Source organism: Henckelia pumila, chromosome 4 (assembly GCF_033568475.1).
Source record: "Henckelia pumila isolate YLH828 chromosome 4, ASM3356847v2, whole genome shotgun sequence".
Taxonomy (NCBI): domain Eukaryota; kingdom Viridiplantae; phylum Streptophyta; class Magnoliopsida; order Lamiales; family Gesneriaceae; genus Henckelia; species Henckelia pumila.
In genome coordinates this window covers 149,764,611-149,836,699 of record NC_133123.1, presented here as the reverse complement: position 1 = coordinate 149,836,699, position 72,089 = coordinate 149,764,611, and the positions used below count along the sequence as shown (strand labels likewise).

The 72,089-nt window shown below is 34.8% G+C and overlaps 4 protein-coding genes and 1 pseudogene across 8 annotated transcripts; 3 read left to right on the top strand and 2 right to left on the bottom strand.

Moving 5' to 3' along the window:
- Positions 1-29,239: 29,239 nt before the first annotated feature.
- On the bottom strand, positions 29,240-29,752 carry LOC140862055 (uncharacterized). The gene has a single exon (XM_073265059.1). It carries the CDS (start codon positions 29,750-29,752, stop codon positions 29,240-29,242), a length of 513 nt encoding a protein of 170 aa, XP_073121160.1.
- Positions 29,753-33,793: 4,041 nt separating this feature from the next.
- On the top strand, positions 33,794-38,145 carry LOC140866332 (uncharacterized). 3 transcript variants are annotated; one of them, XR_012144855.1, is made up of 8 exons: positions 33,794-34,262; positions 34,836-35,186; positions 35,312-35,613; positions 35,699-35,975; positions 36,069-36,242; positions 36,354-36,440; positions 37,721-37,844; positions 38,136-38,145. XR_012144855.1 is itself a non-coding variant. In XM_073271304.1 (7 exons), exons 1-6 carry the CDS (start codon positions 34,239-34,241, stop codon positions 36,423-36,425), a joined length of 1,194 nt encoding a protein of 397 aa, XP_073127405.1. In that variant the 5' UTR covers positions 33,794-34,238; the 3' UTR covers positions 36,426-36,440; positions 37,534-37,832. The 3 variants fall into 3 exon arrangements, 2 of the variants coding, with proteins under 2 accessions (XP_073127405.1, XP_073127404.1); XM_073271304.1 differs by lacking the exon at positions 38,136-38,145 and having other exon boundaries at positions 35,705-35,975; positions 37,534-37,832; XM_073271303.1 differs by lacking the exon at positions 38,136-38,145 and having other exon boundaries at positions 37,534-37,832.
- Positions 38,146-38,557: 412 nt separating this feature from the next.
- LOC140866333 (protein MOR1-like) lies at positions 38,558-41,513 on the top strand (annotated as a pseudogene).
- A 12,507-nt stretch (positions 41,514-54,020) lies between these two features.
- LOC140866725 (protein CHLORORESPIRATORY REDUCTION 7, chloroplastic) lies at positions 54,021-55,667 on the bottom strand. The gene is made up of 3 exons (XM_073271759.1): positions 55,102-55,667; positions 54,718-54,968; positions 54,021-54,335 (listed from the first exon to the last, which is right to left on the bottom strand). Exons 1-3 carry the CDS (start codon positions 55,294-55,296, stop codon positions 54,284-54,286), a joined length of 498 nt encoding a protein of 165 aa, XP_073127860.1. The 5' UTR covers positions 55,297-55,667; the 3' UTR covers positions 54,021-54,283.
- A 2,445-nt stretch (positions 55,668-58,112) lies between these two features.
- Positions 58,113-61,320, top strand: LOC140864471 (putative late blight resistance protein homolog R1A-10). 3 transcript variants are annotated; one of them, XM_073268672.1, is made up of 3 exons: positions 58,113-60,382; positions 60,464-60,887; positions 60,995-61,320. In XM_073268672.1, the coding sequence occupies exons 1-2, from the start codon at positions 58,269-58,271 to the stop codon at positions 60,846-60,848; spliced, it is 2,499 nt and encodes an 832-aa protein (XP_073124773.1). In that variant the 5' UTR covers positions 58,113-58,268; the 3' UTR covers positions 60,849-60,887; positions 60,995-61,320. The 3 variants fall into 3 exon arrangements, with proteins under 3 accessions (XP_073124773.1, XP_073124771.1, XP_073124772.1); XM_073268670.1 differs by having other exon boundaries at positions 58,113-60,887; XM_073268671.1 differs by having other exon boundaries at positions 58,113-60,887; positions 60,960-61,320.
- The last annotated feature ends 10,769 nt before the right edge of the window (positions 61,321-72,089 follow it).

The following is a 72,089-nucleotide window of genomic DNA, read 5'->3' as shown; positions in this document are numbered from 1 at the left end:
TTTTAGTATTTTTAAAATTCCCCTAAATTATTATTTCGAGTTTATTTTATATTATCAGATTTCTAAAGGTTTATTTAAGAGTTAACTTGTATTTTAATTATCTTAAAAACCTTTTTATTTTATTATTTAACCTATATCTTAATTAATACAAAATTAAGCCTAATCAACCCTAAAACCAACTAGCCGATCCATTGTTCCTCCTAGCAGCCGTCATTCACCCCCATCACCTTCTTCCTCACCGATCCAACCTTCAAGGAGACTCCATAGCCATTTTCGAAGGTTCCAAGCAAGCCATCGTCGTCCCGGCGTCCCGAAGTCCGTCCTACGCGTGTTAAATCCTCATTTTCGGTGCAAGGCATGGTTTTTCTTCCCTTTTCAACATTATATCAGATATGTTAGTGTGTGTGTTGTGAAAGCTTCGAAATTCATTAAACCTTTTCAGAACATTTAATTGAATGTTGATGGTATGCGTTCGTTTCTTGGAAATTTATAAGCATGCTCACGTTTTTCCTCTCTAGGCTTGGTTCGACTGATGGCTAGGTTCCCTGGGGTGTGAGGGCACGGTCTGGGTTCGGTTGGCTCGAGTGGTTCGAGCCAAACGAACCCAGGAGGTCACCTTGTTCAGTATGGGCTTCGGCCGAACACAGTTTAGGGTTCTGAGTTCAGAGGGCTCGGGGTCTTGGCTCGGGCTGCATGGGGACGGGGGCCGGTTATGGTTCGAACCGGCAGGACCCTGGGGAGGTCCTGCCGGCGGGGCTCCGGCCACGGCGGCCGGAGCTGGGCTGCAGCAGGCCGGGAAGGCCTGCTGCACATGGGAGTCGGCGGCCGAGAGAAAGGAGAGGTAAGGGGGTTCGGGTCCTAGGGTTTCTGATGGGTCCGGGTCGGGTCTTGGGTCCGGGTCGGGTCTAAAATAATATGGATTAAGTTAAGTGGGTCCGGGTCCGGGGTATTTTATTTGGGCTCGGGTATTTTTATTTTTAAGTTTTTAAGTTAATTAGGAATTTAATGGACTAATTAAATTCCCAAAAATTTAATTAGTACCATTGAAATTATTTTGGTGTCCATTAAATTATTTTGGGTTAATTTAATTATTTTTGGGCTTTTTAATGATTTTTATTTAAATCTTAAGTTGGCCAGAAGTTTTTATGGGCTTGGGAGCCCATGAAAGTTATCGGGCCTGTTAATGGGCTTTTGGGCCCATTGGGCTAGAGACAGTGTTATTGGGCCTAAGCTAGTCTTAATGGGCTTTGATATGTTAGTGGGCCAAGTTTTAAGTTAATGGGCTTGTGTGTAGGGCCAGCAGTCCAGGACCATCCATGAGAAAATTTGCATGTGTCCTGATTATATATTTAATTATTTTTATGCATTTGAGTTATTTTAATATTTATATGTTAATAAGAAATTAAATTAAATATATATGATGGACACACATTTTATTCAAGTACATGCATTCATGAAATAATATTTTATGCATGATTTAATGTTTAAGTTGAGCAATAAAAATATTTTATGTTGGAAGTTGAAGTAGTGTGACAATTTAAGGGGGATTCGTCCCCATATGATTGAAGGGCAGTTTACTGCCAATTTAAGAGGTGATTCGTCACCGGCCACGTACGTAGGTTTCCACGCTGATCAGTATTTAATGTATGATTTAAGGTTACACTACGGATACAACCATGCGATGTTAGAAAATGAATTGCTCAATAATGTTATGTATAATGTTATTTATGTTTATTTAAGTTAAGTTATGTTATGAAATTTTTAAGCATGCTCATTCATGTATATGTATGTATTAGTATTAAATTGGTTTAAATTATTTTAAACCCTTGTTATGTTAGCATGTTGGGCCTCTAGGCTCACTACACTGGTATGGTGCAGGTGAGTACGTTGAGGATGACATTGTACCCACCGGAGGCGAGGACGTATGAGCATGCATGCAGTGGCCCCGTGACCGTGAAATATTCTGAGTCGCTATGCATGTTATTGTTTTTGTCAGCATGATACATTTTTATTATTTTCAGTGATTGAGGGTCTAGAATATTTATTTAATATTTTCAGTGCATGCAAACTTTTATTTACTTATGCAGTATATTTTTAATTAATGTTTGACTCGGATATTTATTATATTTTTAAGAATGCATTTTTATTTAAGTATTTAATTGTTTATTCATTTTAAATATTTTTACTCTGTGCATATATGTATGGGCATATATGTACATATTTTATTTAGTAAGTATAAAAAAAAAAAAAATTTCCGCATATTTATTTATTATAGAGTTAGGGTCGTTTCATCAGGACTCAGAACAATACAGAGATATGGATATTTCAGAATCAGAATCTGAAGATGATTCTAGACCACGATTAAATCTACGAACAAATGTAGAAGGTAGTGGTGGAAGAGATGATGAAGAATTTAAATATAACAGAGACCAATACTCTGGATCTTATAAAGATGTTAGAGATATTCTTAGAGAATCAAAAACATCAGGATTTGTGAAACAAAATATCTTAGATTTAGGATGTTCAACAGCCAAAGAAAGAAAATCAAAGATAGATCATTGAGCAAATGAACTATCAGTACAAATTCAATTAACACCATTATTAGACAAAAGTGAGAATATTCAAGTTTTAACTCATGGGATGATAAAAATGACACTGGTAGGAGCAGTAAGAACTTGAGCTAAAAACCTAGTAATTACTAATCTACCACAAGGAATGACAGGACATCGATATTTCGAACTATTTGTTGATGCCTTGTACCAAGAATTTTTAGGAGTTTCTAATAATGATGTTAATTTGGTAGATAAGAATATAGAACAAAATAGAGAAATGTTTATATTAGATAATATTAAATTATGCAATTTATGTTATTTAGAAGAATTTATTTGTGATTATGAAACAAACTATTATCAATTAATAGATGCTGATAAAAAGGAACATTATAAACTAAGTATCTTTAATAAGATACCTAATATACCTATACACAGTAAAGATGAATTCTTAACTAGTCCTTATGCTAAAACTTTAGGAGGAGCTATTAAATTCATCAAAGACATAATAACAAAGAAATGTCATGAAGTAACACTAAATAAAAGAATCTCTAAATCCTACAAACAAAACAATAAACTTTGTTGTGACAAAATGGAATTCACAGTAAAAGAATACGGTTGCAAAACAAATATGTCACACAAATATTTAAAACGACAGAAACAGAATAAATTTAATAAACCTTATAAATCTTTTAATAAAAAATTTATTCCCTATAAGAAAAAGAAATTTAAAAAGAATTTCTTCAGAAATCCTTATAAAATAAAATTTTATAAAAAGTTTGATAACAAAAAACCACCTTGCCCAAAGGGTAAAGGAAAGAATTGCACATGTTGGTTGTGCAACGAAGAAGGACATTATGCGAATGAATGTCCAAAACGAAACGAAAAGAAAAATAAAATTAAACTTCTTGGAGAAATATATACTATTGGATTCTATCCCGTAGAAACAATTGAATTTTCATCCAATGATGAAAATATTTATTATCTTGATGAATCAAGTGAATCAGATTTTGAATCCGATTCCACATTTGATAATTCAAGAAATAATAATGATTAAAATAACGACAAGGGCATTTTCGGAAAGACAAATATAGGGAGTAAATTGAAAGTTATGTTTGATTTAGGGAGTTATCTACAAGTTGCCCTTTAATTTATTGTACATTATTATTGTTTATTTATAGTTATTCTTTGTGTTTGATATGGTGGTATTATTATTACTTTTTGTAATCACAATATTGATAAAATATTGTGATTTGTCTTTAATTTATTGTCTATTATTATTATTATTATTATTATTATTATTATTATTATTATTATTATTATTATTATTATTATTATTATTATTATTATTATTATTATTATTATTATTATTATTATTTGAGTTTAATGTAGTGTTATATTATTTTTGTAATCATTTATTTGTAGTCTTAAGCAGATGAATTAATATTTCATTTATTATTCTATTTTATTATTTCGCTTAATTTGGACGCATACCTTACCATGCAATAATTCTATAATATATTTTACAAGTAATGCAAAAATAAATTAATTTTAAAATATATAGAACAAAAAAATATAATTTATTTGTCGAGATTTTAAGCTTAATTAAATGAAAAATAATTAATTATATACTAATATATAATTAAAATAATTGATATAAAATAATTTATTTAAAAATAAAAAAAATATTTTCCAAGATACGTAAATTTTTTTTTAAAATTTAATGATGAACAGTATAATATATAAATAACAAGATACATAATAATTAAAATTTTTTTAAAATGTTTAAATAAGAAAAAAATGTATATAAGTAAAAAAAACATTTAAATTAAAAATGGTGAGTTGAATTGTGAATTATCCTTATTATCCTTATATTATTATTGTTATTCTTTGTGTTTGACGTGGTGTTATCATTATTATTTTGTAATCACAATACGGATAAATATTGTGAGTTGTCTTTAATTTATTGTCTACTATTATTTTTATTCTTTGAGTTTGACATTGTGTTATATTACTTTAATCATCTGTTTGTAGTCTTAAACGGATGAATTGATGTTTCATTTATTGTTCTATTTTATAATTTCGCGCTTAATTTGTTTGCATGTCTACCGTTGCAATAATGTTATAATATTTTTTATAAGTAATGCAAAAATAATTTAATTTAAAAAAATATATATAATTTATAATTTATTTGTCAAGATTTTAAGCTTAATTGAATTAAAAATAATTAATTTTATACAAATATTAATATAATTACGATAATGATATAAAATAATTTATTTAAAAATAAAAATATTTATCGAAATACCTAAAAAAAATTAAAATTTAGTGGTGATCAATAAAATTTATAAATAACAAGATACATCATAATTAAATTTTTTTACATTGTTCAAATAAGAAAAAAAATGTTATATAAGTAAATAAAACAATTCAATTAAAAATGGTGAGTTGAATTGTGAATTGCCCTTATTATCCTTGTATCCATATTGTGTGTTGTTATGTATCCACATTGTGACTTTTGAGTTGTTTTTAATTTATTGTCCATTAATATTTTTTATATTATTATTGTTATTCTTTGTGTTTGATGTGGTGTTATTATTATTATTTTTGTAATTACCATATGGATAAATATTGTGAGTTGTCTTTAATTTATTGTCTATTATTATTGTTATTCTTTGAGTTTTATGTTGTGTTATATTATTTTTGTAATCATCTATTTGTAGTCTTAAACGGACGAATTGATGTTTTATTTATTGTTCTATTTTAGTAATTCGATTAATTTTAATACATTCTGTTGGGTTAAGAGAATTATTACCTTGAATCACAGCCATACATCGTCAAGAAAACTTGGTACACTCATTTTTAAAATTAGCTTTGGGAAGAACACTTGAGTTGACTGTCAATATGATGTTCTATTTGTGCTAGCATGTTGTTTATATCAAGCATGTCTAGTCAATTCCCTTACATCAATAGTTGTGCTTAAATATATAAAAGAGACGCTTAAATGATTTATGAATATTTCAGTTGGTATGTCAATCTTGACTTTGTATTGCTTGGCGGTTCGAGTTAATTTTGTCAATTTTTGATGAAGTTTGCTAGTTGCTCAACTTGTTTTATTTGTGTTGAAACTATTTGTGCATTTCATATTTTTGAAAATTTAAAATTTATGAAATGTCATATGCTACAACACTTTTTGTTTGCTCTTTAAAATTTTTTTATGATCATATTATAAAGATAGGGAGAGTAATGATTTTTGACTTGCAATTGTATCTTCCATATACTTGCGCTTTATAATTTCAAATATCAAATCCGTTTATTCGAAAAATGATTTGAGTTCCAATGTATTTTCTCTACTTGCATAAGTAATCACTTGTGTTTGTGAAAAAGAGGAGAAATAATATCATTGTGAGATCATTATTTTTTGTGAATACCCTCTACATGCTTAAATCTTTTTAGAATCATTCATTGAAGGGACACATCATAAGCTTACTTGTTTTGGGATCACAATGATATTTTACAACTTCTTGATCTACTTATACGTGTTGACTATATATGGTGGCAAAAGTAAAGAAATATGGAAGATGATTTGGTCAAGTCAATTTTTAATTATCTCTTGTTCTTTGTGAGTGACTAAAATTCATAGCATCTGATATTTTCAACATTTTCCTCACTTATTTTTGTTTCGGCATTGTTGTTCGGAAATGCAATCTCTTTTAATTTACCAAAATAATCAAGTGGGGATGAATTTTTTTTTTACATATTTCATTGAAGTTGTTTTCATGAGTTAGTCACCCCTCTACCTTTATAAAATATAGGGGGAGAGCTAATTATAATTTTAAGGGGGAGACTTTTTTTTATTAATTTGTGTCTTTTTGATTCACACAAAAAGGGGGAGAAATATGGTAGTGACCCAACCCGGATCCACTACCTAATCAGAGTTACAGTAAAAGCGCACACAATAAAAGCTTAAAGCGTAAAGTGCGGATAATTAAAATACAACAAATCCAATCGGCAGAATACAACCGACGATATCGCAAGTATATAAGTACTGTTATACAACCAAATCGAAGGTTCAGGGTAAATAAATCCCTATCCTCTATAACTTCACACTCTCCCAAGCTCAATCCTGCTGAGAGCCGCCTGGACCGTCCAACCTCAAACCTACCCCGCCATAAGGTATACAACGAATACCCAAACACAGGGGCGTGAGCTAGAACGCTCAATACAAAGCAATGATATAAATACAAATATGCGCACACATATGATTTAAAACTCAAGTGAAAATACTTGTTCATGGCGCCGAGAATATACAGTACCGGCTAGAGATCGACTCCGCGGGGTACTCGTATATTCTATATCAGGGCTGAGCCAACCTCATCCTGACCCGAATCCAAAACAGGATACAAGCCTCATGTGGAAACTGTCATACCTAACTCGAGTCCAAAATGAGATCATTGTTCCCTATGGAGACTGTCAATGACTCACATCTCTCTGGATGCAGTCACACGTAAAATCATGTATGTGCTAAGATGGTAAAACATGTTAAAACATGATAAAGCATATAGCACATAATCATGCAACATACATGCAAATATATCATGCCGGCTATCTCGGTCAGTACTTACGTACCTCTAACACTGTTGGACAACCTATCTCCACTGGCCTATACTCCAAGCCTACTAGTTCAGTCTACTGTTACTACAATGAAATTACTCATGCATCAATAATTAAGCTCTAAAAGCCTTAACTAAGCTATAGCATACTCCTAAATATTTTTAGGAAGCCAAAGCTATACCTGCGTCCGTCGATAGCCCTTTGCTGTCGATAGCCTCAAAACTATGTCACAGCTCCGCTACGACGTCTAGAACACTGCGCCACTTCCGGAATCTCGATAGGACTCCTAGATCTCCCTAGATCTGAGTTAGAAGGCTTAGGAATCGAGAGAGAAAAGAGGAAAAGGTGCAAAGAAAATGAATTTCGGATCCCCTATTTATAGACACAGTTCGGAGCCTCCGAACTGGACTTCGGATCCTCCGAACTGGTTCGGATCCCCCGTTCTTGACTTTGGATCCTCCGAAGTCCCATCAGTGATGTCATCCATGACGCATTATCTTCAGAGCCTCCGATCCGAGTTCGGATCCTCCGAACCCGTTCGGATCCTCCGTTCTAGTTCGGAGCCTCCTAACCCAGTTCGGAGCCTCCTAACCATCCGAACCCTCGGAACCCTCCCGGCCATTTTCGAGCGTTCCGGATCCATTTCTGGACTCCGTTAATCCATTTGAAATTTCTTTAATCATGTTTTATTAAATCTAAACATGATCACTTGATTAATTACCTATTAATCATTAATTCTGGATACGGGTCACTACATTCTCCCCCACTTAAGAAATTTCGTCCTCGAAATTAAAGTTAGTGGAAAAGTACGAAACTCCACATGAACGTTCTTTATTACAACTGAACAAGTACAAACTCGATACAAGAATGTACAAAATCTCAAAACAACTCTGGATGCTAAGCTCGCATCCGGCTCTCCAGCTCCCAAGTAGCTTCTTCAGTTCCTCTACGCTGCCACTGCACCATCACTAGAGGTATGCTCTTATTACGAAGTACCTTGTCCTTCATGTCAAGAATCCGCAGGGGTTTCTCCACATACGATAGATCCCAATCTACCTTTACCTCGGCCGGATGCAAAATATGCGACTCGTCCGCCACATACTGCCTCAACAAGGACACATGGAACACATCGTGGATCTCCGAAAGATCGGGTGGCAAGGCCAAACGATAAGCCACATCCCCAACCTTCTCGAGAATCTCGAAAGGACCAATAAATCTAGGTGTCAGCTTACCCTTGCGACCAAACCTCATCACCTTCCGGAAAGGTGACACACGCAAGAAAACATACTCCCCTACCTCAAAATGAAGTGGCCTGTGGTGAGTGTTTGCATAGCTAGCCTGTCGATCCTGGGCTGCCTTAACCCTGCGTCGGATCAACTCTACTGCATCAATCATCTGCTGAATCATCTGAGGACCCTCAACCTGACGCTCGCCAACCTCGTCCCAAAACAAAGGTGTACGACAATGGCGTCCATAAAGAGCCTCAAATGGTGTCATGCCAATGCTGCGATGGAAACTATTGTTGTAGGCGAACTCCACCAAGGGTAAATGATCATGCCACGCTGGACCAAAATCTATCACCGCCGCGCGAAGCATATCCTATAAAGTGCGAATAGTATGCTCCGACTGTCCGTCCGTCTCTGGATGATAAGCCGTACTCAAGATCAAAGTAGTACCAAGGGCTCACTGGAAACTACCCCAAAACCTCGAGGTGAATCTCGGATCTCTATCGCTGACAATGCTCAACGGAATCCCATGCAATCGAACAATCTCCCGCACATACAATTGCGCCATCCTATCAAAGGTGTAATCGCGGTTATAGGAAAGAAAATGCGCTGACTTTTACAACCGATCCACGACAACCCAAATATCATCACAATTCATGGAAGACATAGGCAAGTGGGTGACAAAGTCCATCGTCACATGCTCTCACTTCCATTCAGGAATCTCTAAACTGTGAAGTAACCCTCCGGATCGTCTAAACTTTGCCTTGACTTGTTGACACACAAGGCATCGGGACACAAACTGATAGACACTGCGCTTCATTCCTTTCCACCAAAATCGAGTGCGAAGATCCTTATACATCTTCATGCTGCCTGGATGTACAAAGAATCGACTGCGGTGAGCTTGCGATAAGATCTCATCCCTCAAAGTAGAGTCCTCGGGTACCACAACTCGACCAGAAAGACACAACAAACCGTCTCCCTACAAATGGAAACCAGAAGTATTATCACCTTTAGCCAAATGGGTTAACTTCTGCGTCTTCAGATCAGAATTCTGAGCTTCCCGGATTCGTCGATAGAACGCTGGCTCTGCAAGCAAAGAAGAAACACGAATCCCTTGCTGTTCTTTCTTATGAAGGAATATGAATCCTGAAGAACAACACTCTTCCACTGCCCTCCGTACCGAATTGGTTCGAAGGAAACTCGCATAGACTTTGCGACTAAGCGCATCAGCAACAGGATTTGAAGAACCTGGATGGTACTTGATCTCACAATCGTAATCCTTCAATAGATCCATCCAACGACGCTGCCGCATGTTCAACTCAGCCTGAGTGAACAGATACTTCAAACTCTTATGATCGATGAATATCTCAAATCGTTCTCCGTACAAATAGTGACGCCATATCTTAAGAGCAAAGACAATGGCTGCAAGCTCTAAATCATGTACGAGATAGTTTTTCTCGTGAGTCTTCAGCTGTCTGGAGGCATAAGCGATCACGTGGCCATTCTGAGTCAACACACACCCCAAAGTTTTGTAGTCTTCAGCTGTCTGGAGGCATAAGTGATCACGTGGCCATTCTGAGTCAACACACACCCCAAACCCTGGAGAGAAGCATCAGTGAAGACTACAAAACCACCTGATCCAGACAGTAAAGCAAGAACTGGAGCTGTCGTCAGACGATGTCAAAACTCACGAAAACTGTCTTCACAAGCATCAGACCAAACGAAAGAAACTTCTTTCTTCGTCAACTGAGTCAAAGGCTTAGCTATCTGAGAGAAATTCTCCACAAAACGACGATAGTATCTGCTAAACCAAGGAAACTACGAATCTCAGAAGCTGTAGTCGGACGTGACCAATTCAAAATAGCCTCTGTCTTGCTAGGATCAACAGATACGCCCTCCTGAGAAATGACATGACCAAGGAACACAACTCGGTCAATCCAGAAGTCACACTTACTCAGCTTCGCGTACAACTGTCTCTCCCTCAAGACCTGCAGTACAGTATAGAGATGGTAGGCATGCTCATCCATGCTGCGAGAATACACCAAAATGTCATCGATGAATACCACCACGAACTTATCCAGAAAGTCGCGGAAAACTCTGTTCATCAGATCCATAAAAACAGCTAGAGCATTCGTCAAACCAAACGGCATTACTAGAAACTCATAGTGTCCATACCGCGTACAAAATGATGTCTTAGGAACATCCTCCTGTCGAACTCGCAACTGATGATACCTAGACCGAAGATCAATCTTCGAATAGACAGAAGTACCCTGCAACTGATCAAAGAGATCATCTATCCACGGAAGAGGATACTTATTCTTCATTGTCACCTGATTCAGCTGACGGTAGTCAATACACAACCGCATCGACCCATCCTTCTTCTTGACAAACAGTACTGGGGCTCCCCATGGCGAAACACTAGGTCGAATATAACCCTTATCAAGAAGATCATGCAATTGCTTCTGCAGCTCTTTCATTTCTGACGGTGCCAATCGGTAAGGAGTTCTGGAAATCGGTGCAGTCCCTGGCACTAACTCAATGCCAAACTCAATCTCCCTTACTGGTGGCAAACCTGTAATCTCCTTCGGAAACACATCTGGAAAGTCACGAACCACTGGTATCTCTCGGATATCTGGCTCTCCTAAGGATGCGTCAATGGCGTAGATAAGGTAGCCTTCCCCGCCAGACTCTAAAGCACGCCGGGCCTTCAGAGCTGAAACCACTGGCATCGGGGGTCGCGCACCCTCACCATAGAAATACCATGACTCGTCATCCTCTGGACGAAACTGAACAAACCTCTGATAGCAATCCACTATCGCTCTGTAGGTAGTTAATAGATCTATCCTAATGATGCAATCGAAATCCTCTATTGCTAGAATCATCATGTTAGCACTAAGCTGATGTCCCTCGAAATCCAAAACACAACCCACAACTAGACGCTTGGCTAAAACCTCGCTCCCCATAGGAGTAGAAACCACTAGCAACACATCTAAAGGAATAAACGGCAATCTATACTTCTTAGCAAAACGTGCTGAGACAAAAGAATGCGATGCACCGGTATCAATTAAAACAAATGCAGGAAAACCACACAAACTACAGGTACCTGCGATCATCCGATCACTATCAGCCTCTGCCTGTTCCTGATTAAGCGCAAAGACCTGACCCTGGGTACGTTGCCTCAAAGAAGAATGACCCCGAGAAGGAGTCTGAGTAGGCTGTCTTTGAGACTGCTACGGCTGCTGGTGCTGCTGCGAATACTGCTGCTGAAAAGGTGGCTGCTGGTACTGAGGTGGCTGAACCGATGCCTGAGAACCTCCGGAACCACTCACTGCCCCAATCAGCATAGGACAATCTCTCTTCATGTGACCCTCCTGGCTACACTGGAAACATGCAGTGGTCGATCGACCACATTGTCCTAGAGGATGCCTGCGTCTGCACTGACTACATCAGTTCGGTCTCTGTCCACCAAAACGATGCACTCCCCCAGATCCAGAGGAAGAAGAAGAAGTACCTCCTGGCTTCTTGAAGGACTGCCCCCTAGGGCCCAAATCACTAGCACTCGCTGACCTGGAAGAAGAAGAGTAAAGTCCCCTGTTCCTCCGAATACTGTCCTCGGCCTGGCGACAAGGGTCCACCAAATCCTCGTAAGTCCCATCGCCGCCCACAGCAACCATCCGATGAACATCAGGGTTCAACCCTTGAAGGAAATGATCAAACTTCGCCATAGAAATATCAGCAACATGAGGACAAAAAGGTAGCAGATCAAAGAACTTCGATCGTCATCGTCCCCTGTCGCAAACTCAACAACTCACTGGCTTTCGCCTGACGAAGAGCTGGAGGAAAAATACAACCTCTGATAAGCAGTACGGAACTCAACCCACGTAGCTGCACCTCTAGCTGCTATTAACGGTGCGGAAGTAGATCTCCACCACTTCCTCGCTCTGCCCTCAAGCATAAAGGTAAGAATCTCCATCCTATCCTCAGCCGTGCAACGGAACTCCTGGAAGCACTGCTCCATCCTCTCAAACCAATCCTCCGCCTCTTCATCTGTCTCACCTCCCAAAAAAGGCTTCGGGCTAACCCCCTTGAATCTGCGCATACTCACTCGCTTGCGCTCCTTTGGCTGACCACGACGACGTCTACGATCATCTGGATCGCCCCAACGACCGCCGCCTCCGCTATCGTGGCTCTCATCGTAATCTGCCATATGTTTCATAAGAACAGATAATTACTTAATCCGCTTTACGATATTCCCAGTGCAATGCGCTCTGATACCAAAAATGTAGTGACCCAACCCGGATCCACTAGCTAATCAGAGTTACAGTAAAAGCGCACGCAATAAAAGCTTAAAGCGTAAAGTGCGGATAATTAAAATACAAAAAATCCAATCGGCAGAATACAACCGACGATATCGCAAGTATATAAGTACTGTTATACAACCAAATCGAAGGTTCAGGGTAAATAAATCCCTACCCTTTACAACTTCACACTCTCCCAAGCTCAATCCTGCTGAGAGCCGCCTGGACCGTCCAACCTCAAACCTGCCCCGCCATAAGGTACACAACGAATACCCAAACACAGGGGCGTGAGCTAGAATGCTCAATACGAAGCAATGATATAAATACAAATATGCGCACACAGATGCTTTAAAATTCAAGTGAAAATACTTGCTCATGGCGCCGAGAATATACAGTACCGGCTAGAGAGCGACTCCGCAGGGTACTCGTATATTCTATATCAGGGCTGAGCCAACCTCATCCTGACCCGAATCCAAAACAGGATACAAGCCTCATGTGAAAACTGTCATACCTGACTCAAGTCCAAAATGAGATCATTATTCCCTATGGAGACTGTCAATGACTCACATCTCTTCGGATGCAGTCACACGTAAAATCATGTATGTGCTAAGATGGTAAAACATGCTAAAACATGATAAAGCATATAGCACATACTCATGCAACATACATGCAAATATATCATGCCGGCTATCTCGGTCAGTACTTACGTACCTCTAACACTGCTGGAAAACCTAGCTCCACTGGCCTATACTCCAAACCTACTAGTCCAGTCTACTGTTACTACAATGCAATTACCCATGCATCAATAATTAAGCTCTAAAAGCCTTAACTAAGCTATAACATACTCCTAAATATTTTTAAGAAGCCAAAGCTATACCTCCGTCCGTCGATAGCCCTTTGCTGTCGATAGCCTCAAAACTATGCCACAGCTCCGCTACGACGTCTAGACCGCTGCGCCACTTTTGGAATCTCGATAGGACTCCTAGATCTCCCTAGATCTGAGTTAGAAGGCTTAGGAATCGAGAGAGAAAAGAGAAAAAGGTGCAAAAAAAATGAATTTCGGATCCCATATTTATAGACACAGTTCGGAGCCTCCGAACTCGACTTCGGATCCTCCGAATTGGTTCGGATCCCCCGTTCTTGACTTCGGATCCTCCGAAGTCCCATCAGTGATGTTATCCATGATGCATTATCTTCGGAGCCTCCGATCCGAGTTCGGATCCTCCGAACCCGTTCGGATCCTCCGTTCCAGTTCGGAGCCTCCTAACCCAGTTCGGAGCCTCCGAACCATCCGAATCCTCCTGGCCATTTTCGAGCGTTTCGGATCCATTTCTGGACTCCGTTAATCCATTTGAAATTTCCTTAATCATGTTTTATTAAATTTAAACATGATCACTTGATTAATTACCTATTAATCATTAATTCTGGATACGGGTCACTACAAATATGTTATCTCAAAATATAATTTTTGCATTCCTTGAGTTTAAATGTTCATATTTTTATCCAAGTTTTGTGATCATCAAAAAGGGGGAGATTGTTCGGTTTTTGGAACACAAGCAATCTTGATTTTGATGATAACAAAACTTGTTATTGTGTTTCTAACATATTTATTCTAGTGTGAAGTTGTTAACTCAAGTTGGAAGCCAAAACTCAAAGTTAGCAAAACTGAATCTCTGGCGAGCTCCACTATTTGGATGATATCTCATAGATCGGAGATGAAAATGATTATCCGACAACATGAATGCAAAGAAAACTCAATTTGGAACATATTGTATTTTTACGTCAGTTGAGCAAAAACGGATGTTATCTTGGCCAAACGGACGTCTCAATACCAAAGTGAACTGCATCAGTTTAGCAGAAAACACACCATCAGTTTACCTCGAGCAGTGTCTGTATTTTGGCCATATCTTTCAGCTCGATTATTTTAATGGAACGATTCACCATGCGTTGGAAAGATAAGAGAATGATCTACAAATCATATACACAAGTCTAAGACTGAATCTGATCCTAAGAAGATGATAAACTGCGTTGAAGTTACTGGTTCGGAAATGAAATTCTGCAGAGCAGAATTTCTAGAACAGTCTGGTGTATTAAGCATAACTTTCGCATTGGAACTCCGAATTGAGTGATTCTTGATTTCGTGGAAAGCTAAGAGAAAGGGCTACAACTTTCATGTTTATCACTTTATCCAAAAATCAACGAATCAAGATATATGATACTAAACTGATCGTATAATTACTAAACTGCTCAAAATCAGTTTAGCTCCTAAACTGATTTTGTGCTCAACCGAAATTTTGTGCAGCTCTGGTATTTCGAGCATAGCTTTTGCATATGAACTCCAAATTGTCTGATTCTGGTGGCGTTGGAAATCTAAGAGCAAGGGCTACAACTTTTGTATTCATCACTTTGCCCAGAAATCAACGAATCAAGAGATACAGAGCTAGACTGATCACATGTCTCGGAAGTTGCTAAACTACTACCTAAACTGAAGTTGACCAAGAGTAGTTTACCCACCCAAACTAAAGATCGCTCAACTGCTTCAGCACCCAAACTACTCCAAGTCCAGTTTCGCACCAAAGTTCAGTTTAGCAAGATCAGTTTCGCTTAAGACCAGTTTAGTGAAATTCAGTTTAGCTCCAGAAAAGATACAGAAACAGTACAAAAGTATTTTAACGGCTCTATTTATGTGTCTAACGGGTATATCACTCTTGGAGCCTATAAATACAACATCTTGGAGTTCAAACACAAGCTTTTGAAGGAGATTCAAAGCATGGGCAGCCTACTTGAAGAAATCAGCTAGTTGAGAGCAAAGCCCAAGGTGTGAAGAACACATCAAAATTTTTGAGCGTGAAATGCCACCCAACTCACTCACATATAAAAGAGAGATGTATTTCATAGATTAGTTGAGTGAGAGTCTTTACACAAAGACGTTAAAGATTGTGTTTGTAGTCTTGACATAAAGACGTAAAACTATATGCGGATTGTGAGGTTGCGACCTATAATCGAGTGGTGGCTAGGAGTTCTAAGATAGGCAATGGTAAGTCATAGTCTTGGATTGGGTTTGTACAAATGGCTTGTATAAATCAAAGTCTTCTAGTGGATCCTTCCGAGGAGGAAGAAGGGGTGACGTAGGAGTTGTTGAAATCTCCGAACATCCATAAACAAATTCGAGTCTCTTTATTTCTTGAATTTATTTATTGCTACTATTTTGGATTGCATTATTGAAGCATTTTATGTGTTTGATAAAATACCTAAATGTTGCATTCAAAGTGTTTGATAAAATGCTTCAACTAAACTGTTTTCATCTTCCAACTTCCATCCTTTTAAAATGGCTTATAAAATGTTTAATCGGTTTCTACGAAGGATTATTTTGAGTGTTTTTCGCTTGGTTTGAAAACCAAACTCGATTTAATTCATCGGTGCTAAATATTTCAAGAACCGAGCTATTGTAGCTCAAATTATTTTAAAAGTGTGTATTCACCCCCCTCTACACACATATTTCGATTCTATCACATTCCTTACCAATGCAATAATGTTATAATATTTTTTACAAGTAATTCAAAAGTAATTTAATTTAGAAATATAAAGAATAAAAATTTATAATTTATTTGTCGAGATTTTAAGCTTAATTAAATTAAAAATAATTAATTATATACAAATATTAATATAATTAAAATAATTTATATAAAAAATATTTACAAAATACGTAAAAAAAAATTAAAATGCAGTGGTGAACAGTAAAATTTATAAATAACAAGATACATAATAATTATATTTTTTTACATTGTTTAAATAAGAAAAAAAAATGTTATATAATTAAATAAAACAATTAAAAAGACAACTAATTCGTGATATTTAACCAAAAACGAGGATAAAAACAATATTGAAGTAATTTAAAAGGTTAGAGATGATTTTAAAATTGATTTCAAATGTGAAAAATGTATATGAATTCTATCTTTTCTTATATTGTTGATTAAATAATTTTTTCCGACAATTTGGTTGACTTGGAATGTTTACATGTACTTGCATCGATCTTGTCTTTTTTGTTGTGACCACGGGTTTTCTTATGAACCTCCGTCTTTTTGTTGGGTGGCAAAATCTTGGGCGGCAAGATTTGGCTGGCCTTATCGGTTACTCCAACAACTTTCTTAGATTTGTTCAATGATGTGTTGTCACATTCTATTTTGTTATGTTGAAGTGTTAGCTTTATAATATTATATTTTCATTCACTTCTTTCTATGTTTATCTTTATAAGAATCTTGCTTCGTTGAATCGTGGGGATTTATGCATTTCGTGTGCCATGGAAAATGTTTCATTAATTGCCTCCTCTTGCATGTCCCTTGAGAGGACATACCCAGATATTTTCAGCTTTATTTTTTATATAACGATAATGTGTTACATGATAGAATGTCTGTTGTTGATTATTCAGATATCGATGGTAGTATACCATGTTATTGTTGATGGATATATTAAAGGTTAACTCGTACGCTCAGCTTCTAAAAAGGATTAGAATAGAGGCCTAAGTTTGCATATTCGTAATAATATGTATGTTGATCATAGGTGTTATAATTCTCATCATGTGATTCACCAGCAACCCGAAAAAATAAGAAAAATTCAAATCGAGCATCACATCAATGAAAAAATCACCAAAGGCAAGATCAATACTAATTTTAGGGATAACAGATAGCAATATATGTACTCTCACAATGACATGTGGCTTAAGTTGGACACCCAAACACGTCGACCTCCTATTCTAATCGATGTAATGAAGGCTAGAATAAAAGTCCAAATCTTATTCTTAAATGCAATGTGGACGCAATAGTTTTCCTGCTCACTCTTTTGTTGTTGATGTAATGTTGTCAATTTTGATGCAATGAAATTTACTTTTCTTTCAATAAAATACTTTAATATATAATTATCTATGTACTTACCTATGATTTTGAATATCACGCCACATCTTTCATATAATTGCATTTTCTAATTGTGATGTGTATTTCTAACAAGTTTGTTGTATATCACTGAGTTTTCTACTTAAACGCAAATTGGTTCGAATTTTATTTACCTAAAAACTATCACTAAGTTTTCTACTTAACTCAATATGAAATTTATATATTAGTTTACATGTTACTTTTATATTCTTACTTTTATTATCTCCTGCTTCTGTGCACTAATACTTTAATTTAATAAGTTGAAGACTAATACAACTTAGACAATATTGACTAACTTTGGATGGAGAAAAAAAAAAAGTCAAACCAAATAAGTCTACGGCAATTGAAGGATGAAATAAAACTTTGCAACAGAAGTTATCGTTAATCAAAATTAATTATATGTTTCTATATGGCTTTAAAATAATACGACGTGTTCACGATCTTATAATATTGCATATTGAACAACATCAAAGAAAGCACCAAGAAAATAAAAAATATGATTGATGCAGTAATACTTGTATATACATTATTACGATTGATTATTCAGGTACCGAATAATAATAATCTTCTAAGATCAAAATGAAACGACCAAAGTGGCATTGTTCGAAGAGGTTGTAGTGATATTTGTTGGTTGTTATGTTGAGAAATATATCGACATACACACTAAGATGATTTAAAATATTCATTTAAATTTTTTATATTCATCTTATAGTATTTTTAATAATTACATATTTTACATTGCAACAACCACGTACTCTAGCTAGAGCAAGAAAACATACTTTATCACACAAGAAAAGAAGATCACAACTTTCTTTTCAAATTAGACAAGTCTGTCTCATACAAGAATGCAGTACTATCAATAATTGAGGATGGATTCGAGAAACCAGACCTAAAGAAAAATGTTACAAATAATAAAAAAATGAAAGATTTGGAGCATCAAATAAATAAAACCGATATAAGAGAAGAATAAGCGCAAAGAAAACCACAAAACCACATAAAGATAATCAAAGACAACCATCTTCCAAAAAAAGACCATATAGATTCAAGATGAAGAGAAGATTGTTGATTTTAATAGAAGAATCAAGAACCTCAAACAAAACAACAACATAGACATGCCTCAAAAAGTTAAAATTATGCGGTGGAAGAATTAATAATTTTTTAATATTGAGAATTTATAATAGACACCATGTTTTCGATATTCAAGCTTCAATAGACAATAAATATTTTGATTTCACAAATAAATCTAAATAAATATCTAATTTTCATAAACTCCTTATAAATTTCGTCTTTCCACGTCGTATCATACGTGCAACACACTTCTCACTTGCTAGTTTATTTAAGTAGGGTGCTTTCGTCATTTTTTAGCTAGAAAAGGTGTGTATGCTATAAATCTAAAATCACATGAGGTTGTTTTTTAGCATACACTAAATTTGTAAACCGGCATGAGATTTTACTCTTCTTTTCTTTTAGCTCAGAAACCCATTCAATGTATTTTCGGGATTTTGGGGAAAAAGTTTCTCTCTAGTGGAAACTAATTTTATTTGAGTAAGTAGTGATAAATAAGTTGGTTTTAGGTTTATGGATTTTTGGGCAATTGTCCTTTAGATCAAATATATATATAATGTGAAATTATATATTAATATAGAACACAAACCATGTATGCATAATTACAAGCTTCAATGGCAATTATGCCTTCTTGCGAGGTACTTTCTAAACAGAAAACCATCCACTCGGTCTTCTTAATTTGAAAATTAATACTATCGCGTAAAAATATATATACTATCGCATAAAATTCTTGTGTTGATCTCATACTTTGGAAAATTAATCTGTGTTCATTACAATTATAATCTTCCCCTTTACACTGTCACCATGCATGTGTCAACCATCTCCTTCTATTACTACTACCAAGAATTACGCGCGATGCAATATTTACTAATTGGATATAATGTATCATCTATTGATTCAAATCACTTAGAGAATCAAACAAAGGACACAATCTATAATCTATAACTAAGGTAAATATATCTCTTTCATTTGTAAATTTTCTGATATGTTCTTATTTATCTATTTGGGGTTCGCAACATTGATTTTTTTTTTTTTTTTGTAATTTCATTCTCTACCTTGAATGAAATTTTTTTGTGAAGAAAAAATTTATACATATTTTTTTTTAGATGTTGCAAATACTACCTAATAATTAATGCTTGGTTATTTGATATTAGCAACCGTGTCACGTAATTTTCACGAATTATTTGGGAAAAAAAGTAAAAAATTATAATAGAGTAAAAACACGTGAGCTTTTAATTTAAAAAGTAAAGAGAATTTGTAAAAATGTGTTTTGATAGTTTAATAAAAACGGAAAATAGAATTTGGAAAATAAGATAAAGATAAATTCAATAGTGATATTAGAGAAAAATGAGGATATATTAGTCATTTGAGATATAAATTGAAGAAGATTTGAGATATAAATTGAATAAGATATGTGTTTAATGTAGGAGTAAATGGGAAAAAATTTGGGTGTGATTTGACACACAAAAATCGGTTAGTGTAAAGTCTTATCTATTATAATATAGTATAGAACATATTTGATATACATTGAGTTGTACAGTTTTTGTGTCGCTTACTAATAATTTAAGGCACTATTTCAAGTTACACATTATTGATCTATTGATAATTTATCTTATTCAATCTCATATTTACTTGGTTATATTATTATCAATTATTCATCTTACCTCATCAAATCATCAAATTAAAAATTATAATATCACCCTTAATAAATAATATTATTCATATTTTTCTAATTAGTAACAAAACAAAATGATAACTTATCCTCTTATTTGGAATGTAATCTATCAAATCAAACATTTATTATTTATCTGGTTATTTTGAATCAATTTTTCATTATTTATTATATTTAATTTTTATTGTTTATAAAGTCACTGAATAATAATAAATTAATTTTTTAGTATTAAAAAAATAATCGAGATCCATATTAAAAAGGTATTAATTTACATAATTTATTAAATTTATAAATATTTTTAAATGATTTTTAAAATATATTTTTTTTCAATTTTATGATAAAATATATGTGAATTAAATGTTTTTTTAAAAAATGATATTTTAATTAGTTTTGGAAAAAAAAAGTTATTTTTCCTATTATATGAAATGTGATGAAATCTCGTGAAATCTTTCTATTTTTTGCTAAGATTTTATTTAATTATCTCAAATCCCAACCGTCTCACCCAATAGTATACAATTAGAGATGACAATGAGTCGGATCTAAACCCGACCCTGCATCAAACTCGCCTAACGAGTCCACAAGAGGGTCCGGGACGGGTCTCGAGTTTGGCCAAACCCGCCCGGACACCCGCCCGCCATAATATATATGTATATAAATTTAAATTATACATGTATATATATATATATGTAATATTAATAATATATATTTATATTTTTATACTAAATAATTAATATTTTATTCATAATTTGAGTGTATAATATTATTGCATTGAAATGAATTTATTTTATTATGATATATTTAGTATAAAAATATATAATTATAATATTTTTTGCTAATATTTATTAATTAATTACAATTTGATAAATTTTAAGTGAGAATATTTTTTTGGTCTTAAATATTATCGATATATAATTGAAATTAAATTTAATGATTTTTGATAATTTTTAAACTTTTTAATTTAATACATTTAAAAATATTTAATTTTTGCGCGGATCCATCAGCCGAATTGAACCCGTCGAATTCGCAAAACAGGGATAAAAAAAGTGAGACGGGTCTAGAGTTTAGCCAAACCCAGCAAGGCGCAGCCCACCCCGTTGCCTTCCCTAATACAATGTCTTTTTGAAATTATTACATTTATAGCCATTTAAAAAAAAAAACAAAGAAAAAGAAATTCCCCATCACTGCAAACTCTCCAAATTACACGTACCACCAAATCCCAGAAATCCATGCAACCAGACGACGCACAATCGAATCCATTTTCTGCAATGGACTCGCTCGCCTTTAATGATGCTGTAGACCAATTGGAGGTATCTTTTGGAGTTCAGGTTCCTGTCGGCAAAAGCCACATGGGAGACATGCATTAAATGCATGCGTTACATATTCAAATATGGTAGGCAGAAAATGAACGAAAAGTGTGAAGGAAATTCACAATGAATTTCCTTTCTCATGACTATGTCGTATTCAGACGAGAATCCTCACTATAAATAGGTGTCTTTCCTCGGCATTTCAGGATCATCCCATCTCAAGCATTTCATCTGAATCTTGAGTGTTCTTCATCTCCCGTGTATTTCTATATATATTTGTGAGATAGGTTTTCTCCTGTATTAAGAGAGTGTGTGTCTCTTTGGAAACACAGAGAGAGATTGTAATTCTCCAAATATTATAGTGGAATCTTTTGGTCTTGTTCGTGGTTTTTACCCTAATAATTTTTGGGGGTTTTCCACGTAAATCTTGCTGTCTATTTTTTCTTCAATTTACATATTTTCTATCTCGTGATGCCGCACCTGGGACCAACAAGTGGTATCAGAGCCTTGGCATAAAATTTCTTAAAATTCTGAGTGTGCTCTGTGGTTGTAGCTTTGACTGATCTTCCACATCAGAAAAGATTTTTTGAAGATTTTATAAGGCAGGATTCTTGTAGTCAAGATGACGGCAAAATACGAGATAGAAAAGTTCAATGGGAGCAATTTTTTGCTGTGGAAATTGAAGGTGCAAGCAATTCTAACAAAAGAGCGTTGCTTGGCAGCTATTGGAGATAGGCCGGCGGACGTCACGGACGATCAAAAGTGGAATGAGATGAATCACAATGCTGTTGCCAATTTGCACTTGGCTATAGCGGATGAAGTTTTGTCAAGTATCTCTGAAATAAAAAGCGCAAAAGTTATTTGGGATACTCTGACAAAATTGTACGAGGTCAAGTCACTACACAACAAGATTTTCCTAAAGAGAAAGCTTTATACTCTTCGGATGGCGGAATCCTCATCGATGACCGATCATATCAATACACTGAATACTCTATTTTCTCGGCTCACATCTATGGGGCATAAAATAGAAGAAAAAGAACGTGCAGAGCTTCTACTTCATAGTCTACCAGATTCATACGATCAGCTCATCATCAATGTTACCAACAATGTTCTTTCGGATAATTTAAATTTTGACGACGTCTTAACTGCGGTTCTTGGAGAAGAGAGTCGTCGAAGGAACAAGGAAGATAGGTTGGCAACATCGAAGCAAGCAGAGGCTTTATCGATGACGAGAGGAAGATTGACGGAGCGTGACTCCAGTGGGAGCCACAGATATGGTAGATCCAAGTCAAGAAGTAAGAAGAAGAATATTTACTGCTTTAAATGTGGCGGTAAAGGGCACTTCAAGAGAGAGTGTACGAAGAGCATCGATAAGGGATCTCAAGGAAATGTGGCCAGTACTTCAAGCGGTGGTGAAATATTATTCAGCGAAGCAGCAACAGTTGCGGAAGGCAGACACAAATTTTGTGATACATGGATTATGGATTCAGGAGCGACATGACATATGACGTCAAGGAGAGAATGGTTCGACCAGTATGAACCAGTCTCGGGAGGATCTGTATTCATGGGAAATGATCATGCCTTGGAAATCGCTGGGGTCGGTACCATTAAAATCAAAATGTTTGATGGTACTATTCGCACCATACAGGAGGTACGACATGTGAAGGGCCTGACAAAAAATCTTTTGTCTTTGGAGCAATTGGATGATATTGGGTGCAAAACCCGTATCGAGAAAGGGATCATGAAGATTGTGAAAGGCGCGCTTGTGGTTATGAAGGCGGAAAAGGTTGATGCAAATCTGTATGTATTGTTGGGGGAAACACACAAAGAGGCGGAACTAGCTGTTGCATCAGCAGTGGGAAGTTTAATGTTCGCCATGATTTGTACAAGACCAGACATTGCACAAGCAGTGGGAGCAGTCAGTCGGTATATGGCGAATCCTGGACAAGAGCATTGGAGCACAGTTAAAAGGATCCTTAGATACATTAAGGGTACCTCGAATGCTGCATTATGTTTTGGAGGATCAGATTTTACACTCAGGGGCTATGTGGATTCAGACTACGCAGGTGATCCAGATAAAAGAAAATCTACTACTGGTTATGTGTTTACAGTTGCAGGAGGTGCAGTCAGCTGGGTTTCAAAACTGCAAACAGTTGTGGCGTTATCTACAATGGAGGCAGAATACATGGCAGCTACTCAAGCTTGCAAGGAGGCAATATGGATTAAAAGGTTATTGGAGGAGTTTGGGCACAAACAAGAAAAGATTCCTCTGTTTTGTGACAGTCAGAGTGCCTTGCACATTGCAAGAAATCCAGCCTTTCATTTCAGGATTAAACACATTGGAGTTCAATTTCACTTTGTTCGGGAAGTAGTAGAGGAAGGAAATGTGGACATGCTGAAGATCCATACAAAGGATAACATAGCTGATTTTCTGACCAAGCCAGTGAGTACAGAGAAGTTTGAGTGGTGTAGATCCTCAAGTGGCCTAGCAAAAACGTAAGCAGCGGGAATGGCAAGATTGAAAGGATGTGTGGAGATGTGTTTGATTCTCAATCAAATCTCCAAGTGGGAGAAATGTCGGAAAAAGACACATGGGAGACATGCATTAAATGCATGTGTTACATATTCAAATATGGTAGGCAGAAAATGGACGGAAAGTGTGAAGGAAATTCACAATGAATTTCCTTTCTCATGACTATGCCGTGTTCAGACGAGAATCCTCACTATAAATAGGTGTCTTCCCTCGGCATTTCAGGATCATCCCATCTCAAGCATTTCATCTGAATCTTGAGTGTTCTTCATCTCCCGTGTATTTCTATATATATTTGTGAGATAGGTTTTCTCCTGTATTAAGAGAGTGTGTGTCTCTTTGGAAACACAGAGAGAGGTTGTAATTCTCCAAATATTATAGTGGAATCTTTTGGTCTTGCCCGTGGTTTTTACCCTAATAATTTTTGGGGGTTTTCCACGTAAATCTTGCTGTCTATTTATTCTTCAATTTACATAGTTTTTATCTCGTGATGCCGCACCTGGGACCAACAGTTCCTGCTGATAGCCGCGCTGTTGCCCTTAAGATTTTTCAAGGTTTTGTTCTCATCTTTTTTCGTGTTTCACCTTTTTCTTTTGAAAATGAGAAAATGTCATGTTCCCATGCAAACTTACGGAAACTACGGTACCTATCTTTACTCTCAATTCAAACCAATTCATGTTTCCTTGCGAAGTTACTTTCTTTGTCTACTTTGTTGTTGCTAGCTGTTTAAATAAAGTTGTAATAATTAACCATTTTTCTTTTCTTGCTGAAGTCTATGGAGAATATCTTTCTGTGGCTGATGGGGCTCTAGGCCTCCTGAGGCATGCCTCTCTCAAGTTGGTGACGAACCTTGACTCGGATATTGAAGAGATTATGCTAGACGAGGATGAATTCTGTTTGGATCGCGCATTTGTGGAACTGAAAGAACTGGACAGAGATTTTAACAGCCAACGAAGTTTTTATCTTGCTCATGTAGAATCAATTTCAGTTCCTTCCCTGTTCAGTATTTGTGGTTTGGATAATCATAATATTCATCCCATGATTTACCTCTTCATTGTCAGGTGCGGAAAGAATACAATGCCTTGGAAGAAAAGTGGAAGGAGTTTGTCCAGAAGTGGTTGCCTGCTTCGAGGAAGTCGTTAGGTGAAATAGATGAAAGGGCTAGCCTCTTGTTCCGGTTACACGATATGCTCGTCGCCTTAACTTCACAGGAACATGGAAGGGTAGATCATATTAGTCGAATTCAAACCGTTATAGAACAACGCGGGAGGACATTTCATGTTGACTACTGGCAAAAATTGGTAGTTAGTCCGAATATGATCGTAGAGGTTTGGCTAGCCTTCTCGATCATCTCATTTTATCGAGTTTCTCCCCACCCATAAGCATGAATTTAAAGATGTTACTATGTCGTCTCTAAGTTTATGATTATTATGACACATGCTCTGATGCACTCGTGATTGCTTCAAATATTTCTAATGAATTTCCTCTCTTGAGTTTTAGTTGGCAAGCTCGTTAGCCAGAATTTCCCCTTCACAACTCTCTAGGCAATTGAATCTTAGCCCTGAAGGTGCCAGAACTCCTTTTGTTACCACTGTGATTGGTTTGGATCATATTATCTCCTTTATCTTGGAAACTATATCAAAGAAAAAACCTCCTGGATGCCCATTAGGATCATTTCTACTTCTTGGACGCAGCGGGCATGGCAGGACTGAGCTTGCTAGAGCTCTTGCCAAGCAGCTCTTTGATCACGAAGATATGCTTGCTTTATGTGACATGTCTGATTATCAGGATGCAAACTCCGGGCCACATTTTCGTGATGATCTCTATGGGTTAGTATGAACTCACTCTATTCATGTTCTATTCTTTACTTTTGTGTTTTTTTTTTCTAGTTTGAAGTGTTGTTGTTTTGAAGGGACGCATTGCTTGGGAAGCTCGTTGATATCTCAAAGAGGAAGGCATATGGCATCCTCATGTTTGCGAATATCGAGAAAGCCTCTCCCTCCGTTTTAGAGATGATTGTTTCAATTCTGCGTGAGGGGATATTCAAGAACTGTGAGGGAATGCTTGTCGATCTCACTGCTGTTTTGGTACTCATGAAGTCCAATGCGGGGACTGATGAGTTTCTAAAGCAATGTCGTTGCCTGGATAACGATTGGAAAGTTAAGCAAATTATATCTGGGCATCAGCAGCTGCAGGTAGAGCATATTAGATGCTCTTATAAGCTTTTATTGGAACAGGCAACACGAAGCTCTCTCTGTTTGTTTTATTTATTATGCATTGAATTTTTCACTTTTAAATGATCTGCTTTGGTTCTTGTTAGAGGAAAAATTTCCTTGGATTGTGTACCCAATTTTAAGAAAACTTGCAATCTCTTTCTCGGCAGACATCGATGCATTTCAGTTCTGGATTCCTTGACCATCTAGACGAGGTGCTTGTTATGCTGCATCCAGGTCCTCTGCAACATCATGAAATCGCAAGGATACAGCTGAGGAAATTGATTCCAGAAATATTGAGCCCAATGCGAAAGAAAGTTATAGTTTATCTAGCTCCAACCATATTGCATGTGGACTTTATCGCTCTTATTGACGTGAGTGCTTACGCCCTGCCTTGTCTTATATTCTTTAGTCTTTGTTAATATAAGCACTGCTAGTTTAGATTATATGGCACATATAGCGAGCCAGATTAATTCGTAAGTCATGTTTTCTTGCAGATGATAATATTTTTAGTAGTTTTTTTATGTTTTTATGTTTTTTTGCTTTTGCTTGATTATCTCTCTTTTATTCAGTTATTCATGTACATTGAGGTATTTGAGCAATTTGATTGCATTATTTGAGTTATAACTTGTTTGTGGGTAGAGAGATTAAATCATATTATGTCAGCAATCAGCATGGTTTAGGTTTATGCTTTGCGTAGCTTGTGTTGAGGCCTTTAAACTAATTGTTCTAGTGCCACTAATTTTTTTCAGCTCGTTACATCAGAAAGGAATAGTTTTTCATAGTTCATGAATATAATTTGGAGCTCTTGGAAGTGTTAATTTATCTCTTGTTTGTTGGTCTTATTGAGCTTAAATTAAAATATCTGTCACGCCCCGGAACCGGGCCTAGTTGACATCGGCGTTGTTTAACAATTTAACATTGAAACAACAAGCCTCGTAGTACAAATCTTTCCAAAAACCAGTCTATTTCATAAATCATAACTATTTTTTTACAGTGAAAAACACAAGTGCGGAAGCAATTAACGTAGTAAGAAATAAGACTGAAATAAATTCTTGAATTTCCATATCTTGAACTTGATCACCAACCCCAAAATGCGTGTTGTTCATCATCTTCCAACTTATCTTCGCCCGTATCTGGAGAGGGAAGTAAGGGGGTGAGTGTTTTGGGAAACACTCAGCAAGTGGGGGCCAATCGTACACACAAATATCGAATATATATACATGATACGAATTCAATAGGAGTCAAGACAAGAGACAAACAGAATACGAAACAAAGAATCAAGACATATCATAACCGAATCATAACTTATACATGACACTGTTATTCATCTCGTTAATCATGGCTACTGATCAGTCCCTAATTGTTACTCCTCTAAGGGGACGAGGCCTTAAACGGTTATTATAACCCACCGCATCAGGGCCTTATCATATCATGTTTTCGGAATTTTCTTACCATTTCTTAATTTGAATCCTAACAATGCATTTCAAGATCTCATTGCATAACAGAGGAATCGTACAGAACGAAACATGAAACGAAATCAAAGAACATGAAACGAGGAATGTACGATCGAGTTTTCAAAACAGGAACATCATTCTTTTAAAAATATATTTATTCATATCTTATCATAATGACAATGGGCTTTTACTGGTTTTAGGCTCCCTCTGGGGCCTTTTCCTATAAACGGGCTCCCTCTGGGGCCTTTTTCCACGCATGGGCTCCCTCTGGGGCCTTTTTCCGTAGACAGGCTTCCTCTGGGGCCTTTTTCCTCACAGGCTTTTCCCAATGCGCCATTATTCAAATCAAAATCATCACAAACGAACATATCACATGGGTATCAATTGGAACGAAAAGAACATAATGAATTTGAACAAAGGCTTAGCAAAGGAATGCATAACGAATCATAAGGTACTTCAAAATGAAGCATAACAAAGGATTCATGTGGAACGAAACATATACGGAATCAAAGGACATAAAACAAACAGTGTACGATCAAAACTTGAAACGGATACTTGGTGATTTTAAACAAGAATAAGCCCAAACAAAGATTTCGATGGTTTCTTAGAATAATGCTTAGAGAATCAAAATTAACAAAAAGAGTCCAATAAAAACAAGACTCAATGATTTCCATCGAATTGAAACAAAGATGGCTTAAAGAAACAAAAACCCACTTACCTTATTTTCGGATTTGTATGCAACAAAATTCAGTCAACTTGCAGAAGTATTTTTGGAATATTGAACCATCGGATCAACCTCAAATTTGGTCCGCACGTTCATAAGGATGTAATAAATATTATGAACGGTTAAGATTGGCTTTTAAGGTCATTTGATACCATTTCTGGTCGACGAACTGGAGTCGCTCCCTTCTCGACAAGAATCTGCCACGTATTATTGTGAAGGCCTGTTACGTATATCTAACCGTTGGCTTGAGCTAAAATTTGGATATGTTATTCAACACATGTGTAGGTATAATATGAACGGTGGAGATGGGATTTAAAGCAATTTAGCGATGGGAATGACGTTTGCTCTGCTGCTGAAAATTTCAGGACTTGGACAGAAACTTGGGTAGTGCATATGCTCGAATTTGTGTGTTCTTTTCCATCAGCTTAATCCCCTATTTATAGGCTTCACATAGCTGCCAAAGGACTCCTATTAACAGTCATTTATCTTTCATAATAGTCATTAATCTCCATTACCATGGATGCTACAATGGCTGTTACAATTCTCCATCATTTTCCATTAATATGGCTATTATTATGGTTGTTACACCCTCTTCCAAATCAGCTGCTTGTCTTTTTGAATTCCATCGGTTGGGGAGGTGCTTCTGAAATTTTGAATCTTCACATCCCACCCTCCTTATTGAGAGTTTCGTCCTCGAAACTTGAGTTGATTTGCTCTTCAAAAAGGTAAGGGTATTGTTTCCGCATCTTATCTTCGAGTTCCCATGTGGCTTCTCTTTCAAAATGATTAGACCACTGCACTTTAACGCATGGTATGGTCCGTCTCCTCAGTACTTGGTTCTTTGTATCCACAATTTGAATCGGCTCCTCTTCATACTTAAGTTCCTCATTTAGATTCCCTTCGATTATAAGGGGTGCACTTTCAAGGACATGACTTGGGTCCGGGATGTACTTTTTTAGCTGGGACACATGGAAAACATTGTGAATTTTTGACATATCTGGTGATAATGCCAGCCTGTATGCCAATGTTCCCACCTTGTCCAAAATTTTGAATGGTCCAACATATCTCGGGTTTAACTTCCCAGTTTTTTCGAACCGGATCACCCCTTTCATGGGTGAGACTTTAACATAAGCCTTGTCGCCTACTTCAAACTCCAACGGTCGTCTTTTCATATCAACCCATTTATTTTGTCGATCTATAATCCAGTATTATCAAACTAACTTAAACTTCTACAATCATGACTTTAAATTTTATCTATAATGTAATGAATACTAGCTCCAAAATAATTCTTTATAAATATGAAATCATATATTAAATATTTCTATCGACCAAGTATTATAAATAATCGTTCCAAAATGAGTCCAACTTAAGTCTGAGTAAACATTCTCAAAATTTCTACTATAATTCTAATATGTAGCCTAGTTTCCTAACCTCTACTTAAAATATTATTGGATTCTAGTCTAAACTTTTGAATATTAGAAGTGATACTGATGGAGGGAATTGAATAGATTTTCCATCATGGAACAATAAGAATATTGACTAGATTTATGATATTTGAAACAACTTAACGAAAGACAAGAAATGAAAATTAATTTAACTTAGTATAATCAATATGATTTTGGCAACTAAGTAAAATGATTTGGATAATAGAGGTGCGTTATGGATTTTATCATGTAAACGAGAAAGTGAATATAAAAATCTCGGATAGGTGAATTATCAGAAAAATTAACCATATCGGTTAAACAAATTAATTAGCTACGTCAAATGGTATGACCAGGTAACGTAATCAAATGCGAGGAGATAAATCTAGTTGAATAATGATGTACAAAAATTTGTAACTCAAACAAATTGCCAAAATAACACAATCGAACCAATAAAATTAGGATGATGGATATATTTGGAAAGAAAAAAAATATTGGGTTATCTGGACTATGAGTGAAAATATATATTAGAAAATATGTGAGGCTGATAATCATATAAAGTTTATCATATGACAGGATAACATGGTTGGGTAAAATAATAACAATCAAAAGAGATATATTCTAAAGAAAATGCAAGTCGGAAAGTAGCAAATTTTGATATGAATATCAGAGGTAAAACTGAAATGATTTATGTACAATGAAACAAGAAAACTAAAAAGGGAGATATTGTCAAACGGACTTATTGGATCAAGATGAATGATGTCTTGACAAAATAGAAGTGTTACTCAAAATGTATAATCGAAGGCGAAAGAAAACAAAAAGAAAAATGTAAACAAAATATGGTATAGACAAATACAATGTCTAAACATTTGGGCAAGATGAAAAGAGAAATCAATTTAATAGGTTAATTGAGAGGGAAAAATATCCGATCTTATTTAAACCCAAAAGGAATTTTGATAAAATTAATCTCGATAAAAAAAATTCTTATTGTCATATCTCTACTAATTGAACCCAATTTACTTAATTACCTTGGTTCTATCAAGTTTCCTAAAAAAAAAACCCATCTTATCGTTATTCTTCTTTTAGCCGAACTTTTCTTAATTCTGTCTATGAGGATTACTTACCAAATTCTTATTAGATGAAGCACTAATATTTGAATTCTTCTCTACATATATCCTGAACCATATTTTCCAACAGTTGGATAGTTCAAACCTAAATTCCTTTAACTGAGTTTCTCTTAACTAGAATCATCCTTAAATGGTTTTATCCTTAGCTAAACACACAAGATATTGTATGGCAGATCTATGACTTAAAAATTTTTCCTTTTGGTGATAAGCTTAGTATGTCGCATTTCAGGCATGTATACTTCAATTGGATCTTCATCCACGTTCTTTGCGCTAACTGGTGTCGGGTTGTAGCTAACTTGATTGGAGTACTTGCACATCCCATAAATCGTTCAAGGACAAAATTGAAGTTCATTCTAGAATAAGATTACTCTTAACAAATCTATTCTATCAGCCAGCTATTTTGTCTTATCGGATTTTTTCTCTCCCAACTGGTTTATTGTCCCAGCTGGTCTATCTGAACTAGGGCTGCTTCACAACTGAAATTTATTTATTTTTTTTTCAGCAAGAAGCTCTTCCCATTCGGATTATGGAACCTGGCGGCTCTGATACCACTAAAATGTCACGCCCTGGAACCGGGCCTAGTTGACATCGGTGTTGTTTAACAATTTAACATTGAAACAACAAGTCTCGTAGTACAAATCTTTCCAAAAACCAGTCTATTTCATAAACCATAACTGTTTTTTACAGTGAAAAACACAAGTGTGGAAGCAATTAACGTTGTAAGAAATAAGACTGAAATAAATTCTTGAATTTCCATATCTTGAACTTGATCACCAACCCCAAAATGCGTGTTGTTCATCATCTTCCAACTCATCTTCGCCCGTATCTGGAGAGGGAAGTAAGGGGGTGAGTGTTTTGGAAAACACTCAGCAAGTGGGGGCCAATCGTACACACAAATATCGAATATATATACATGATACGAATTCAATAGGAGTCAAGACAGGAGACAAACAGAATACGAAACAAAGAATCAAGACATATCATAACTGAATCATAACTTATACATGACACTGTTATTCATCTCGTTAATCCTGGCTACTGATCAATCCTTAATTGTTACTCCTCTAAGGGGACGAGGCCTTAAACGGTTATTATAACCCACCGCATCAGGGCCTTATCATATCATGTTTTCGGAATTTCCTTACCATTTTTTAATTTGAATCCTAACAGTGCATTTCAAGATCTCATTGCATAACAGAGGAATCGTACAGAACGAAACATGAAACGAAATCAAAGAACATGAAACGAGGAATGTACGATCGAGTTTTCAAAACAAGAACATCATTCTTTTAAAAATATATTTATTCATATCTTATCATAATGACCATGGGCTTTTACTGGTTTTGGGCTATCTCTGGGGCCTTTTCCTGTAAACGGGCTCCCTCTGGGGCCTTTTTCCTCACAAGATTTTCCCAATACGCCATTATTCAAATCAGAATCATCAATAACAAACATATCACATGGGTATCAATTGGAACGAAAAGAACAGAATGAATCTGAACAAAGGCTTAGCAAAGGAATGCATAACGAATCATAAGGTACTTCAAAATGAAGCATAACAAAGGATTCATGTGGAACGAAACATATACGGAATCAAAGGACATAAAACAAACAGTGTACGATCAAAACTTGAAACGGATACTTGGTGATTTCAAACAAGAATAAGCCCAAACAAAGATTTCGATGGTTTCTTAGAATAATGCTTAGAGAATCAAAATTAACAAAAAAAGTCCAATAGAAACAAGACTCAATGATTTCCATCGAATTGAAACAAAGATGGCTTAAAGAAACAAAAACCCACTTACCTTATTTTCGGATTTGTATGCAACAAAATTTAGTCAATTTGCAGAAGTATTTTTGGAATATTGAACCGTCGGATCAATCTCAAATTTGGTCCGCACGTTCATAAGAATGTAAGAAATATTATGAACGGTTAAGATTGGCTTTTAAGGGCATTTGATACTGTTTCTGGTCGACGAACTGGAGTCGCTCCCTTCTCGACTAGAATCTGCCGCGTATTATTGTGAAGGCATTTTACGTATATCTAACCGTTGGATTGGGCTAAATTTTAAATATATTATTCAAAACATGTGTAGGTATAATATGAACGGTGGAGATGGGATTTAAAGCAATTTAGCGATGGGAATGACGTTTTCTCTGCTGCTGAAAATTTCAGGACTTGGACAGAAACTTGGGTAGTGCATATGCTCGAATTTGTGTGTTCTTTTCCATCAGCTTAATCCCCTATTTATAGGCTTCACATAGCTGCCAAAGGCCTCCTATTAACAGCCATTTATTAGCCATTAATCTCCATTACCATGGATGTTACAATGGCTGTTACAATTCTCCATCATTTTCTATTAATATGGCTATTACTATGGTTGTTACACCCTCTCCCAAATCAGCTGCTTGTCTTTTTGAATTCCATCGCTTGGGGAGGTGCTTCTGAAATTTTGAGTCTTAACAATATCTCTGTGCTATATCATGTGACCGAAAATTACGAAGCAAGTGATTCTGCGTATTGATATGATATTGATGTGATACAATCTAATAAAAACTTTGCGCTTAGAAGTGGTGAAGGCCAATTGTTGTTCCATGATTTCTTGAATGCTTTCTGGAAGACCAATTGTTATCTATGGTTTCTGGAATGTTTTCTGGAGTTGGAACGCAACAAACCTTTGAGCCGTGCTGATAGCTTCACCTTATGTGTGAACAGTTTAATTTATGGGATTTGATAAAAAAAACAAAGAGTTCCCAGAGTTGCCTGTGTACAAATTCTCTCTACTCCCTAGACAGTAGTAGCAGAATGATATGATATGATAACAGAATCCATATTCCTCTCTTCCTCACTCTTTTATATTTTCCCCACCTTCATGTGTATTCCCTCTGTTTACTATACTCAAATAAACATATTGGATCTGGGCTCTTGATTATTTGGGTCCATATTGCTTGCCTCCCATTTGATAGCAATTTTCTCCGGTGAATGACTTTTTTTAGGCATAGCATAGAAAATATTTGTGCCAACCTTGTGTACATCATCAGTGTGACCTTCCTGAAGGAATGATCTGAGATTTCATTCTTGGTGTTTGATGTGATACACCTAAACAATAATGGGTCAACGGGTACCAAACTTGGTAAAGTTGTAATCGTCCATTTGATTCGTTTTAACATGTTAGCTGCCTAGTGATTTATTTGATAGTATTGAATATCAGAACATGTTTAGCCTGGGGGACAAGAAAAAGGGTTTGGGATCTTTGAGAATACACTTTTCATATTGCAGTTCTATGGTCTAAAACTATTACCCAACTTTAAAATAAAGTAAAACAGTGTTTCGTCTACCTCCATCAGGAAATTTTCCCTACATCGAAAAGCCTCAAGTTTTGCCAATTATGCTGTGACTTCAGATCGGGTGGGGTATATCTTTGGAGCTGTTGATAATATTTAAAGGTGTTTTCGGGCAAGTTGTTAGTCTAACTGGTGTGCCGGATAATGGCAAACCTTGTGTGCTGAGACATGTTCTCATTGAGGATAACTTATGGCCAGTTGGTTTGGATGATATTGATTCTAATACACTTTGCTTGGTGTCAACAATGATGAAAGGAATCTCGATCATTGTCTAGGATTTATGTTACTCTTCACTTAACGTTCTTCTCTTCTATCTCTCTCTCTTTTCATTTTCAAATAAATGTCAGTTATCTTTGTCTCAGAATGGTGGACATGCCAATAACGAATGGCTTGAGAAGGAATTAGGTCCTCAACTGCAGAAATATTGTGGAGATGGTACAGAGGACTTGGCCATTGTTTATGTTGATGTGCTGGTTGGTTCTGTTCGTCAGCTTAGTTTCCGTGTTGAAAGCACCGGGCACTTGTTAAAAGACAAGGTTTATGGAAAATTCAGACAAAATCTAGGGAACCTGGGAAAGATACACTGTAGAAACAAGAGACATGTCATGATGATACACAAACTGGGGATGCACGCCCATAATGTACCATATAATGCTGAACTAATGGTCAGAATTGCTGTTGAGATGCTCAAAGAAGCTTGCGACTTCAAGCAGGTATTTTCCTTTCTTTATTTTTGTATGTTTTCTTAATTTCTTTATATTTTTAAGCTTTTAAATCTGGTATCTGTAATACTGTAAATGTCAATTATGCTTAAATTGTTTTTGTCTTGATTGGATAGGAAAACCTAGACTTGTGTGATTGGGAAGAAGAGTGCCCTCAACAAATGAGGATTCAGAAGAAGACCAAACACGATTATAGATTCGTGGAATCTAATAAGACGACACGGATACTTCAAGCTCTATTGGAATCTGCAAACGAACATTTTCAGCGCCCTCATTCATTCCTATTTTTAGGTCTCCATCATGCAGGGAGAGAAGACCTCACCGTCGGACTTTCCAAATGTTATGATCCTTCAAGCTCAATCAGCCCAGTTATTGAGGTTGAATTGTCCCTTTGCACAGAAGCGGATTCATTTCTCAGGTTTGTGTTGTTCTTACTTATTGGGATTCTTGACTTCCATCAATAAGAATCTCCTTCGTTTTTTAATATGGCATATTCGTTTTAGGTGCAGTTGCAAAGGGAAATCTGGAGAATTATTTGTTGATGTTGTGAGAGCTAGGCCGAGAAGTGTTATCGTGTTTTATGACTTTGAAATGGCTCATATTTCTGTCTTCAGCAACATTCTCTCCTTTCTTGACCATGGTTTTCTAAGTGACAACAAGGGCGACGATGTTTCTTTTCATAATTCGATTATTATATTCGTCTCAGAATGTGGAAATAAAGAAATGATAAGTGCTCTCTTCGGAGTTCTTAATGATGCCAGAGTTGCTGATAGCAGTGAGGTTAAAAAAAAAATTCTGACTCGTTTTTTATTTTGGTTTTTAGTTGGTCATAGGAGTTAGTTTTGTTTTGAATTGATTTGGTCAATTTGACAGGGATTGAGGTTTAGGACTGAGTTTGTAAACCGGCTGGATGAGATTGTACTCTTCTTTCCTTTTAGCCTTCAACAGTTCAATGTGGTGAAACGGTTGCCCCTGAGATTTGGTCTTTCTGTTGAGAGTAGAAGTATGTTGTGTGTCGACATTCACAATCTATTTCACCCTGGCAAAGTAAGCATTTACGTTGTATTTTTAAAAGAAATTTTGAACATAGATTATTTGTTTGCAATCAGAGCCTGATATTTTTCCATTTCTCGGCCGCTCTTTTTGTATTATGGTAAGATATGTTATCATAAGAAGAAGATCTCAACATGGTGTCTAATGTCGTTGCTGACGAAACTTGAAGCAGCATAGTACGCGTTCCTGAAGGTTAGGGTGATGCTGATTTCATGATATATGCGTTCTCTTTCTGGATTGCTAAAACATTGTCAACTGGTATATTTTTGTGTGACAGTTCTTATGAAAGTAAACATCTTTTGCTCATTATGATTGTCAACAAGTGAACGAGGCTTGTGTAATATATTGATTCTTAATTTATGTAATGCCTCGCGACGTTCTTTTGATTTCCTAACTTTACACTGTATTTGAATGCTTTTTTTTTTCCCCCGATTTCTTGGATGAAACTTAGTCAACCATTCTTGAATATATCTGTTGGAACTTTGGTAAAACAAAAAATACTTGCTAAACAGAAAACCACACATCTCATCCACTCGGTATTCTTGATTTGAAAAATACTATGGCTTAAAATTCTTCCGTGTTCATCTATTTCCCCTTTGCATTATGTGTCAACCAAGAAGTACGCGCGATGCAATATTTACTAATTGAACATAAAGTATCATCAATATCGATTCAAATCAATTAAACCAACTTAGAGCATCAAACAAAGGACACAATCTATAATATATAACTAAGGTAATTATATCTCTTCATTTGTAATTTTTCTGATATGTTCTTATTTATGATCTATTTGTGTTAGCAACATTTATTTATTTTTTTGTAATTTCATTCTCTACCTTGAATGACAACTTTTTTGTGAAGGAAAAATCGATATTCATTGCAAATATTCCCTAATAATTTATGTTTGGTTATTTTTTTCCCTCTCTCCCAGCAATTGGTTGTAGACAATAAAAAGAATCATTGCTCTTATGCTTCAGTAGTTAGTAATGCTTTTGTGATCCTCTTAAATTGGAATGAATTAAATGTAAATGTCAAATGACTCAAATCATATGAGAAATTATTGAATAAAATTAATTTATATGACTCTTATCTTTTGGATTGATGAAAAGTTATGAGGTGGTGAAATGTGTGTGGGGGAAGAGAATGAAAATGAGGATAGCATTTGTTTGCTTGTGGGTGACGGAAATTTTTTCCCCTAAAATGAAATAAAACTATTTCATAATCGCTATCGTTGTACTGAGCTCTGTGATTTGGTAATTTAGTAATTGTATGATATGACCTCCAGGTCTGATTTAGCTGATCAAAGTGGGAAAGTTGCTCGCTCTGTGGCTGTCCAATATCAAACGGGCATCTGATTTTATTTATTTTGGTCAATCTGAGGAGGATATGCATAATCACTCAATTCACCTTGAGCACTTCATACTCTTAATAAACACCGGTTCTTTGCTTTCTAATTAATTTTTGTGTACTAGGAAGAGTTATGGTCATCTTGAAGTTGAAGCAGACAAACTTCAAATCCATCAAACATATTCTGGTGTGGGTCCCACAGACTGGAATGGAGCTTTGGACATCATATCTTATGGTTCACCTGAGCAGGTTTGTTTTGGGTTCTTATGTTTTGAGTACCTTGAATGTTAATTTGGGATTCCATTGCTATCGTCATTAGTGCATTCTGCTTCAAAAAATTACCCTAGACTTTTCTTGTTTCTTTTAATGTCTGCATCAAGTACCCTTAAGTTGATTGACCCTACAATCTTTTAGATAGAATGTCAACTTTGACCCACTGCATATAGGATGTAATCTGGATTACATGACCGTATAATCTAAATTTTTTAATAGTTGAGGTTATAGTATATATCTTACTCATGAATTGCAATTTGTCAACAGTCTATTGAAGGAATGAAAGTTGTGTGCCGTGAATTGGCGCAGGCAACTGCTGATCCTGAAGGCAGCAGTATGGGCGATATAGTGAAATATGTTGATAGACTGGTCTCATGCTTAGCAAAAAAGGCAATCACCTTGTTTATTTCCTTTTTTGGCAGGGCCCCTCCTATTTTTATTCCATGTGAACATCTCATATATTTTTTTTCAGATTGTGAAGACTTTTGACTTTAATCTCAATGGTGCCTCATCAAGGTCTTATAAATATGTCCTGAACACTCTCATGCTGGTAGAGGCTCTCCTTTGTTTCATAATTTTGCACATCGTTCCTGCTTTTGTCTTGGTTGAGTGTATAAATATGAACCATTGAATTTAGAAAACTGAAAATTGAGACTAGAAAGAGATCAATCGTTTTGTTGCACTTGTTGATGTAGACTTTTCAGAACAAAACACTTGCTCAAGCTGTCAAGGACAACACTCTTGATATTCTCTTTACAGAGCTGTTGCTTTGGCTTTTGGACGAAAGGGTTCCACAGCTGCATGACGGCAGTAAAGTTTTGATAGCTCTGAAAATTCTGATGTCAAAGATTCTGGTAGTCCTTGATAATAAAAGTTCATCTACTAGACAAAAGCAGAGTTCGTTTTCTTAAAATACTTGATATTTGATCTTCAGGATAATGCCGACCGTACTTCATCCTTCGTCGTGCTTATAGATCTCTTGCTACCACTTGATCAATCAAGATGGCCATCTCCAGCAGCAAACGAGTCTCTTGTAATTAGAAATCAGAAATTTTCTGATTTGGTTGTCAAATGTTTAATCAAACTCACTAAGGTGATGTTTATTGTTTAATTTGGTGATTTTAGCATCTGTCATGAACGGCTCTCTTGCATCAAATATTTAATGACGTGGAAAACTAATGTTCTTGATCATCAGAAAACATAGTTTATGTACTTATTTGTTTGAGACCTGGTGATTTATCTGCTTTATTATATTTATAGGTGTTGCAAAGTACAATATATGACATAGACCTTGATCTTATACTTCGAAGTATCCATATATATCTAGAAGAACTAGGAATGGATGAAATACGGAAGAGGTACTAACTTCTCTCTTAAATCAAAAACATGTTTTCCTAGCTTGCTGATTATGTTATGGGTGAGCCAATGCATATTGTTTCCACACTCAAATTCTTAATACTCTTTGCCTCATGAATTTCCTGTAGACGGGGGCTGATGACAAACCACTTCGCATGGTAATAACGGTTCTGCTCGAGCTTGTTAAGCTTCGTGGAACTGCCATAAAAAGTCACCTTTCCTTGGTACCGATATTCAAGCAACCTCAACCTATTAGGTACTGCTTGGTGTATTGGATTAGGCCCAATATGAATTAATAAACCAGCAATATCTCATGCTTGGTTCATTTACAACAAAATCAGGCCCATACTATAAGCCCGCTATAATTCTTATAATCTGTGTACAAAACATCCCTCCTCCTCAGCGTGATAATTTTAAAACACCTGCAATCCAATGAAAAATTACATTGTTGCCCTGATATTTGCCGCGGAGATGGGAGAATGAAATTCTCTTCAATTCTGAAGTAATCGAAGTGCGAGGTGAAGTGTAGTTTTTGATTTCTCCATCTGAAAGATAGATATATCTCTTCATTTTTCTTTAGATCTGTCAATTTTTAAAACAAATTCTCCTAGATTGAAGTGAATCGTTATAAGAACTATGGATTTTCTTCAAATATGTTAATGTTACAGAGATTTATTCAATTTCTTATATCAATTTGCAGTTTGTTCGAGGAAGTGAAACGAAGAAGAACATATTGCGGGCATTACGAGGTAAAAAGCTTCGTAGTTACATTAATCATTTTGTGATATTTCTAAAAGATCTGGTGTATCGCACCTGAGTTTCGATATTTTTTTAAAAATTTCAGAACAGCAATGATGTATTAATTGTGGTCAATGCAGTTTAAATATCTTTAATCGATTTGATTTCGAAGCCTATTTTTTAGCGTTTTGTTGTTTTTGCTTCACGCAGTTAGTGTTAGTGCACCTAGAATTTTCTCCCTTCGTTTTTTTACTCTATTTCCTGTTATTTTTTTATATATAATTTTTGTTCAGCTTATGAACTTTACTGCTCCTTGAAATTTGTACTTGCTAGCTTTTAAATTTGGTTGGAGATTTTTATTTAACAAGTTTAAAATCTTTGATCCTTGTGGTATTTACTTATGAAATACAGGTGACATGGATATTGTTACATCCAACAACGTTCGTAGCAAAGTAAAGAAGTCCGACAAGAGTAGGCATGTCTGGAGTATAAAAGAGGAGGAAGTCCTTCTTCAGGCATTGAAAGATGCTGCTACTGCTGGTTTTAAAAGCGAAAATGGGTTCCGCTGTGGATATTTGGTTTTTCTGGAAGATTCAATGAAGAAAGTTTTTCCTGGAATAGATTTACGAGGCAACCCACACATCAACTCCAAGGTACATGTATGGAAAAGGACTCATGGTGCACTGTTAACGATGTTGAGCCGAAGTGGAATCGGTTGGAACGAAACTGACAAAATGATTGAAGCCACTAACGAGGCATGGAACGACTTTGTTAAGGTAAACATTGTTCACAAATAAACTAGTTTGAGTAATTGTTGGGTTATTTCAGTGGTTGTTCATAGCTAAACTAGTTTTTTTTATGTTTAGAGTGACAACAATTTGCGTACAATGCGGTCTAAAAGATGACCATATTACAATGACTGGTGTGAAATTTTTGGACATGATCGTGCGACTGGAGAAAATGCAGTGAGTTTTACAGATGTTGTCCAGGTTGTACTAAATATGGATGAGACTAGAGGTCATGATATTAATGAGGGTTTGGAAGATTCACTTCATACTGTTGAGGACAATGTTGAACTAATCCCTATCGTACACCCAAGTTCGATAGGTGCCACTGCTAGTAAAAATTCACATTCCAAGAAACGAAAGCACCAAATGCAAGGTGATGATGCATTTGTGGAGGCAATTAACAAGTTTGCTGATATAGTTAAAAATATTGGCCAAGATCAGGAGATTTCAAAAGCAACAAAGGAAGTATTTGATGCACTAGGGATGCTTCCATATCTGACAGTGGAAGATAAAGTCACTGCAGCTGAGATGTTGGTGGAAAAACCACACAAATTGTCACTTTTCTTCAGTCTTCCCCATGAAGCAAGACTTATGCTAGTAATGAGGCTTTTGAAATCTGGTTGACATCTACTGCACATCATATTTCAATTGAGGTACTATTTGATAAACTTTATGGGTTATGATACTATAGTTCCACTATATTGTGTTGAAACCTTTGTATGGTTGTGATGTTTGCACTTCATGTGTGAATTTTTGAATGATATACTGTGTGCAAGAATATATAGATGATTTGCTATGGTCTTTATGTCTCTTTTATGCTATTTTTGATGCAGTTTATATTTGAATCTTGGTGAGATATATTGCTAGGAGTGTTGCTTATACAAATGAGTTACAAAGAGTGCTAGTGAAACTAGTATCAACTCTTGCTCTTTGTTATATATCTAGATTGGTGTTGTTATATATCTAGATTGGTGAGGAATTTTTAATTTTCAAAAAATATATAATAAATATCTGAAAAATTAAAAATAAATAAATTATTTGTCCATGTCACTCTCTCAATTAATCTTCTATGATATATTTAAGAAAAACACTTAGCAAAAACACTTGATAAGGGGTGATATCGAAAATATCCTAGATTTATTTAAATATTAATATTAGAAATTGTATTTGGACCAAAACTTATAATTTAAATAATAGCTCAAAACGTAATTAATTCTGATTAATTTTTAAGAAATAAAACATATCATTATTATTTTTTTATCGAGTGGACACATAATTTTTGAATGCATACTTATTTTCTTCGTTATTTTATTTTTTAAAAAAAATTATTTTATCATTTTTTATTCCATTAAACCAACCGATCAATATAATTTGCGTGCGTCTAGATATTTAAAATAACAATTTAGCTTAAAAAAATGACAATTTAAGTTACCAAAAAATTTGAACATTAACTTGGTTTAGATATTATTAAAAAGTTCTCTAAAAAAAAGATATTATTAAAAAGCAATTGTAATTAAGTATATATGGTAAGGGTAATTTGGACATTATATTACAATATACAAATTTAATTCATCTTGTTAAAATCATACCAAACACTACACATTTTATCTTACCATCTTATTTATCCCTATATATCATCTTTTTATCATTCATATTACACATCCTTCTTCATCTCATAAGGTGTACCAAACGGTACCTTATTGTGGCCCACATCCTTCAAGTATGTATGGTATTTGAGACCTAGTCTCGAGCCATGTTTTTCGTGTTGGTTTCTGCTTTATGTTGCTCATGTATTTTCCAATATAACTCTTGGTGCGTGTGTAAAAGAAAGAATTGGCTGAAATATTCAAGAAAATTGGTGACAGACAAACTAGCTCAATTGGTTTGTATGAAACTATATCGCATTACACGAGTCTATCCTAAGGTAAATTAAACTTCTAGTCTGTACTTTATTTCAAACTTTGTATGACTACAATCTCTAACTCTGCTCACAGGTTGATATTTTTTCTCAACTGCAAAATGCCAGTGACGCGTTTCGAACTTACGTTAGGGATGGTTTATCACAGGTCTGCTTCATCTATATATATATATAAAAGCCTCACATATAATTGTGAATTTACATTTTCACCATTTTATATAATAATTTGCACATATTTTTTTTGGTTTTTGAGGTTATACACGTAATTGCATAATTTCCTTTAGCTGCCATAATAAAGTTCCAAGCATATTTCCTATGTCTGCCCAATTAATGAAGCTTATTCTGCATTCTTGGAATTCCAATACATTTAAATCCGTTTCATTAATTATTATTTCTTATTGACTTGGTTATATAGTTTTTCTATATTAATTGGTCATACATCTTTCATTAAACTTTCAACAATCCACGACAGGCGACCCACTGTAGTATCAGCTTTTTGTCACAAGGTCTGCTTCACTGATTATGGTTCATGAATTTCAATTTTTTTTAGTTATTTCAGTTTTGTATTTTGTGTTTTCTACATTGAATTTGAATTAAGAATTTGATAGATAAACACACACTATCGCTCATATATCTTATCTTTTTATTTTTTTTAAATTTTTTTTTTTTGCTTTTACTTGTTTAAAAAAAGATTTAAATTAACATTTTCTTTGAGTAGATTGAATTCTTAAATTTACAAATTAACACATTATCCCCATGATAACTATTATTATAATTTATTATTATTATTATTCGTAGATTGTCACTGTATTTTTGGTTTGTGTTTTTTTAATAAACTATTATTATTTACATGTACATATTGAACTTTCCTTTATTTTAGTATTGTATTTTATGCTTTTATAAATTAATTAATTCTTAGTCACTTATCTTTCTTCTATTTGTTCCCCATTTTCTTTTGCGATGATTAATTTCGAATTTTGTTTTTAAAGTTTGCTTTCACTAGACTGGATTCAAATTTTTACAAATTAGATTCATAGACATATTTTTATTATAATAATAACTGCTATCATTTACCTAAACAAAAATTTAACATTATTATTTTTATCTTTCTTTATCTATTGTTTATCTCTTTTTTTTTTCTTTTTTTTTTTGTAATTATTATTTGTATTATAAATATCATCTGCTCGTTTGTTATTTATACGTTAATGTCATATTGATTTACCTCCTTAAGTCTGGAGGTGCAAGGTTCTATTTTTGGGGAGGGCAAAAACTCACTGCCAGGAGTGGGGAGGTCATGAGTGCGATGTCCGTCGAATAATGCGGTACGAGCCCATGCTACGGGCTGGGGAGAGTTGCGATGGAAGGACGTGGGTCATTTTTTGAGGTTTTTTATGTCATTCTATAGATTTATTCAATGCATATTTAATTTGTCACTATTTATTTATTCTAGATAAAATTAATTTTTAATATTTAATTCATGCCCTAAAATTAAAGTTTAGTTGTTAATTTATATTTTTATCATCATTTTAATTCATTTCATAGTTAATTTTTTTATCATTTCCAAGATTTTTTGAGGTTTTTGAGATCATTCTATAAATTTATTCAATGCGTATTTAATTTGCATGTCACTATTCATTTATTCTAATTCATGTCCTAAAATTAAAGTTTTATTTTTATTCTCAATTTATTTCATTTAATGGTTAATTTTTTTGTCATTCCAAATACTTTTTGAATTTTTTATGTCATTTTGTAGTTTTATTTAGTGAGTATTTAATTTGTATCTATTTATTTATTATAAGTAAACATAATTGCTAATATTTAACCTATGTCCTAAAATTAAAGTTTTATTAATTGAAAGCTATAATAAAAAAAAATTTCTCTACATCAAAGAAATTTATTAATTTTGTGAAATTATTTTCAACATTTATCTTCAACGCTATGGTTTTAGTCTTCATTCTTCTAACATAATATTTTGATTATTAAACTTTTAAACAAATAACAAATTAAATCAAATCATTAATTTTAATCATCTGATTCAAAACAAGTAGAATCATATCATAATCATAAATCGATATTGTATTCTACTTATATAGGAAACGTATCTCATACTTTATTCAATCAATTCATTTATTTTTTGGAATTTGGTAATTTAACTAAAATTTCTTGTATTCCTATTTTTACGAAGAATAACTATAAAATTAACAATGATTCTTAACTAAGTAATATCTTAGAAAACTTTAGGGACCAAAAATATTTCAGTGATAAACTAAAAGTGTAATCAACAACATTTATGTTTTTTATCGAATCGAAGGTAAACAAATATTCATGTTGATGTTTGAACTATAGTATAATACTTATTATTAATAATATATATATATATATATATAACTGAAAATTTATCTATATCTATATCTATATAAAAGTAGCACTTTATTTATGAATTTAATAATTAGTTTTGTCATTTTTAAGGTTTTTGAAGTTTTTTATTCATTGTATAGTTTTGTTTCAACGAGTATTTAATTTGTATATATCTATGTATTTATTGTAGATAAAATTAATTTCTAATATTTAATTCATGTTCGAAACGAAAGTTTTATCAATTGAAAGCTATATTTTTTATTTGTCTATAAATCTAAAAAAATTATTACTTTTTTTTACCTTACTTTCAAGTTTTATCTTCATCGCTATGTTTTTAGTCTTTTAAATTTTTAACATAATTTAGTATTAAACTTTTAGAAAACAAAAAATTTCAATCGAATTATTAACTTTTATCGACTTGTTCAAAATAAATAAAAGCATATCATAAATCGAGATTTTATTTCACTTGTATTAGAAATGTATTATCTTTTTTTATTCAATCAATTAGTTTATTTTTTGCATTTGGTAAGCTAACAAAAATATTTGGAATTCCATTTTTTAAGAGGGGGGACTACAAAAATAATTGTGATAACTAACTATGTAATCCTTTAAAAAAAATTTGGGATTAAAAATATTTTAGTATTGAACTAAAAGTGTAATCAACACTGATATTTTTTTTTTCAAATTAAAAAATATATAATTATAACTAACTTTCATGTTGATGTTTGAACTACATTATAATATAATATTTACCTATATAAAAGTGATTATTTAGTTATGAATTTACAGTTTTGTATTTATTTTATTTCATTCAATGACTAACTTTTTGTCATTTTCAAGGTTATTTTATGTCATTTTGTAGCTTTTTCAATGAGTATTTAATTTTATGTCTATTTATTTATTTATTGAATTAATTATAAATATTTAATTCATGTTCTAAAGTTAAAGTTTTATTAATTTAAATTTATTTTAATCTAAAAATTATATATTAATTTTACAACTTACTTTCAACCTTTATCACCATCCCTATGTTTTAGTCTTCTAAAATTTTTAACATAATATTTCGGTCATTATAGTTTCGCGAAAAAAATAAATTGAATCATTAATTTAATCATCTGATTCAAGACAAGTAAATCAGATCATAAATAATTGAGACTATATTTCACATATAAATGAAAGATATTCTCATATTTTATCCAATCAATTCGTTTTAATTCGTTTATTTTTTTTTTTTTTGAATTTAGTAATCTAACTAAAATTTTTGGTATTCTAAATTGTAGGAATAATATTATAAAACTAATAGTGATGACTATGTAATCTAACTATGATAGTTTACTGAAAAAAATATTACAAGATTTGAAGAAATAAAAAAAGTTTGCCTTGATTATTGCATATTATATGTATATGATTTTTCAAAAAAAGGAAAAAAAAAGAGACATTTACATATTAATATTTTTTATTTTAAAATAAGATTATGACAAAATTATGAAACAATTATGTTTATCATTAATTAAATAAATAATTGTATGAGTAAATTATTTTTTTGGCATAAATTTGTTAATACTTTAACATAAGAGTTTATGTTAGAAAAATTTATTTTGTATTGTATTTTTGTTAGGACATTAATTATTTTATATGCTAAATATTATTCAATGTATATTAAATTTGATTTTCAAAGCTAACGAAACAAAGTTATTCAATACGCTAAAAAATATACACAAAATTGTAAATGTATTATGCATGAGCAAAAAACTTGAAAATCAAAGCAAGTCATATAGACATCATGTTTTATCAAACGTAAAAAATATATATGATTTAGATGTGTTTTATTCATAGAAGATCAAATTTTATCTACAACTAAAACTTTTAAATTAAAAAATTATTATTATTTTTCACTAACTATTTAAATTTTAGGTTTTGGTCACTAAGTTTTCAAAATTTGTTTTTTGTATACTAAATTTTATTTTAATCTATTTATACCTAATTGTTGTGGTGACACTTGAAAATGCTTTATTTTGCATCGAAAAATAATGGCATGGGCATTATAATAATGATGCAACTTAAAAATTTTTTGACTTATTAGATGTCACGTCAACAATTGGATTAAAAACAGTCAAAATTAAAAGTTAGTGTATTAAAACTTAAATTTGACAAATCAATTGACTAAAAATCAAAATGTGATGTATTAATGGAACTAAAAAAATTATTTTCTTTCAAATAAATTATTGTTTTAACTTTCAAATAAATTACTGTTTTAACTTGCAAATCAATAGAATTAAAACTATTATTTAACATATATTACTTTTGTTGAAGTGCAATAACTATTCATACTGAGAAGAACAATCGAAACATGATGTTTGAGATACAACATAGTTTAAAATATTGGATTAGTATTGTTACCAATGACTATAATTATTGAAAATGCAATAAGCATTCGGCCATACAATATGTATCAAAGTGAAGGTCATGACTTCGATTCACATTGATTGCAAGCATAATTATTGGGAGGAGATTATTGGGTATAATAATTATCTCTTTGCTATGTAAAACAATCAAAATGTAGTGTTTGAACTGTTACGCATATTAAAATATTTGAATTGCACAATTATATATCAACTATATATAGCTTTTAATAAAATTCAAACGCTCAGTCTTACGGTTTATAAAAAATCAATGTATTTTTTTACATTTCTCGGCAAATATATAACATATGTTATTATTTTAAAGTCATTAATTAAAAAAATAAATTAAATCCAAGGTATAAAACATAAAAGCATCGATTAGATACCATAAATCGATCGTAAAGAGAAAAAAATTAAAGACATAATGCTCTCACTTCAATAATAATTAGAGATCAAATCATTATAACCAAAGTTTGAAATTGATATTAAAATATATAACACTTAATTAAAAATTTAAGCAATCAACTAATAAAATTATTATAACGTGTCACATGCGTTGCAGTGCAATTTTCTAGTTTTTCTAAAAGAAGGTATTTAAAATCTTGTTTAAACATCGTTATGATGTATAGTCTCATTCTCTGGCAGATGAAGAGAAATGCAGCCACAGGAAGGACTCCTTCGAATGTACCCACACGGGCCATACTTCCTCACAAAAGCCCACAATCAAGCATGTGTATAGCAGAAGAAAGTTCAAGCCCAACAGGCCTACTCTAACAAGTCCATTAGTAGATAGAGAGGTGAACAACACACGTGAGGAGGAGAATGAATAAAAATGAAAAATTGTTTGAGTTAGTTATCTACCTTACTTTGAGTGCTACTAGCCTAGCTATAATTGTTTATCCTTTATGTTGCTCATGTATTTTCCAATATAACTCTTGGTGCGAGTGTAACAGCTATAATTGGCTGCAATATTTAAGAAAACTAGCAACAATGCATGTGGACAACGTACACTGGAATTAATTAGAATTCAAAACAAAATTAACATAAAAATTCATGCAAGACGATCTACAAGTCAATTTTGTGAGACAGATTTTCTATTTGAGAAACATTCATGCTTGCAAAATTATTAATTTTTATGTCAAATACATTTTTTATTGGAAAATATGAGTAGGGTTGACTCGTTTCGAGAATTTCCAGAACAAAACATTGACATTTGACATTACTTCATTCGACATTATCTTATGATGAACGACATTTGACTTGAATATATTTCAATTGAGCAACAAAGGACAAACATTTTCACTAAACCACCAACGACAGACATTTTCACTAAACCACTAACCGACGCCAAGTTTTGATAATTCTTGGTTTAGTTGATTTAAGAGGGTGTTTGGCAGAGCTTAAAAGCTCTTTCAAACAGCTTATAAGCTGTTTTAGAGCTTTTAAGCTCTGAAAATTTGTTTGGTAAAATTTTTTAAAAACAACTTATAAGATGTCAAAATAAGTTGTTTGACAGCTTATAAGCTGTTTTTAAAAAAGTAAGGGGGAGGTACTTTTTTTAAAAAGATCTTATTTTAATATTTCATCTCTCTAAAATATCCTTGAATATTTTAATAAATCTCTATCTTATCCTTCACTCATTAAATATTAAAAATTATATTTAAAAAAAATTACAAATCACATAAATTTTTCTAAAAGTAAAATATTAAAAAAATTATTTTTTAATATAGGTTTATTCTAAAACTATTTTCGTATATATAATTCAAAACATTATTTTCATAGAATTTATACCCTTCTTGGTAATTTTGACAATAAAAGATCTTATAATACCAAACATATCAACATCTTTAAGTTGTTTAAAATAAGTTTACCCAAACACTTTAACAACTTATTTTTAAAATAAGTTCTAACAGCTTATAAGCTCGTAAAACAGCTTTTAAGCTCTAAGAGCTTATAAGCTATTTTTAATAAGCTTAGCCAAACACCCTCTAAATTGATTATGCATTGACTCAGTGGAATGAAAATTGGAGCTGATAAGACAATTATTAGCTTAATTTTGAAAATCCAGTTTGTTGTGGATTATGCCGAAGCGATCATGACGATAATAGAAATTGCGGAATAAAATAATCAACAAGAACACCAAAGATTTACGTGGTTCACCCAATATAGGCTACGTCCACGGAGCTGCTGCAAATCTTTATTACCGGAGAAATATTACAAGTGTATACAAAACACTATATCTCTCCACACCCAAGCCTCGAGTATTACCGAAAAAATATTTCTCTAACTCACACAAGAGATCACCGAAAAAAAGTACAACTCTTTTTTTCTACTCTTTATTTTCTTCTCTACTGTCAATACAAAAGAAAAGAATGAGATACAATAACTGAAGTAAGAGAGCTCTATTTATAGTAGATCCTTCATTCTTCTTTCTTCAAACTTCCGATGTGGGATTCTTTAATGGGCCTCACCCTTAACAATTCTCCCACTTGAAGACTTGATTTCAATCATGGCTTCACACAGTCAATGCAGCAACTCATCCCTCCTTGCTTATACTTTCAATCCAACTGAAGTCGAACACAACTTCAGTTTGTCAGTGGTCACCGCCTTTGTGAACATATCAGCTGGATTTTTACTTCCAGGAATCTTCTCAAACATCAAGATTCCATCTTTCAAAACTGATCTGATAAAATGGTACCGAACCTATATATGCTTCCTCCTAGCATGATAAACAGGATTCTTTGCCAAATGAATAGCACTCTGACTGTCACAGTGTAATGTGCTATCCTCAATCTTCTGACCCAACTCATCAAAGAATGATCTCAACCAAATCATCTCTTTGCTCGCTTCCGTGACTGCAATGTACTCAGCTTCAGTAGTCGAAAGTGCAATAATCTTTTGCAACTTGGACACCCAACTTACTGCTGTACCACCCAATGTGAACACATATCTAGTAGTACTCTTTCTGCCATCTAAGTCACCACCCATGTCGGCATCGACATATCCTTGTAAGTCCTGATTAGTCCTCCTGAAGCATAGAGATAAACCAGCAGTACCTTTCAAGTATCTGAGAATCCACTTCACTGCTTCCCAGTGTTGTTTTCTCGGATTGCTCATAAACCTGCTCACAACTCCCACTGCATGTGCTATGTCTGGTCTGGTGCACATCATTGCATACATGAGGCTTCCGACAACAGAGGCATAAGGAATCTTATTCATATAAGCATGCTCCTGCTCCGTCGATGGTGATTGGACTTTGGTTAGTTTGAAATGACTAGCCAAAGAAGTACTCACTGGTTTAGCTTCATCCATGTTGAATCTGCTAAGCACCTTTTTCACGTACTCTGCCTGAGATAACTTCAAGACTTCGTTCACCCGATCTCTTGAGATCCTCATTCCAAGGATTTGATTTGCAGCTCCCAAATCCTTCATTACAAAATCTTTTGATAACTCTCTCTTGAGTTTATCAATCTTCTCCAGACACGATCCTGCTATCAACATGTCATCCACATATAGCAGTAGAATGATATAAGAACCATCAATCTTCTTCATATAACAACAGTGATCCGCCTGACACCTCAGGAAACCGTTGTTATTCATGAATCCATCAAACTTCTTGTACCACTGTCTTAGAGCTTGTTTGAGACCGTACAAGCTCTTCTGAAGTTTGCATACCATTTCTCCTTCCCTCGTACTTCAAATCCCTGTGGCTGCTTCATATAAATTTTTTAATCCAAGTCACCATGAAGAAACGCCGTCTTTACATCCAACTGCTCCAGATGTAAGTCTTCCTTAGCCATTAGTCCAAGTACAGTTCTGATAGTGGTTAACTTCACCACTGGAGAGAAAATCTCGGTATAATCAACGCCTTCCCGCGGTTGAAAACCTTTCACAACAAGTCTCGCCTGGTACCGCTTGCTACCGTCAACTTTTTCTTTGATCCGGTACATCCACTTGTTGTGTAATGCCTTTTTGTCTTTCGGAAGTTCTATTAACTCCCAAGTCTGATTGGATGACAGTGAATCCATCTCGTCTTTCATGGCTAACTCCCACTTGATTGAATCATCATTTTGCATCGCTTCATCGAAGGTCTCTGGTTCATCTTTATCTGTCAGCAAAATATAATGAAGTACAGGGGAGTATTTCTGAGGTGGTCTGATTGTTCTTGACGATCTCCTGAGTTCAATCACCGGAGTTTGTGGATCAACTTCTTGTGCAGTTTCTTCTTCCTGGTTACTATCCTCCGACTCATTCATAGGAATATCTATCAATGGCACTTCATTTGACTTCTGGACTTCAGGACATTTATCTCCAGCTGGAATGTCTGATTTGTCTTTGTACAAAACTTGCTCATTGAAAATGACATCTCTGCTCCGAATGATCTTTCGATTTTTGTCATCCCAGAACCGATAACCAAAATCATTATCTCCATAACCAATAAAGAAACATTTCTTTGATTTCGGATCAAGTTTCGTTCTACTGGCTGAACCGATGTGAACATATGAGAGACAACCAAACATTTTCAAGAACGAAAGGTTTACTCCTTTGCCACTCCAGACCTCCTTTGGTATTCTGCAATCAAGTGGTACCGAAGGTCCTTTGTTGATCAGATACGCTGCAGTGTTAACTGCATCAGCCCAGAATGATTTCGGCAGTCCAGCGTGCAATCTCATGCTCCTGGCACGTTCATTCAGGGTTCTGTTCATTATTTCAGCCACACTATTCTGTTGAGGTGTACCAGGAATGGTTTTCTCCATCTTGATCCCGTTTTGTGCACAATACTTCTTGAACTCAAAATCTTCATATTCTCCTCCGTTATCAGACCGTAAGCACTTCACCTTTAAGTTAGTCTCATTTTCCACCATGACTTTCCACCTCTTAAAGGTTTCGTAAACATCAGATTTATTTTTCAAAAAATAAACCCAAACCTTCCTGCTCGAATCATCAATAAATGTGACATAATATCGTGAGCCGCCAAGGGATGTCACAGGAGATGGTCCCCATACATCAGTATGAATCAACTCCAACTTTGCTGCTTTTGGTTCTCTACCGCCTTTCGAAAAGCTCACTCTTTTCTGTTTTCCAAGAACACAACTTTCACACAATTTGTGTTCGACAGTTTTTAACTCCGATAGCTTTTCTTTTGATATCAGCATCTTCATTCCCTTCTCACTCATATGTCCAAGTCTACAATGCCATAAACTTGAGTTGGCTCCAGCATCCACAGCTGCTAACATTTCTCTGCAACTGGAAGTCATATAAAGAGTTCTAGTTTTTGTCCTCGAGCAATAATCATGGCTCCTTTGCTAACTTTCCAAGATCCATCACCAAATGTCACTTTATGGCCTTCGTCATCGAGCTGTCCCAATGAGATTAGATTCCGGGTCAACTTTGGTACATGCCTCACTTTGTTGAGCTTCCAGATAGATCTGTTTGACATTTTCAAACTGACATCACCCATACCAGCTATTTCCAAAGGTTTTTCATCAGCCAGGAAAACTTTTCTGTAATTACCAATAGTGTAATTACTTAATAGCTCACGATCACTAGTGGTATGAAACGAAGCTCCCGAATCCATAACCCAAGAATCAACCGGGCTTTCCATGGATAGTACTAAGGCATCATGTACATTCTCAGTAACAACATTTGCATTATTTTTGGGTGATTTGCAGTCCTTTTTCATATGACTAGTTTCACCACAGCTCCAGTACTTCAATTTCTTTTCAAAATTATTTTTGTCTTTTCCAGTTCTTGATTTGGATCTGCCACGCCATCGGTTAGAACCTTTTTCGCTGCTTCTGCCTCTGCCTCTATTCTCGAGATTAAGAGCAGATCTCGATGATGTCGCTTCTCTTGAATCCATCCTGCGAACTTCTTTACCAAGAATTCGATCTCTGACATCATTGAATTGTAATTTTTCTTTGCCAGCAGAATTACTAACCGCTGCCCGCATCGGCTCTCAAACATTTGGTAAAGACGCCAAAAGAATAAGTGCACGGATCTCATCATCAAACTTGATTTCCATCGATGTTAGCTGGGAAACAATCGTGTTGAATTCATTGATGTGTGCCGCCACCCAAGCACCTTCCTCCATCTTCAAGTTGAATAACTTTTTCATGAGGAACACTTTATTATTTGTTGATGGCTTCTCGTACATGTCCGACAAAATGGACATCATCTCCTCCGTAGTTTTTGCCTCCGCCACGTTGTGTGCCACGTTTTTTGTTAGGATCAATCGTATTACACCTAACACCTGTCGGTCAAGGAGCTTCCACTCATCATCCTCCATATTTTCTGGCTTCTCCCCGGATAGAGGTTGATGTAGCTTCTTGCTGTACAAATAATCTTTAATTTGTAACCGTCAGAACGTGAAATCTGTACCGTCGAACTTATTGATTCCAGGTCCCGATCCGTCATTTCCGGCCATCGCTTCTCCTGCCTTAATAAAATTTCAAAAAATCTTTTCTCCAAGGCTCCCGAACACCGTAACAGCTTTGATACCAGTTGTTGTGGATTATGCCGAAACGATCATGACGATAATAGAAATTGTAGAATAAAATAATCTTCAAGAACACCAAAGATTTACGTGGTTCATCCAATATAGGCTACGTTCCCGGAGCTGCTGCAAATCTTTATTACCGGAGAAATATTACAAGTGTATACAAAACACTATATCTCTCCACACTCAAGCCTCGAGTATTACCGAGAAAATATTTCTCTAACTCACACAAGAGATCACCGAAAAAAAAAACAACTCTTTTTTTCTACTTTTTATTTTCTTCTCTACTGTCAATACAAAAGAGAAGAATGAGATACAACAACTGAAGTAAGGGAGCTCTATTTATAGTAGATCCTTCATTCTTCATTCTTCAAACTTCCGATGTGGGATTCTTTAATGGGCCTCACCCTTAACACAGTTAGTATAGTCAGGTTTTGAACTCAAGCTAGTACAACTCGATTTTGAACTCAAACTAATATAAATCCAATTTTGAAAAAATCAAACTGAAAATTCTCAACTTTTCAAATCTTAGTCCAATCTTATCCAACATTTCCAAATTAATTAACACTCGATTAAAAAATAATGCAATCTAAAATGGTCAAAATTAGTTACTCTTTTGAAATGCATGAGCCTAGCTATATTCTTGAGTTTGAAATGGAATTTTATCAATCATATACGCCACTTGATTTTTAAAATGTGAGTATTAATATAGCAAGTTTGAAATGGAATTTTATCTATCATTAATTTTCTGTGAAATGATGGTCAAGTTTACTCCAATCGAACTTGGTACCATTGAATGGAGCCGACGTCTCCATCGATTTCAAGTTCGCAAACAGACTTCACAAGGTACCCAACTGCATCATCAATGTTGTCGAATCTCGCAAGATCCGGCGGCAACTTGTTTCCAGGCCACTTTTCTAACCATCCCTTCAACCTCTGGCACAACTCTTCCTCCGACACAAATTCCTCGTTTTTATCCGGTTCCATCAATACGTATGTGTCTGTCTGGGTATTGGATCTTCTTCTCCTGACGCCAGTAATCTAGATTCAATATTTCAACAACAGAAGCCAAGATCAAGAAATAGCTAGGTACACTTCATTAATTAATAATAATATTGATGAAAATTATACAAATAAAAACATACAATTACACGTATGTTCATACGAGACTAACCGTAGCAAGCCTAGGTGCTAGGAGGCGGGCGTTTTGTTGAATTCGCAGGCAAGAAAATGGAGAGCTGCAGATGCTGAAAACAAGTGATTCTGCCCTTGTATCATCACAGAATGCAGATACGTAGCTTGCTTCTCTTCTATTGAATGAATGTACAAAACTTTGACTTTTTATGTAGCTTGATTGAAGTTTCTCCATTAATTGATAGCTAGCTAGTTCCAGTTTATTTGTGTCGCACTGTAATCTTGATTTGATCTGGAATGGATAAAAGTCAGGCTACTAATGAGTGGTTCGCACTTATTTATTTTATAATCTTCTTAGTTTTATTTTATTTATTTAATTAATTCTTTTTGTTTGGGCTATGGTCCTTCAGTCCAACTGACTGCATGGGCTATAAATTCCCGTACTTGTTGCTGAGATAGGGTCCATCATTCAACCATCCGCAGAAAAACTTTTACTGTGATAGACCAGTTTATAAGGTTCGGTTTATTCGGTTTGTTTGGTTTGATCACTGATAATACATAATACAATGAAAGAAACATAAATTTCATACAACATGTAATTTAAATACTCAAGCACACAACTTTCACCAGAGTTGCTATATCTTCATCTATCTATGAATGCAATTAACAAAATATAAATATTAAAACAAGAACCAATGAAAAAATTCAGTAAGCAAAATGAATAGAATAAACAAAAAAACATGCTTTTACTTCAAAGGCACCAAATTTGGAGAAAATAGAGAATCAAACAAATAATCAAATTTGGTCTTTTAAAATCTGTTTTTTCAATCCTAGTTTCTTGAGATTCTCATTTACAGAGCTACAAGTTAAGTTTTGTTAAGCAATAATTATTTACAAATTAGACATCAATCAATAAATAGTTATAAGTTCAATAATAAAACAGGAATTAGAGCACTATAAAATTTGGATGTTAGTGCCCACCCACTATAAAATTACCCACATTTTTCTCAACTATGCGATTAGTTAGTTGTCATTAGAGTACAAAAAATCAATATTGTTTAGTAATTTTTGTTGTTATTTTTTGTAACAATTTTTCTATTTATTAATCTTGATATATATAACTTATTAGTGTCACATGTTTATTTCAATCAATGTTACAATTAGCTTGCTATTTTTTGTTATGTTATCCTCACAATTATAATTAGCTATGTGATTTTTTTTTCTATTATTTTCGTATCAGTTTTCTTAATTACATTATTTTTAATAATTTATTAATTAAGTTTAGCCGGTGGATGGTGAAATAGCCCAATAAATAAATTTTTTATTTAATTCAAAATTTGAACAGAAGTCCAAGAAAAGTATTAAAAATGGAAAATTAAATTTGAGAATAATGTGGGTCAAATTTTAAATGAATTAACCATTAAGCATTATAAGTTGAATAATGAAATATGAATTAGAGTACTATAAAATTTGGCTAGTTCATATTAAATAAATAAAACCATTAAACACGTTGTAAGCTAATTGGCCCACGTTGAGAAAGTTGTGGGACAGTGGGAGTCATGGACGTAAGATTTTTTAAAAAAATATTAATTCGAAGGAAGTAAATAATTTGGTAAATAAAAAAAATTTAAATAGTTTTTTTTTTTATATTTGAAAGAATGCATGGTATACTTTTTAAATAAATGAGTGCATGCATGATATAATTTTTAAATAAATTAGTTAAATGAAGATCACACAAATAAATTATTGAAATAAAAAACACATTAATTATTTAATAATGAAAAATGGTAATCAAGTAAATTTACAAAAGAACTCAAATATTTATATATGTAATAAAAATAGATAGATAATAGATAGAATAGATATATGTAATAGATTAATCATTATAATAATAATAATAATAAAACAAAGAACACATTAAATTGAAAACAGTAATGAGAGAAGGAAATATGGATAAATTCGCAATTCAAGTAGCTCGCACATTTATATATGTAATATATTATCATGATAATTATAATAATAAAACAAAGAATACATTAAATGAAAGACATTAATGAGAGAATGACATGAGAAAATTCCCAATTCAACTCACATATTATTTATATATGTGTAATAATAGAGTAATAGATAGATTTAATTTTCTTGAGGTTTACATTTTACAATATTTAAATGTGAAACTTAATTTATTTATATTCATTAAGTACTATACTGAGTTAAATAATATACGTGAATAAATTTGTGATTTAATAACATAAATCGAAAATATGTAACTTTTACGTTGTACTTTTATTTTAGAATTTGTTATAAAAAACAAAAAAACAAAGTTGTACTTAAGACTTATTATATCAATAGTCAATCTTTCTCTTTTTTTCTGTAACGTTAGAGCGATTGCTGAAAATATTTATTGTCCTTTTCTTTTCTAGCCTTTCAATTTCATGTATAATAGGTAACGTAAGAGGTTCCGGACTACATATCAATGAGAGACCATTTTTTCACATAATTTTTCGTCTTTTTATTTCTTTACACATACAGAGTATTATTTGTTAATTTGCTCGTAGGTTATTTCAGCTTTTTGATGTTATATCATTTGCGAGCCATTGCGCTCATAATTTCAGGCAAGAAAGTATACTTCTAAGTATGTCCGGGAAATTGCCTGAAAAATTGATATTCTCGACAAAATAATATATGTTTTCTGTCAATTTTTTAAAATTATGTTGTAATAATTTTTTTCTGCTACAGATGCTATCGAGTTAAATCTATTTGTTCGATTGCTCTGGTTTAATTAAAATATTGTTCAACCTCATAAGTCATAAGTAACAAATCACGTTCACTGAATAATAAAATAATGAACAAATAATATCTATTTAATTTGCACAAATTGATAGTTAAAGATGCTGATCAGGTCATCTTTCGCTGTTGAATTAATGGTTCAAACCATATTCAAAGCAAGGTTTCAAGAAACGCGGCAGCAAAGTCAACTTTGACTTTGCTTAAAATAAAACGACTTTAATTAACTAAGTCATATGTGAGTATGCGTACCATCTCCATTTGTTAATCTACTCAATTGGCAAAAAAAATGTTGTGAAAATTTATTATTTGATGATTTAGATCACACCCTTTTATCTGTTTCGTGCATATGATTCGAAGATGGATTCTTGATTTCTAGTTTTCTGTTTTATAAACTACTGAAAAATCAAGCTTATTAAGATGGCAGTGTGGGCTTATGCATCTCTTATGTCTCTTATGCATACTTTAGAGATGATCTTGCACCCTTCCCAGCAACAGCTATATACAAACATAATACAGATCGAGTCCCTGCTGCAAAAGGTCCGTTCCCTTCAACAATTTCTTGAAGATTATTCGCACAGAGACCATGAAGAAATGGCTGCATTGGGGAGTCGAATTGCAGACAAGGCTCGTGCAGCGGACAGCGTCATTGACTACCATGTGTTGGATCAAATTCTAGCACGGTCTAAGGGTAAAGAGGCGGAGAGCTCCACTGGCTTCTCTGAATATATCCAGAATCTTATAGAAGAGATGGAGGATTTGTTTGAGAGGATTAAAGAGACTACTGGGGAAGCTCGGCCACAGATAGATTTTTCGCCTGCTGGTTCATCAAGGTTAGCTCCCAGTGACCACAATACTCTGGTGGGTTCTGATGAGAAGTTGATTGAAATAATGGATACGCTCACCGGAGATGAATCAAACCGCGAAATCATAGCGATTGTTGGAATGGGAGGCATCGGTAAGACAACTCTAGCTAAAAACGTCTACAAAAATGCCTACACTGTGCAACACTTTTATATCCGTTCTTGGGCTACAGTATCTCAAAATTATAGTGCAAGCCAAATTATTTCAGACATGCTGTCAGAAATCGATCGAAGCAAACAAGAGAGTGTTCTAGGTGATGATCAGTTGCATGAAAAATCGTATAAAAGGAAACGAGAGAGTGATCTAAGTGAGTATCAGTTGGGTGATTTACTATACAAAATCTTATTCAACAGGAGGTATTTGATCGTGCTGGATGATTTATGGAGTATCAAGGCTTGGGATAAGATACGTGTGTTCCTTCCAGATAATGGTAATGGAAGTCGGATCATTATAACAACAAGGGAATTAAATGTGGCTAGGCAATTGAACTCTGTTGTGTCTTTTGAAATGGAACTTTTAGACTATGATCGAAGTTGGATGCTGTTACGAGACAAGGTATTTGGGAAAGAAGAGTGCCCTTCTGAACTCGAAGAAGTAGGAAAGGATATTGCGATAAAATGTAGAGGACTTCCTCTAGCGATTGTGGCGATCGGTGGATTTCTTGCAAAGTTTAACAAGACAAGAGAGGTCTGGGAAGATACTATGGAAAATTTGAACTCCATTATTAGCTCAGGGGATGAAGGGAATTGCATGGAGATATTGAAACTAAGTTATAAAAATTTGCCGATTTATTTGAAAACATGCTTCCTCTACATAGCCGTTATTTCCAAATATCGCCGGTCCACCGTTCCTGATCTCGCTTGGTCGTTGGTTGGAGGGGGTTTTGTGAAACCAATCAGAGATAAAACTTTGGAAGAGGTTGCCAATGAGTACATAACAGATCTTATTGAAAGGAACCTCATTTTTGTTCTTGAAATTGGGAGTATTGGCGAATTCAAAGTTTTTGGTATGCATGATTTCTTGGGGGACATAAGCCTGAAGCAAGTTGAAGAAGAAAAATTTCTTTCTGCCATCGATAAACGCAACGTGACCGTAGCAACCGCCCAAGCGCTTGATATAGTGAGAGGAGCATTTCAAATACGCTCAACTACTAATGTGTATGCCTCACGTCTAGTAGTGTGGGATGGATTGGAAGTGGTCGAAGAACTTCCGCCGGCCGAGGAAGGAACTTCGCAGCTAGTACCATACCTACGGCTATCCTTTCTAGACCGTCAGAATTTGAATTCAATGGGGAGGAGATTCATCGATTCGGTACCTTTTTTTTTTTTTCTGCAGAGTTTGATTGTTATGAGTAGCCCTGACAATCTAATTACACTACCGTCGGAAATCTGGGACTTGCCACACCTCAGACATCTGTTTTCCAATATGGTTTTTCTATGTGATCCTCTTCCTCCTGATTATCCCAAGGACGGGCGGCATGATCCTCATATTTTGGAAAATCTGAAGACACTCGTTGGTGTTCTAAATTTTAGGTGTGGAGAGGATGTTTATACAAGAGCTCCAAATCTGAAGATGTTAAAACTTGTTTACTCTCCTCAATTCCCACTATGGGATATTGCGGTCTTCAGCCTTAGCAATCTCGTCCACTTGCAAAAGCTCGAGACACTAAGGTTGGAGTCAATGGGTCCAGTTTCTTTGAATCACCTCAGCTTACCACTCTCTCTCAAAAAGTTGACTTTAATTGGCTGCAGTCATTTGCCTGATATGACAATTGTGGCTTCTTTGCCTAAACTCGAGGAGCTTGGGCTACATAAATGCGCGTTTGAAGGCCGGATGTGGCGTCTAGTAGACGAGGAGTTTCTTGAATTGAAAAAGCTGGGATTTCGCGGGAGTGAGTTACTACATTGGCAAGCAGACAAGACACACTTTCCAGTCCTTGAACACCTGTTTCTTGGAAGTTTAAATCTGGAGAAATTTCCTGAAGACTTTGGGGAACTCCCAACACTTAGAACAATTGAAGTGGATTCTTGTAGCGATTCTACCAACGAGTGGGCAGAGCAAATAGGCGAGGAACAAGAGAGCTATGGAAATGAAGGCTTTCAAGTCATAATTATACGAAAAAAAGAGGATGATTAAAGTTACAAACTTCAACAGTCACGTCATCACGTGTGCAAGGTAAAATTTCAAAAACATGTTTTCTAAATTTGTATTTCAGCAAAATCATTCTTTATGATATTGAGAGTGTAGGTTGTCTCTATACAATTACAAATGACTTGTTTCAGGGTATCCTTGCAACCCTTGCAAGCATTGAGGGATCCCTACAAGAGCTTGCAGCCATTGCCGTCGTCTGAGGCTCGAGGCCGGGTGTGTCTTTCCCAACAAATAAAACTCTTTAGATTTTAATTCTAGTCTAGTAGATTATGGTGGATTCTGAGTTGTGTTAATTTTATGTAGTTTTATGCATAGGCATCCTGTTTCAATGTAATTAAATTTGTTTCAACTGTATTGTGTTACAATGTGTTGTATTGAGAAAACAAACGTATTTGTATTTTTATATTTGTTTGTCTGATAATTATGTTCGATGTTTGCTTGTAATTGTGCTTATGCGATTTATGTACATGCCCAAAAATAAGGGCTTGAGGCTCATTAAATTGGTTGCAAAGATTGGATTAGATTGATAAAGGGCCATGGGGTTGTGGTCCAGCGAGAAAAGTCAATTAACTAGGCTCAATTCATTAAATGTTCCAACCGTCGCGCAAATAGACCAAGTCAAATTAATATGGGAAGCATTACTACAAATTAACAAGTCGTTTGTTTTAAAAGTTAAATGTTTCGCGGACTGATTTATCAGATTCGAATATTATTGACCGATTTGGGCGTATATGTAGAAATATTTCTCATTATTATAGTGGGTCTTCCAAAAAAAAGAGTTTGTATCGAATAAAGTATATATTGCGACTTTCTTGTGCTCGAACTTTGGCTCGGAAACACAAAAGTACTGTACGTGCTTTTTTGAAAAGATTAGGCTCGGAATTATTGGAAGAATTTTTTATGTCGGAACAAGACGTTCTTTCTTTTACTTTCCCAAAAGCTTCTTCCACTTGTTTTGTAAGGACCCGATATTAATATGTTAATTAATTTGTGTGTTAAAAATATGTATTTATAAATATCGGTTTATAGACGATATTACAATGCATATTTTATTTATAAAGCACACAAGATTTGAAATAACTCAAACCGGGTCAAGTTTTAACCCCGAATGAATAAAAGAAGACACACATTAAACTAATACATATCCATATACAAATATAATATATCGATAAAGTATCATTCAGTACCTAAACCCAAACAAATATACATGTTCAGTCCCCCGTCAGAAAAATGTTTGTTTAAACTCCCTGGGCCCACATTTTTTTCTCGGATGAAAATCAGTACAAAACATTAAAAATAAGGTACGAATACATGATATTCCAGTACAAAACATTAAAAATCTGGTATAAATGTATGATTTTTGAGTACTCAAATATATAGATAAATATTGACATTAATGACAAATTGTATGTTTTGATAAAAATTGATACAAAATATCAGAAATAGAGCACTAATATATGTTTTTTGAGTACGAAATGTGTTAGATCTGGTACAAATATATGATTTTTGAATACTAAAAATATTAATATTAATGACATATTTTTCTTATTAATAAAAATGTTCATGTTAATTTTATACTCAAAATCTTAGTTTTTATACCAGATTTTCAATATTTTGTACTGAAATATCATATATTCATACCTTATTTTCAATTTTTTGTACTCATTTTCATCCGAGAAAAAAATGTGGGCCCAGTGAGTTCAAACAAATATTTTTCTGACAGGAGATTGAACATGCATATGTGTTTGGGTTTAGGTACTGAATGGAATTTACCCATAATATATATATCATAATCTCTCTCTCCTCCCTCGTTTTTCCACCGCCATCTGCGTCTTCTTCGTTCTTTTCTTTTCCAAACTTTTTCCGTCGCTTTAAATGCTCGTATCTCCTTCGTTTGTGGCCGATTTTAAAAAATAAATATAGTTTCGGAATCCTCTCGACGAGAGCTATCTTTCGGTACCTATATTTCATATTTTTATTGAGATTCCCGAAAACCCGTCTCACCAGCCGCCTTCGTTCGCCGCCGTTCGCCGCCGTCGATTGTCGCCGGAGGTTAGGGGAAGGTTGTGTCAGTTGTTTAGACCTTTAATTCCAGCTTTGAGGTATTTTCAGTAGCTAAGATTTCAAATTTTGGGAATATTGATTCAATTGACTTTCGATAATTGATATTTGATTTATTATTGGTTGTAAGTATTATATCGGAGTCGATTGAAGGTATTGGTTATTTTTCAGAAATTATTGGGGAATTAATTCAAAATTTCAGATTATATTCTTTGGAATTTTCAAATTGTAGAGATGTTTAAATCACTGTTTGGATATTTAGATGTGTTAGAATTGATATATATGAATTTTAGGATTTATGAGCAATTTTTTTGGAATTACAGATTCTGAAAATTTGGGATTGGAATATTCGAGAAATACTTGAGATATTTTCTGTGGTAAATTAAGTGTTGGTTGAGGTACGTATGAGCTGTTTATATTACGACGCCTATAATGACATGTAATGATATTAAGTATTTTGTAATGAGTGATAACGTGCTTTATGTGCTTACGTGGATATTATGATTGCATTCACTCATTTACATTGATTGTTAATGTGCAAAATTGAGAATAATCCCTATTTGCATTTAAGAAATAAAATAAATTTCCAATACATTTTGATTGGAAAATATTAAGGGATATTCGTCAAATAAGCATGTTAACAGTTTTACATAGCACGTTGAGCCTTGACTCCTTTGATTACTATTGATATTGATCTCTTGAGATGTATTGAGTCATCATGGAGCGAGTGACATTGTTTAGTGCACTCCTGAGATAGCATGAGGCACGGACAGGTAGCTCCTGTCGCCCTCCGATGCTACATACGACACTCCTGATGACAGCATGAGGCTGGACGGGTCGCTCCTGTCACCCTTCGATGCTACGTGTGTGGATTAGAAGTGATGATTTGAGGTCTGTTGCGTTCCTGGCACGGGTGGCCACTGAGATTATTATGATACGATTATGTGGACTCCATTTGGTATCCCTTATTCCATTGATACCTGTCACGCATTGCATTGCATTTCATTGCATTGTACTTGATTTTATTCATGTCAGTTATATTTGTCGTAATTTTTCTAGTTCTTCGTACTGGGGTCCGACCCCTGTTTTTTTTTTATGCTATGATTGTTTGTGATTCCATAGCAGGTTATCCAGGGGGATTTGATGCGTCTGGTGGAGCGTCATCTAGTGGTATCCAGTGAGTTGAGCGTGGAGTCGAGTTCCTAGATATATGTATATATCAGTTTAGCAAGTTTTATATTTGCCGGGGTGATGCCCCGTGTATCTGTATCGATAGTTTTGGACTTAATTTTGGATTGTTATTTGTGTGATCGAGCCTTGCCGGCTCTGCATGTGTTTCGTCCTGGCCAGTGCGGCTATAGGTTTGTAAATTGGTGCTGTGTCTCTATTTTCGAGTATATATTATTGGTTGTGTTATACAGGTTTTTGGGATGTCCTATTTACGAATAGTTCATGCCGAATTTTCTGTAGGCCCAAAACGCAAATTTTCAACTCGTTTGTGCTGTTTACATTAATTAATTCTGATTGTTTGCTCATTAAATATAAATCAGAACACGGGCCCTTTCATTTGGTATCAGAGCATAAACTGGGATATGCTTGAATTAGAGTCTAGGACACTCGAGTTTAGACACTAACAAAATGATTGCGTATGTGTGTGACTACTTGTTCTTACGTGACTTACTTGTTGTGTTTATTATTTGAACTTATCTGATAGAACCAGTAGTTCTTGGCTTTCTAACTTAGTTTATGAATTCTTATTAGAACTCTGAGTTCCTATCATAGTTTTCTATTTGTTAAGATATTTCTGCCTGTATTTAAATTCTTGTGTCTTGTAGAATGGCACCGGGAGGAAGAGGTAGAAAAGGAAAGGATGTTGTAGAAGAGTCTGCAGCAGAAAATATTAGAAATCTTGATGATATTGTCAGGGGAAGACGTGGTCTACCAGCTGTTCAGCCTCCGAAAGATGTGGAATTAGAAGTGGAACAACAGCCACGGATAAATCCTGACAAAGGAAAAGCGGTTCAGGCTGAGGCTGATCCAGTGGCCCAATTGACTGAGAAAATGGGAGGAATACGATTAATAATTTATCAATTTCAGGAGTTGCGTCCTCAAAAGTTATTTGGCAATGAAGGAAGTGAAAAAGCTGCTAGTTGGTTGAAAAGTCTCAACAATATGTTTAATGGACTAGAGTATCCTGATGACATTCGACTGAAGTTAGTTCCTTTTCAACTGAAAGACCGAGCGCAACTTTGGTGGGAAACAACGACAGAAACACTTTCTGCTTCTGGTGAACAGATTACATGGGAAGTATTTCGTACTCAGTTTATACAAGAATATGCACCACCATCTTATTATTCGACTAAGGAAGATGAATTTAATCTGTTGGTGCAAGGCAATAAATCTGTTGCTGAATATGCTTCTCAATTCTCTGCTCTTCTGCCTTATGTCCCACACGTTGCAAAAAATGATCAGTCAAAGCTTTCACATTTTCTGAAGGGGCTGACACGAACGATTCACACGTTGGTAACTACTGGAACTCCATCAGCTTATATGAAAGCAATAGAAAAGGCAAAGAAGATTGAAGCAAGTCTACTCAGGGGTGAACCACAATCAATCCCAGCATCTGTTCCTCAAGGAGCGGGAAGCAGTTCACAGACACCAATGGGTTTACCTCCATATCAGCCTACACAATCTTCTCAGCAAGCGAAAAGGCCTTGGTTTAAAGTTAGGGAAAAGCCATTTAAAAAGAAGCCACACTCCAGTTCCTCCAGTTCCAGTGGTAGTCGTGGTGGAAGTTCAGTTGGATCGACTAGTCGAGTGTACTGTGACAGATGTGGTGGTAATCATTTGAGTGCTCATTGTACAGGATTTCCAGGAACTTGTTATACTTGTGGGCAGGCTGGACATTTGTCTAGAGTATGTCCAAATGCTACAAGACAACAATTTTAGCCACAACAGTTTGGCCAGTTTCCTGGAAGACCAACGTTCAGGCCATATGCTCCTGTACCGCAGTTTGCTCCTACACCTCCTTATGTTCCGGTACAGCCAACGCAGCAGCCTAGGTAACCATCTCAGAGTCAGCAGCGTTTTCCAGGTCCACAGCAGGCTCAAGTCCATGCTATGACTCAGGATCAGGCACAAGATGCACCTGGGGGAGTTATTGCAGGTATTTGTTATATTTTTGAGTATCCTGCACGTATCTTGATAGACATGTTGGAATGGCGTGTTCCGATCTGTGTTATCCGGCACCCATGGCTGCGGAAGTTTAAAATTTTATAATCTGGAACCATTCCAGATATATGGATGCCAGATCCTTGTGATTAAAACAATTGTGTAAAATAATAATAACAATTAATATTTTACCTCTTCAAGCTACGGCTTGATATATGGACTCCAACAGATTAAATCTGCTCTTGTTGTAAATCCTAGGAACTGATGTCTGGATCAACTCCTTAATCAGGTCCACGAATAGAAAACTAAACCCTCTGATAGATTGCACTAGAAAATCTATCAGATGTTTCTCGATGAGATTTACAGATTTGATCTGTCAATTCAGATTGTAATTTTCCAAAAATCACAGACTGAATTCTCTCACGAAAGGGAGACAGAATTCGAAAATCTCCTTAGAACTCTTCTAGGATTTTTGAAAACTGTAAGATGTGTTGTGTCTAATTTCTGTACTGGAATAACTTATTTATACTTATGGGTCACTAACAGCTTAGACCCATTAGTCATAAATCAAGCCCAACAAGTCAAGCCTGTTATTCTAAAAATTAATATAAAATTCATCATGACTCCGATTGATAAACCGATTTCACCAATGTGCACAGAAACCATTTCTGCACCTTTTAAAGTCAAAATATTTTTTCTGAATCCGAATTCAGTGATTTCCAAAAATGTCCATCCCTATGTCATTTTAGGAAACCTTACTCCTTTTGCTTTATTATGAGAAGTCCAACTTCTCTGTCGCTAAATTTAACTCTTTAAATTTAACTATCTCAACGGGGATTAAAAATCCATTACTTGTGTGACCCTCATTAGTTCAGGGATACAGCTAGCCGTGGGTTCACAACTCCTTGTGACTCGGAACATCATTTTCGACTTACCCATCGAATCATGGTATGAGCGCTGCTACAACTTAAATTGTAATTCACCCAAGTGTAGGTTGTCTGCAAGTAATATACTCGTGAGTACGAGATCGATCCACGGAGAGGATGTTGTAAGTTTAATTTTAGCAATGATATATTATAGATGAAAATATTATTATAAAACTTTAAATACACAAATTATAAAATTGTCAAGGTTTCAAAGGTTCATTGTTGGTTTATTTAAGATTGCTTAATAAAAATAAATAAAAGAAACTAAAATAAGAATAAACATAAAAGAACAATGAAATATTTAAACAAGTATATCATATAATATAGTTCCCACTATATTAATATCAGCCGATATTTAATACATAGTACCCATAATATATATATAAATGCATAAATATAAATTGACATAAAAGTAAATGTTAGATCAAATCACAATATTTCATTTAGAACAACCGGCAGAGCCACGCTATCGTCTAAATAAAATATATGACTTTATGTTAGATGCGATAAAGTAAATGTTAGTTGCGAAAAAATAAATGTTATATGCGAGAAAGTAAATGTTAGTTGCGGAAAAGTAAATGTTAGTTGCGATAAAGTAAAAGTTAGATGCGAGAAAGTAAATGTTAGTTCAAATCACAATATATTATTTAGAACAACCGACAGTGTCACGCTATCGTCTAAATAATATATATGACTTTATTATAAATAGATACTTATATTTATAGTATATAATTATTATAGTATTTATTGTATCATATTTGACAAAAAATCAAGGTAACCACATTCAAGGTACCAAGCATTTGATGTAAATAGATAACAACAAATCATCCAAAATTATACCTACAAATAAAGATCAATTAGTAAAATAAAAATAGATATAGAAAAAGAGAAGAATATACAAAATATAAACAATCTTACTTGACCAACAATGAAACCTTTTCACCTTGACATAAAAAGATTTAGCTTGCCATGAACATGAAACTCAAGAGTAAGGATAAAATAAATTTCATACTTGAACTTGAGAAATATGCACACTCAAACTTTTATTCTCACACACACAATATTTATTTTACAAATGAGGACTTCTCTACACTCTTGCACACTACAAAGCTTATACAACACATCTATTTATAGGCCAAATGAGAGCAAGGGTCCAAGACTCATTAAATATGGAATAGTAAAGTTGGTGGGTGCTTGTCTCCTTGAATGTCAATACATTGACCCAACTTTAATTGGCATGTTTAATGCCTTAGACTTCCGATTTTGCTTATGCACAAAACATATAACACGTAGCCCTTTGTCTGTAGATGTGTTTTGACAACTCATTCACCTCTTTTGGATAAAATATGAAATACTTATGATATTTTTACTCCAAGCTGGTTATAATAAAAGTAAATCTGTCTCCATTATGATGTTTGATTATTTTGATCATCTTAATGAAGTTTTTGGAATTTATTTTCTTCTACAAAGTTGAAGATGCCTATTTTGTGATTCTACAGGTTTTGAGATTACTCCATTATGACCTCTGTAGCTTGAGTAATTTTATTTTTACCAAACCTGCGCAAACCGTAAAATACAACATTTTAGTAAAACATTTAAATATAAACACATAACACTAAAATAATACAACTTCATAATTTTAATTAAACTTAAATTTTAAAACACACTTTTTAACATATAAATAATTACAAATTTTAAGTTTCATCAAGCGCCTAGCAACATCGCCCCATGATTCCCTAGGTATCACTGATAGCGCCTGCAAGAACCAGTAAGTTTTGGTTAGCGTACAGTACGGTCCCTTCATCCATATATCTCGATCGAATCAACAACCATTGGTATATCGAGAGTTGTTAGAGATTCGATAACTATGCAATACATCTGAGATCAAATAGTGACATCGCATATACAACAAGGAAACCACGTAACCTAAAGCATATCAAGTACTCTGTCCAGAGATTTGTCACACTAATATCTTCTCAGATCACATAGGATATCCACTCCCGCAGGTGTGTGGTAAATCCTTGACAACCAATCATTGACTCATATATGTGTTGTAACTGCACCCAATCTCGACACCTGATGACCCTCACGGAGTCGGTAAACGAGTCAAAGTACAATACTAGCATATAGAGTTTCCATCATGCTTCAAGTATTAAGGACTAATGGTGTACAACCAAAACCGCGAACTTCATCCACTCGATAAGTGATAACCACTTGGAAAGTCCGAATAGGATAGTTCAATCATTCATGGAATGAATATCCATTTGCATGCCTTGAACATCTCTATGTTCCTTACCAATGAAACGTGGTACTCAGCATCGCAAATGCTAGTCTCAATCTCGAGCGATCCTTATCCTTATTACGGACGGCCCAAATCGACTAGGAACGGTTTAGAATATACAGTGACTATAAGATGTGTTTCATGATAGTGTTCTCTCTCACATCACTATCTCATCTTACTTGCACTATAGTATATTCAAGGTCTTTATCAAAACAACAATATTATATCACCATATAACGATATGAAGAAAGATAAAGAATACGCCTTTAAATAATGTAAATTATATTAAACAAAGATTGTTTACATAAAGAGACTCTCAAAGCCCTTAGCCACAAGTTGGCTAGTGGGGCATCCACTCTTTCAATCTTCCACTTGCCCTAAAGCCAACTAGTCATACAACGTAGTCCCATTGCTTTGCGATGTTTGTCAAACAAGGGTCCTGGCAAGGGCTTAGTAAGTGGATCAGCGATATTATCTGCAGAGACCACTCTCTCGACAGTGATGTCTCCTCTTTCCACAATCTCCCGAATGATGTGGTATTTTCTCAGTATGTGTTTGGATTTCTGATGAGATCTTGGTTCCTTTGCCTGAGCAACGACACCAGTGTTGTCGCAGTACACCGAAACTGGACTAACAGCTTCAGGAATAACGCCCAACTCTTGGACGAATTTCCTCATCCAAACAGCCTCTTTAGCAGCAGTTGATGCTGCAATGTATTCTGCCTCAGTGGTTGAATCCGCTGTGGTGTCTTGTTTGGAACTCTTCCAAGAGACAGCACCGTCATTGATCACGAATACAAATCCAGAGGTTGATTTGGAGTCATCCACGTCGCTTTGGAAGCTAGAGTCAGTATAGCCTTCCAATTTTAATTTCCCCCCCCCCCCCCCCCCCCCCCATAAACTATAAACATATTCTTAGTCCTTCTCAAGTACTTAAGAATATCCTTTACAGCTTTCCAATGCATTTGGTCGGGGTTAGCCTGATATATGCTTGTGACACTCAGAGCAAAAGCTACATCAGGTCTGGTAGATATCATCCCATACATAATACTACCAATTGCTGACGCATATGGTATGTGTGTCATTTTCTCTATTTTCTCGTTAGTCTTTGGAGACATCGACTTGGATAGAGAAATTCCATGACACATAGGTAGATGGCTCTCTTTGACTCATCCATAGAGAACCTCTTCAATATGGTATCGATGTAGGTCGCTTGAGTGAGTCCTATCATTCTTTTAGATCAATCCCTATAGATCTGTATCCCAAGAATATAGGATGCCTCACCTAAGTCCTTCATCGAAAATCTACCAGATAACCATATCTTTGTTGACTGCAACATCCCTACATCATTCCCAATGAGTAGGATGTCATCAACATAAAGTACTAAGAATGTCACAGCATCCTTAACTACTTTCTTGTACACGCACGGTTTTTCCGGGTTCTTGATGAAACCAAAACTCTTTATGGTTTCATAGAATCTTTGGTTCCAACTTCTTGATGCTTGTTTGAGATCGTAGATAGATCTCTGAAGCTTGCATACCTTATGCTCGCTTCCCACAGATGTGAATCCCTCAGACTGCATCATATAAATATCTTCCTTAATGTTTTCATTAAGAAATGCAGTTTTCACATCCATTTGCCATATTTCATAGTCATACCATGTTGCTATGGCAATTAAGATTCTTATGGATTTGAACATTGCGACTGGTGAAAAGGTTTCATCATAGTCAACCCCTTGTCTTTGAGTATATCCTTTTGCCACCAATCGTGCCTTGTAGGTCAATACCTTACCATCAGGCCCAAGTTTCTTCTTGTAGATCCATTTACACCTTATTAGAACAATTCCTTCGGGAGGATCTATCAAGGACCAAACTTGGTTTGTATGCATCGAGTCTATTTCCGACTGCATAGCTTCAAGCCATAAATTTGAATCAGCATAAGAAATTGCTTCCTTGAAGTTTCTTGGATCACATCCAATGTCGGGTTCACTTTGATCGCCTTCAAGAAGCAGACCAAATCGAATAGGAGGTCTAGAAGTCCTCTCGGATCTTCTAGGAAGTGGCGTGTCATTTATTGGTTCCAGAGGTGCGGGATCGTTATTTTGTATCTCGAGTTCTTCTCGAATTTCTTCGAGTTCCATCATCTTGCCTTTCTTATCAAGTAAGAACTCCTTCTCCATGAAGGTGGCATTCCTCGAAACAAAAACTTTTGTTTCAGTAGGATGATAGAAATAATATCCGATTGAATTCTTCGGATACCCTACAAAATAACATATGGTGGATCGACTATCCAACTTATCTCTCACTGTCTGCTTCACGTAAGCAGAACATCCCCATATCCTTAAGTATGAATACTTAGGAGCTTTGCCATTCCATAACTCGTATGGAGTTTTATTCACTGCTTTGGTGTGAACGTTGTTCAACAACAATAGTGCCGTTTCAAGCGCATATCCCCAAAACGAAGGTGGAAGCTCAGTGAAGCTCATCATAGATCGAACCATGTCCAACAAAGTTCGATTGTGACGCTCCGAAACACCATTTAGCTGAGGTGTCATAGGAGGAGTCCACTGAGAGAGAATCCCATTCTCTTTTAGATAGCCCAAAAACTCGGTACTTAAGTATTCTCCACCTCGATCCGATCGAAGTGCTTTAATACTCTTACCTAGCTTGTTTTCTACTTCAGCCTTGAATTCTTTGAACTTTTCAAATGATTCAGACTTATATTTCATCAAATATAAATACCAATACCTAGAATAATCATCAGTAAAGGTAATGAAGTAGGTGTGACC

Excerpts from the sequence above, each read along its gene's own strand:
- LOC140862055 (XM_073265059.1), bottom strand. The coding sequence starts at position 29,752 with ATGAAAAGACGACCGTTGGAGTTTGAAGTAGGCGACAAGGCTTATGTT.
- LOC140866332 (XM_073271303.1), top strand. The coding sequence starts at position 34,239 with ATGGGTCAACGGGTACCAAACTTG. Across the intron at positions 34,263-34,835 it reads GTCAACGGGTACCAAACTTG|AATGGTGGACATGCCAATAA; the intron begins GTAAAGTTGTAA and ends TCTTTGTCTCAG. Across the intron at positions 36,243-36,353 it reads ATCTATTTCACCCTGGCAAA|ATATGTTATCATAAGAAGAA; the intron begins GTAAGCATTTAC and ends TATTATGGTAAG.
- LOC140866725 (XM_073271759.1), bottom strand. The coding sequence starts at position 55,296 with ATGGAGAAACTTCAATCAAGCTACATAAAAAGTCAAAGTTTTGTACAT. Across the intron at positions 54,969-55,101 it reads TAGCACCTAGGCTTGCTACG|ATTACTGGCGTCAGGAGAAG; the intron begins GTTAGTCTCGTA and ends TATTGAATCTAG. Across the intron at positions 54,336-54,717 it reads GACGTCGGCTCCATTCAATG|GGTGAGGCCCATTAAAGAAT; the intron begins GTACCAAGTTCG and ends AACTGTGTTAAG.
- LOC140864471 (XM_073268670.1), top strand. The coding sequence starts at position 58,269 with ATGGCAGTGTGGGCTTATGCATCTCTTATGTCTCTTATGCATACTTTA.